The sequence below is a fragment of the Megascapheus bottae genome, chromosome 16 (assembly GCF_031878675.1).
Source record: "Megascapheus bottae isolate mThoBot1 chromosome 16, mThoBot2.hap1, whole genome shotgun sequence".
Classification (NCBI taxonomy): Eukaryota; Metazoa; Chordata; class Mammalia; order Rodentia; family Geomyidae; genus Megascapheus; species Megascapheus bottae.
The window spans coordinates 41513445-41575884 of NC_143524.1; the positions used below are offsets into that span (position 1 = coordinate 41513445).

Below are 62440 nucleotides of genomic sequence, written 5' to 3' on the forward strand. Positions count from 1 at the left end.
GGATGGCTCTCACCAAGCTCAGGAGGCCGACGAGCCCAATGCGACTGTTAGAAAGAATGGTGGCATAATGCAAGGGTTTGCAGATGGCCACGTAGCGGTCAAAAGCCATGGTGGTCAGGATGGCTGACTGTAAGGCGGAGATGGAGTGGATGAAGAACAGCTGGGCCAGGCAGCCTTCATAGCTGATCTTGCTCTGGCCAAACCAGAAGATGCACAACACCTTCGGAATGGTGGTTGTGGACATGCCGAGGTCCGTGAGGGCCAAGAAGCAGAGGAGCAGGAACATGGGCTTGTGGAGGGAGCGCTCCGTGGAGATGGTGAAGAGGACCGAGCAGTTCCCAAGCACCGTGACAAAATACATGGAGGAGAAGGGGATGGACAGCCAGCGGTGCTTGTCTTCCATCCCAGGAATGCCTTGGAGAATGAAGAAAGGAGGGTGGCCCGTGGCATTGCAGGGAGTCATGGCTGCCCCCTGGAGACGTACCTGAGGAGAGCTATGAGGAAATGACCGGAGTTCTCATTCTAAAAGGTAAATAAATAAAGGGCTTCAAAATTTAAAAAGAGAAGCAGGGATATTAAAATGCACAGAAAGGATCCTGCAGCTGTGAGAGTGCACATCACATCGTCCAGCAGGATACCGTGACAGTGCAGGGTTAACAATGTTCTATAATAGCATTGATCCTGGAGAGAATATAGTTTGTCATGCTTTCCTTAATAACATGCTAATGTATCTATATCTGCATCTCTCAATATATTCATATTTATCTACCTGTATCGGTATCTTTATATCAGAATGGAGCTAGATAATCTATGGATCTGGCTGTGGTTGGGAGAGACTGGAGAGAGAGATAAAAGGGGTGGCACAAAGGAAGATGCATTGTACTCACCAAGTGATATGTTGAATTGAAACCTTTGGTAGAGCTACTTAAAGGTAATTTTTAAAATAAAAAAGCAGAAAAAATCCTAAATTATTATTCAGCAGAAAAATGCTATTACATATAAGAAGGTATTATGAAATGAACATTTCCGCTAAAAAATCATGTGCCAAAATATATAAAACTATGGACAAAACTCTAAAAACAATACAAATTATTTTTCTCTCAGAAACCATCAGACATGATACACCAACAGTAGTTTTTCCAAAAAAAAAATCCTGATCACTTAAACTCTCAAAATAATTTCTGCACTCAAAAATTGAAGAATATCAGGGCTGGGAATTTGGCCTAATGGTAAGAGTGCTTGCCTAGCATGCACGAAGATCCAGGTTCAATTTCTCGGTACCATATATATAGAAAAAAGCCAGAAGTGGTGCTGTGGCTCAAGTGGTAGAGAGCACTAGCCTTGAGAAAAACTCAAGGACAGTGTTCAGTCCCTGAGTCTAAGCCCAGAACTGGCAAAAAAAAAAAAAATGAAGAATAGTTTTAGCAGTGGTGGGACCTGAGTGAACAGGAAGCTTTATAATAACTTTGCCACATTGAGGAAGAACTCAGTGAGACACAGAGTGCTCAGATAGCCACAGGAAGGTGAAAAGGAAGCTTACCTTCACCTTAAACCACTTACCTGACTGTGAGGCAGTAAGAAAGTGGGAAGCTGGTCTCAAACACCTGCCTCTGCGTTTGGGAGAGTGTACACATAGAGATGCAGGTGCAGCTTTGCAAATCTTTGCATGGATGAAGGTACTCCAGGCCCCACATCTCTCCACCCCTCACTTCTGGGCACCTAAAATCCATAATGTGCTCTTTAAAGTAATGTAAATAGAGGATCCCTGCAGACTTTAGAATGAGCTGGTTGCTGCACTCCCATATGCACAAGACACGATTATTCTTAAGCTAAAACAACAACAGAAATAGCCCCTTGTGGCTGCCTAAGTTCCCTGAAGATGAAGCTGATTGATCTCAAAGATTGTGGAAATGTTCAATCTTTGACCTTCTGGGAGGAAATTGAGGAAAAGATAAAATTAAAGACAATCCATGAATGAACAGATCAAATGTGATGAGTGTATACACATGTTTGTGCGCACATGTGTGTGTAAATATTTTCAGTCTCAAGAAAGGAGACTCTGGCATCTGTCACTGCACTGGTGTATTGGATGGACACCATGATAAGTGGATTAAGTCAGGCACAGAAAGAAAAGTATTGCATAAACTGACTTATATGTGGAGCTTGGGACAAAAAGTATTCAAGTTAAAGATACAGAAAATAAAGTGGTCCTTATTAGCAGGCAAGTTGGACAGAGAAAATGGGGAAATGTAAGTCAAAGGACAAAAAAAACAGGAAATGAGTCTGGTGAAGAAGTCCAAGACATCATATATATGTGAAAACTCTACTTGTTAATTACATGTTGTATCAAGATTTGTTGAAAGAGTAGATTTGATAGAGTGAAAGAAAAAAAGTTTCTATAAATGATAAACACTTTTTTTTACTCTACTAACCTTTTAATCTAATATGTATGTTATAAAAGCATATTATAATCCTTAAGTATACACAATAGCATTTTTTAAAAACATAATCTGAAACTAATTGCGGAAACACTGGTTCAAACTCCAAAGGCTCTTATCTTCAAGGCATGACTCTGTGAGAGCTGGAAGAGACTTTACGCCTGGCTGGAGTTATGAAACCATGAGAGGGGCAAAACACCTGTTGATGATGTCCTAGCAAAATCTGAGGGGTGTGTTTCAAAGCTTGCCCAGGCAGGAAAGTCTGTGAGACTCTGATCTCCAATAAACTAATCAGATAAAGCTAGAAAAAGTGTCGTGGCTCAAGTGGTAGAACACTAGCCTTGAGCACAAAAAGGCTTAGGGACAGTCGCCAGGCCCTAAGTTCAAACACCAAGACCAGAAGAGAAAAAAAAAGAAAGAAAGAAAAACAAGGTAGCTTGTTTGTTACCAGGAAGCAAAAGCATGTTTTTGGAGGGAAGGCAAAGGAAGAGGGGCATAAATGGTGGGAGGAAGAGTGAACAATGCAGTCATTATGTTTTATGTACAGTATATAAAAAATGGACAGCATAGTGTGAGGCTAAGAATGGAAGGAGGAATGAGAGAGGTGACACGATCAAGATACATAGTATTCATAAGCTGATTTATGCAACTGTAACTTCTTTGCATCACTAATTAATAATAGAATTCTTTAAAAATTAAAAAGTAGCTTGCCAGGAATATTGTGAAATTCACACATAGCAAAGACAAAGAAATCACAAAATCATGAAAATAATGGGTCTCACTCCTGTACATTTATCAAAGGAATCTAAGAGTACAATAGAAATGCCTGAACATCTTTGATCACTGTGGCATTACTCATTATAGCCAATCAGCCTAGGTGCCTATCAAACAATGAATGGATACAGAAATTATTAAATATTTACACAGTTGCACATTACTCAGGATAGCTAAAGCAAAAAAGGGCTAGGATTGTGATTGAGGTGGTGCCATACCTTCCTACTAAGAACGAAGCCATGAATTTAAATCCCAGTATCTCCAAAAAAGAAGTATTTAATACACATGCATAACATGTTTCAATCATAATAGTCCCCAGTTATGCTCTATTGCCCTCCTCACAACTGGTCCTTTTCTTTTTCCTTTTCCTAATAGTACCCTCCTCGTAGTCTCATTCAGTTTCAAAATCTTGATCCTGCACATATGATATTTGTTTTCTTGGTCTAGCCTATTTGCCTTAACATGACCCTCTCCAGTTCCATCCTTCTGATCTTGTTCTTCCCTGTGGCTGAATACTACCTCATGTGTCTACATACCACATTGCCCTCATCCCATCATCCCCTGATGGGTAGCTAGGCTGAGTGGGGGGATGGCAAGGGAAGGATAAATGGAGTAGGGGGGAAGGGTTAGAGAGGGAGTAATAGAGGACAGTGGGAGGGATGGATTTAATCAAACATGATGTATGTACATGTGAACATGTTACAGTGATGCTCCTTAACATTTGCAATTAGTAAACACATAATACATATAGTCAATTAGCATATGTAAATAAATAAAATATGAAAAAATGACCAGAAGTAAAATAAAATACTAAACCAAACAGTAAGCTCATCTTCAGTGCATTACCTATGTGACTATTTTTCTTCCTTCTCCTTTAGGTATCAATTGCGTGATTATCATTTCCAAACATTTTACATTTTTATACTTTTATTTCATTTAGAGCTATATTTCATTTTATATTTGTATTGTACATGTATATTTGTAATATTTATTTTATGTATTTATTCGTATATTCTAAAATAATTTGTTACTGTGAAATATGTTTTATGCTTTACATAATAATGTTATGGCATATCATTTTTCTGCATCTTGAATTTTGTTCACAATTACATCTCTGAAACATATCTCTGTTTACACATATAAATCTGGTTATATATTACTTCTACAAATTATATTTATTACACATTTTATGTTTATTATGTAAGTTATGCTTCATTAAGGTTATAAATTCAAAGCAATATAGACATTGTATTTCATATACCGCTAGTTTAAGCTAAAGTTGTTAGCTCTAAATAAAACTTTATCATATTTTATATGTTTGTTTTTCTAAATATATATTTCTACATGAATAACTATACATTAAAATAATTTCAGGTCACTTACAATGAAGAAAATAATTGGATGATTAGAAAGTATGGATCTTTAAAGATAGAGCTAGGTATATATAGGTATGCGTATATCTATTTGTCAATAGATAGAAAGTTATAGCTGGATATATCTAGGCATGTATGTGTGTGTATATACACACATACACACACACACAGAGATCATTTTTAGTTGTACTAAAAATATTGAACTGAGGGTTTTGTGCTTACTATGGACTCTGACACTTGGGTCATGGTCCCAGTATATCTTATTTTTTGGAAATACTAAAATTTTAATTCAAGACCTCATCTTCACATGGCCTGTTTGATCAACTAGTTTCAAACCATGATCCTCCATAACTCAGCCTTTTGAATAGTCAGGTTACAGATGTGAGACACCAGCACCTAACTTATTTTAGGTTTGTTTTTTTTTTTGTAGGTAGATCAGATTGGCTTCTCACTCACTGTCTTCTCACCCCAGACTTCTAATGTTGGGTTTATAGACATGTATCACTATGTCAACCTTCTGTTCTTCTCTATTTACATTTTGATTGACCTATCAAACTAACAAAAGCTTTTTAGATTATCATCAACAGGTGTCAGGATCATCTTTCTTCCTTCATTACTCATTTTTTTTTTACCAAATTGCCCTTAAAAAGGGACTTGAATACCCTACAAACCCATAAGAATTCCCAGTTTAAGCTTTCAGTGGCTGTGGATTTATTAATCATTTTCAATGGAAAAGGGGTAATGACATTGTTACCTAAAATTATGTACAGGAATAAATTTCTTGGAGCCTATCTGGTTATTACAATAGCAAAGAGATCTCCATTGAGGACCAAGAGCAAACTTTGCTTTAAAGTCAGAAGCCACAAACATTTACATTTTCAGTAACTGCTTGGGAAACTTGTGCCATAGTTTTCCCATGCAATTATGTCCTTTTAGCTGTTTCTGAATAGACCACCTAGTAATCAGCCTTACCAATTCAAACTTAATCCTAGGTCCAGGAGGCCTGGGGCACACTGGGCTATGGCTATTTCATCTAAGAAAAATGCAAAGATGAATGAGTAAATAGATGAATGAATGAATGGATGTGCATTTATTCTCACTTCCCCCAGGTGATAAGTTAATAGTTGTCTTCTTCCCACTTATCTCCTACTCTGATCACATGAGACTTCTACACATGGAAAGAATAAATCTCCGCGGTTCTCACTTTCAGATGTAACACATTGCCTCCTGGCTTGCAGGTCTCTTCACAGGGTATATTTCGGTAATGTTACAGGGCAATGGAATTCTGTAGACTTTACAGGTTGGAATGCATAGCTCTAAATACTTAAAAATCTCAGGTAATACATGATCCGGGCTTGCTAGTATTAGCACCAATCCAAGGACAAGAGGTGCTGAAGGTCAAAGGTAAATTACATTTCCCCTCTTGTTCCTTGAATACCCACAATGTAAGGTTACCTCCTCCTTGTAATAAAAAAGTCCAATATCCTCAGGCGGATCTGTTTGGTATTGATGCCATAGACAATGGGGTTGAGGACAGGGGGTACAAGGAGATAAAGATTTGCAAGTATAATGTGGACCTGAGGAGGTACATGGTGGCCAAAACGGTGGGTGAAAAAGGAGAAGAAAGCAGGGATGTAGAAGACAAGGATCACACAAATGTGGGCTCCACATGTGCTAAAGGCTCGGAACTGGGCATCCTTGGAGGGCAGACGCAGCACAGCCTGCAAGATCAGGACATAGGAGGTGGCAATGAGGATTACATCCATGCCAGTGACAGAAAGCGCAACAGTCAGGCCGTAAATGGTGTTGGGCTTGATGTTGGCACAGGCTAGCTTGGCTATACCCATGTGCTCACAGTAGGTGTGTGGGATGACCCGATGCCCGCAGAAAGGTAAGCGCTCAACGAGAATGACAAAGGGGAAAACAAAGATGAGGCCACGAATCACACACGCTAGGCCAATCTTCCCAATCCTGGTGGCATTGAGGATGGATGTGTAATGAAGTGGACGGCAGATGGCCACGTAGCGGTCAAAAGCCATGGCTAACAGGACAGCTGATTCTGTGGCAAAGACCGTGTGAACAAAAAACATCTGGGTGAGGCAGCCATGGTAGGAAATGGCATGGTACTTCAGCCAGAAGATCGTTAGCATTTTGGGCAGTGTTGTCGAACAGAGGACCAGGTCAGTAATGGAGAGCAGGCAGAGGAAGAGGTACATGGGCTCATGCAGTGATCTGTCTGTCACAATGATGTACAAGATGGTGCCATTGCCAACCAGAGCAAGGATATACATGGAGCAGAAGGGGATGGCGATCCACACATGCTGGTCTTGCATTCCAGGGATTCCCAGTAAAATGAATGTGGAGGGATGGAATGCTGTGTGATTGGGGACCAATACTGAGAGCATGCTGAAAGCTGAAGAGAGGTCCTGGTCTTCCTGCAAGCAGATAGACAATGAACTTGTGCCATTCTAAAGGCCATTTCTTTCCCCTAAATACCTGTGTGATTTCTTGTCTATCCTCTGTACTCATCAATTCTACTCAAATTCCTATCTCCCTCACTTCCTGTTTAGGTCATTGAAGTGCTTTGATGCTTTGTGCTCCAGAACACTGAACTCTATAGATTTCACATCAACAGACTGCCTCACCCTATCACGACCAATTGGATTTGACAATAAGAAACATCAACAGGAGGTTAAAGAGAGGGTAGAACAGTGAAGTCCTCTAGTTCCTTTCAAGCAAAGTTGTTGGAAGCTTCTTGCATCCCTGTCAAAATAGGTTTTCTGGCTCTGTTTTCTTGACCTAACTTCATCTTCCTCTAGTCCATGAATTTCAGAAGTGTCTCTTTGCTTCACCCACAGAATTTCACAAGCACTTAAGACTTTTTATGCGTGCCCAATCCCTTTGCAAATGACTTCCATATTATAGTCTCAACAAATGATTTAAGTTAAATCTGTTGCTTTGTGAAGGGCGCCATATCATTCTTTCTGATGGAAGCATACAATTTCAGTGGGTAAATATACCACATTTTCTTGATACAATTCGTCAAGCCCCAGTGTGGGCAACATTAAATTCAAGCCCAAGTAACAGCACCAAAAACAGAAGAATATTTCTCTTGGGAACTTTCCTCAAAATTTAGACAATATCTTAACTTGTGAGGACATGTTCTTTTCATTGTAGTACAATACTCTAAGAGGGAATGTGGTATAACAAGCTTTTTATAAACAGATTGATATATATGTCTTAGAAATTAGGTTGAATGGGAGTATTGGGAAGGAAGTAGATGAATGAAAAAGAGAACAGTAGACAAATAGAACACTCAATCTATCTATGTGATAAAGGAAGTGGGAAATGACAAATGAGTCTGGGGGAGGAAACAGATAGGATGGGGTGGAATGGTGGAAGGAGTAACTGATCAAGAAAGCCTAAACGCTGAGATGGATATTGTAACCCCCTAGTATAACCTCTTGAAGTTCAGAACATATAATAATAATAGTAATAATAGCAATATACAGCTTAAATCTGCCTATCTATATAATGCATTTCTTTCCTGGTTTGATCATGAAACATTTCTGCCTTAGTCTGCTTTTCTGGCTTTAGAGTTTGATAGTTTAGAGCAGTCAGTCCAGAGCCATGTAGGTATGTGGTCCAGAAAATTACAAAAAGACAAAAAAAATTGTCATGGGCAGTGACTGGGGTGCCTCTCAGGGATGCATTAAATCAGTTTCCTCAGAATGCCTGTGGTTTGAGATTATGCCAATAGGGAAGGAGAAAAATACTCTGGAACCATACATGGGGAGACCGATGTATGTAAAATCTGAACAGTCATTCTTACCTTGCCTCAGTTCAGTTTTTAAGAGTCAAAATTTTTCATTATTTAGAATTGATTTCCACATTAAGTTCATCCACTCATCCTTCCCTGCAAAGAATATGTAACCACAGACAGGATCAAATATTTTCATGAAAACATCAAAGATATTATTTTCCTTTAGTCTTTTGCTTATCTAAGGCTGCAGTTTAGAAGAGCAATTAATAGTGCACTATGGATTTTCTGGCTTTTAAGTTGTACATGCATTTTTCATTTGCTAACAACTTTATTCTGTTACTGTAATTTATATAGATAATAATGTTATTCCAAGCAATTTTACTAAATTAATCATTATTTCGTTTGTATGTTAAAATCGTAATGATAGTTTTAAATAGATTTTAATGCAGTAGTTCATATCTTAAAATTTCAAAGGTTCAGTTACAATGAACAAAATACAGAGATATAAACCCATAAATGCCAATCTTGGAAAAGTATAGACATTTGTTCTTTTCTCCTGGTAATACAAACAAGTGAAATCAACATGAATAGGTGACATGAACTGGGGAATATAAGTTACAAAGGATTTATGGTTCAATAAGTACATGATTCCTGAAACCCAAATGTCATAACAATCACAAGATAATTCCCTCTGATAAAAGGGAACTTGTTTTCTGGAAACAATCAGTATTAACTTTAGACACTCTGTGTTGGGAAGACATATTTTTTTCACTGACATAATGTCTATAATCACAGCTCACATAAACACTGTTATTTGTCTTAAATGTCTTAGGTCCTATTTTGTAAGCATTTATATTCTCTTTCTCAAGCTGCTCTTTTATTTCATTTTTGTCAAAAATCTTTTTATTGACAGCCTACTATTTACCAGTTATAGAAGGGAAGAATATGTTTGATGACATATTAAGCTTATGGTCTAATTAATTAATTAATTAACCAAGGGATCTCCAATGTATGCCTGACTGCTATATGAATGAATGCTATGAAGAAGAGACATGTAAGTCAGTATCTACTCACAGAAGACCTCCGAGAGGAAATGATATTTAGTCTCCAAATCCAAATTTTTCTCAAACGCTTCAAACACTTTTTTACAAGTAGACTCCCAGTATTAGCAAACTGCTGAAGTTCTCCTTCTTGGGTATGGTCTGAAAAATGAGAGATTGTGACTTCAATTTAGGCTGTGTGAGTTCAAAATGTGTTTCTATATTAAATACTTCCCGACTATATTACTTTGAATAATTTTGATATCCTTCTCCATCCTCAGTTTTCTAACATAAAATTCAGATGATAATACTTTTTGGGATGCATTGTAAAGCATGTAAACATATAATGAATAATACACTTAAGATTTTGACAGCTCTGAATCTATCCAACTATATATACACTTCTAAAAAGATGAGGACGTTCCATTTAGAAACCTTAAGTTGAAAGATATATTAACCTTTACTGAGTCTATAATCTGAAGGCAAGGATACTGGGTTTTTACCTTTTCTCGAATACTGTTCAGATATATACTAAACTTGTCATCAAATACATATGTCACAAACATATGTCACCTATATATGAAACCTAGGTGTTACAGCTTGGTGACTAAAGCATATGCAAGGATATCTTCAAGAAAGAAGTTAACTTGGTGGTATCTATCTGCTGTGATGGGACACTTCAGAGATGGGGAGTTAGTTAACTTCCTATATTTCTGGTAGGCACTGCAACAGTGCTAGATATTCAGAAATAATGTTACTCACTAATCAGTATATAGAGCCTCACTCATGCCTGGTTCACTTGATTCAACTACTGTGCTTATTTTATTGACTGTTTTACTATCAGTATCTTCATACAATCATGTTCATATCTTAAACATATTTGACTTAATATCTTCAAATCATCACATTCATGCCTTAAATACTACACTATGAAATTGATTTTGAAAACTCTTTTCCCTTATTTGTCTTTTAGTGACTGTAATTCCATCACAATATACATTTGAGACACTCACCACCAAGTTTACAATATTTATTCCGATTAGGGTGGAAATAGAGGGAGAGATAATTCTTGAGAAAGACAATACTGATCAACATTATACATATAAAATTATGAGTACTTATATAATAGTTTAATTTTTATTGTTATTGTAAAAGTGATGTATAGAGGGATTACAGTTACATATGTCAGATAATGAGTATATTTCTTTTTACACAAAATCACCCCTTCCCTTGCTCTCTCCCAGTGTTTTCCTCCCATCCTCACCCAGAAGTTGTAGAGTTCATTTTCAACATAATGTCTAGTGAGTACCACTGCTGCATTCATTCATTCTTTGTCCCTACATTTCTGGGTCTCCCTTTCCCCTCCCAAAGATGGACAGATAAACAAACAATATAAAAAGAAAAGAAAAACAGCAACAAGGAAATAAATACTCTTGTTTTGATTTCCTGGAGTTCATTTTGATAAATAGTATACTATGTCATCAGATGAAATAATTTTTAGTTTTATTTCTCTAATCGAGTTTATGGTCATACTTACATGCAGTCACATAGCATATTTTGATTACATTCACCACTAATATTTCTTTTTTATCATCTTTCCTTTTGTCTACAATTTTGATGTTGCATAGCTCTATTTTCTAATGAAATCTTTACTTCTCTATTTTGAGAAAGACTGCTTCTAGAAATCTGTCTTATCTCCAGGCCCACAAGGAAAATAACAAGAGTCTAAGACTTCAAACTGAAACAGGAAGGATTCAGCTATAGTAGAAAAGGTTATACTCACGATCAATTCTGATATACATTAGGGCCACCCAAATACTGCAGAGATCTGAGGAACCCTCGTTTCTCAGCAGACTGAGATGATCCCCAAGGAAAGTCAAAAACATGAGTATCTCTTCTATTTTCATCTCTATGTTCCCCAACATTTCATTATGGCTTCATATAACTCACCTCAACCTTATTTTTTCCCATCTTAGCCATTTGACACTCATCCTAGTCACAGTGGCAAAAGGCAGTGGAGAACACTTGACACTTCCTGGATGGGGAGGTAAGCTCTCATTTATGCCTGCCATATGAGTGAGCATTTGTCCAGGGAGAGAGTGGTTGGCTCAAAGCACCAATGGTCCCAGTTTCTAAATATAGATGTCATCTTTTACATATAATCTCAGGGGAACATGCAAGTTCTTGTCAAGACCTTCTGTTAAAGGCTCATCCTATTTTTTCTACAGGAGGAGTCACCAGGGCTCTGCATGAAGAGATTAATGGATTGGGGGCAGGGGTGAGGGGGAAAAACCAATTTTCTTAGACTTGTCCAGGAAAACAAGGAAGAAAGGAAGCTATCTATAATATGATATATCTTGAGATTAATCTGTACATCTTCCTTTCGTTTTCTAATTTAGTACCATACATGTGATATGCATGCTTTTACTAGAATCCGCTAAGGAATTAACATACTGGAAGTTGCTCATCCACAAGTCAAGAGTCCATAGAAATGGTCCATACTGAAGTTGTACATGTTAATAATCATCATAGTAGCTGTCATTTGAATCTACATGGTTAAGTAAGAAAAAAAAAAGACTGGATGTGTATAAAGAACAGATCATATTACATGGTGATGACAAACAGCCACAGAAGGTCTAAGCACTTTCTACAATAAGCAGAGTATATTTTACAAAAGAGAAAGTATCCATCAAACAATATGAAAAGCATATAAAATGCTGTTAATGGATTTATAAAAGCAAGTGGATTAAAATTGCTGTTTTCATAGCACATGTTATTTGTTACAAATTAGGGAGACCATGCAGCTAATGTTTCTTAGGACCTGGCTTACTTTGCTTGATACAATTGTTTCCAAAGTCTTTCCATTTCTTTAAGAATGGCACAATGCTATTTTTTCTGATGGAAGTAAGCATTCCACATTTTCTAGATCCATTCTCCCACGGAGGGGCATCTGGGGCATCTGGGATGATTCCAGAACTTAGCTATGGTAATCAATGCTGCAATGAACATAGTTATGTTAGTGACTTTAGTGTGGCCTGGTTTGTGGTCACTTGGATAAATACCCAGGAGTGGGATTGCTAGCTCTATGTTTAGTTCAGTTGAGGAAGTGCCACCCTGCTTTCCAGAGTGGTTGAACAAGTTTACATTCCCACCAACAGTGTGGTAGTGTTCTTTTTTGGCTATATCCCCACCAGCATCAAGTAAACACAATGGATAGTAATAGACAAAAAATTATACTTGGAAATGATTAATTAAACAGGACTCTCAACATTCATACGGTGAGTCCAAAGGACATGCATGCCAGGCAAGCACTCAGTAGAGCCCCCTATGCCAAATTTTGAAGTCCATTTGTGTTCCATGTTAGAGAGTACAGATTTTTGTGTGGGGGGGGATGTTGCAAACATTTAGTAGTCATAACTACTAACATGAATTGTATGCTATAGATACAGAACTCCTATTTCTTTACGAGCTTTAAACATAAGTGGAAAAAAATGTCATGGGCAACCTGAGTCAAAGCCACTAACCCAAGGCTTATGTTTTTGGCAATCCAATGCGAATCTTGAAGAATAATCTGGTGGTTTTGATTCTTATGTGTGCAAAGCAAATATAAGAGTTATTCCAGGCCAGGAGTTTGGCTTAATGATACAGTACTTGCCTAGCATGCACAAAGTCCTGGGTTTGTTTTCTCAGTACCACACACAGAGAAAAAGCCAGAAGTGGTGCTGTGGCTCAAGTGGGAAAGATTTTGCCTTGAGAAAGCTTAAGGATATGTACCAAGCCCTGAGTTCAAGCTCTAGAACTGGCAAAAAAAAAGAGTTATTTTCACATCTTGTTTCAGGTCTGACTAGGTCTTTACATGATAAGACAGATGAAATATGGGATCCCGAACTAGATGCAGGGACAATGATAAAAACTTGTCTGAGGGACATGTCTCAGGGATAAAGCACTTGCCTGGCAAGCATGAGGCCCTAAGGGTCTCACACAGCTAACATCATACTTAATGGTAGAAAATGGAATGTGTTTCTCTTAACATCAAGAAAAACTAAAAGACATGAATGCTTAGTCTGATGATTTCAATGCAACATGGAAGATAATTATTTATGGAAAGAAACGTAAGAGCTTGCATTTACAGAACCTCAGATTGGCTGTACAGTCCTACCTGCAGCAGCTCCACTGTTATCCATTGACTCTGACATTCTAGATCTAAGATGAGCTCCTTCACCAACTGGCTCTGCTGAGCCAGCTCATCCTTAGCTGTGCCAAGTTACCCATTATCTTTTTCTTCTTCCTCCAATCTTTGCAGCTCCTAGTCTCTTCCTCATAGCCCAGGATTCTTCTAAACTGCATAAATTCTCTTTGAATCCTTTGTCTCGCAGTCTGTACCTGATTCTGTAAAGATGGACAAGAAATATGTCAATTACTCTTGTCGGATGCTAGGCCTACCATATAAGATTGTAGGAACCAGATAGAAAGACAATATTTTTGTGATGTATGTTTTGCTATTGTTGTGAATTTTTGAGTGTTGGGGAGGACCCTGGTACTTCCTGGTTGTAATCCCAGTTACACAGAAAGTAGACTGAGATATGAGGATCTAGATTAGAAGACAGCCTGAGCAGACAAATATGAAATACACTCTCATCTCCTATTTGCCAGCAAAAAAAAAAATGAAAGTGTGGCTCAAGTGGTAGCACTCCTAGTTTGGTCAAGAGAAAAGCTAAGTGAGAATATAAGGGCCCGAGTTCAAATCCCAGCACTGGCACACAAAATTTTATATATATATATGAGAAACTTTAAGCTAACAGCACATACAAGGAGGAAAAAATTTTTTTGAGCAATGGTACATTTACCCTAGGACTTTCACTTAAGTATCTAGAAGAACAATGCCTTCAGATTATCTCCTCTAGGCCACCTACAGATAAAATGTTAAATTTGCAGACCACTGTCATGGACAGGAATCCTTGTATTCACACATTTTTAGTTTAGAGTCTTGAAGGAAACTCTAGCCTGTTGTTCAGAAGTGTTGGAGCCTTATTGGAAAAGAGAAAGAGAATAGAATATTCTCCATTGTTGTGCTAGCCACTGTGTGCCCAACTATAATCTTTTCTAAATACTTCTAACAAATCCACTCTCCAGGCCTCACCCCTAATAAGGAACAGATCAAATAGTATATAGAACTAGTCAATATCAGGAATAAAGAGAAAAGGGCGTTGCCTTCCAAAAACTTTTCTCTTGTCTAACATTAGCTTCCAACTTCTGGGCTTCCTGCTTCTCCTTCCTCAGCCTGGTGAGGGTGATGTGGAGTCTTGTTTTGTGAGGCAGAAATCACACCAGTCAAAGCCTTAATCATTCTCTGCACCTAGACAGGATTAGGAAAGGAGCCACCAGAGTGATCTCAAAAGGGTCCAGTTTATAGAAACTGAGCCTGATGCGTAGAGTCCGATATTAGAGGAAATATGAAATACAGGGAGGTAGTGCATTTGTTATCCCTTAGGGATAGACATCATTACATTTCTAGTAAAAAGCCCCTGTCTCTCTTTCCTTAGAGTAAGTGTCGATTCTGTATCACGAAGTTCTTTGTTCTTATTGATTGATGGTTTCCCACATCCACTTTTCAGTGTTCCCAGCAATCATCTTACTAAGGGGAGCTGTGAAAGCTAAACTTGGGAAAGAATTCACTATGCAGATTTCTCCATACCTCCTTCTCCTGCCTCACCCTTTATGCAAATGGAAGGAGAGCACATGCAGGTATTCAGGGCATTGGAAGCTGACTGTAGAAGAGATATAGGAGGAAGGAAAGATGAGATGAGATGTTTTCCCAAGCATCATCTTCTGCCAAACCTGCCATTCCTTTACTACCTCCCCTGAGAGGAAGGTGTGGTGACCACAGTGCTCCTGAGATCGTTCACAGAGCCAATAAATGGCCTTCCTATCCTCCTCACAGAAGAGTAGGAGTTTCTCTCCATGGCATACATTGCCTTTCCATGGCATAATCTCTTCCCCGCTCAAAGTCAGGGCTCAACTTTACTTCCATGAGTTTTCTCACTATACCAGCCAAGTGCTGATTTGCACATTGATTTTCCAGTAATGTCTCATACTGCACACAGTGCTCTTCTGAGCCTACCGTTGTCTTCCCAATTGCTGGTGGTGATACAGGCTTGGCAGAAGCTATGGCTGCAGTCTAGTCTCGGGGGTTCCTTCAGAAGCCCCAGGCAGATGGGACAAGTCACCTCCTCCCATGGGTTCATCAGGATTTGTGAAGTCATTGCCCTGCTGCTGGCTTGCTCCTGTTTAAATCTTCTAAGTCTATACCCCAAGTCTTTTTCTACTCTACTCTTTGTACTCAGAGACTCCTCGGTGATTTGGCAGATTCAAAATAGATGGTGGAAGTGTCCAATATTAGTAGCACCCACCCACTGAATGTTAGTTTCTGCTGAAGACTGGACAAAACAGCTGGAGATCAGCTACCCTTCAGTGTGTTGGAAAGGTATGAAGTTTCAGAGGCAGACAGAATCTTAAAAAAAAAAAAAAAGGAAGCAAGAATGATGGAAGATGAATAACGAAAATACTTTGAAATGAGATATGAAGATGGTAGCCAGGCACTGATGCCTCGTACCTGTAATCCTAGCATTCAGGAGGCTGAAATCTGAAAGTCCATGAGACTCTTATTACTAATAAACCCCTCAAAATAGCCAGAAGTGACACTGTGTCTCAAGTGGTAGAGTGCTCTTCTTGAGCAAAAAGAAGCTCCGAAACAGAACCCAGGAACTAAGACACATGAAGATTGGGATACATTGTTTGCATGTATAGAAATGCTCTAATGAAGTCTGTTTGCACCACTAATCTGAGCAGGAGACTGACACCAGGACAGCTCTTTCTTCTTGTATTATTTGTGGAGCCATTGTAAATGTATCCTTTCCCAGTCCATGGATTTGGAAGTCAAAGGTCTGCATATTCCTGTTTCTGGGACCCACAAGGAAGAGTCACAGCTAGATGATCACTTAAATAGCTAGTCTAGATACAGGGGAAAGATCTGGAATCAGAAACACGAAGCTCCAAAAAGGAAAGGGTTCACGTCTCCTTTGGAACCATCAGTTTGGGAAAGTTTTTCCGGGAGGAAGAAGCAGTTGTGGCCCATTGAACTTTTCTACAATAAATATATTTTACGACATAGAGCTAGTCTTAACAAAACATTCAAATAATTTTCAATTGCTTATCAGATCTTAATGAAATAAAACAAGAAGTCAACAAAGAGAAACTACAGAAAGCATAGAACACAGGGAATTTAAATACTGTACCTTCAAACAATGTGTTGGACAATGAATAAATCAGAGGAGAAAGTTTAAAGCAAAACTCCTGACTGAGCACTGGTGCCTCACACCTGTAATCCTGGCCATTCAGGGGGCTGAGATTTAGGATTGCCATTCAAAGCCAGCCTGAGAAGGAAACTCTGTGAGACTCTTATCTCTAGTAAACTATTCAAAAAGGTGAAAAGTGGTGCTGTGGCTTAGGGAGGTGCCCAAGCCCAGAGTTTCCAGCCCCAGAACCCAGGAGAAATAATCCCTAGACTCAAATAAAAATGCAGAAAGGGTGAAAGGTGGAGAAGTGAGGAAGACAAGGCAGCGAATATAATGAAAGTATGAAAATAAAGGGCTTACAAAAAATAGAATGGGGGCCGGGAGTTTGGCCTAGTGGTTAAAGTGCTTGCCTAGCATGCATGAAGACCCGGGTTCGATTCCTCGGTACCACATACATAGAAAAAAGCCAGAAGTGGTGCTGAGGCTCAAGTGGTAGAGCTCTAGCCTTGAGAAAGTGCAAGGACAGTGTTCAGGCCCTGAGCTCAAGCCCAGGACTGGCAAAAAAAAAAAAAATAGAATGGAAGAAAGACAGTCTCTTCAACAAATTGTGCTGGCAGAACTGGTTAAGCACCTGCAGAAAACTAAAGTTGGATCCTTCTTTGTCACCCTGCACTAGAATTAACTCCAAATGGATCAAAGACCTGGAGGTAAAAGCTGACACACTGAAAACTTTACAAGAAGGAATAGGAGATACACTAGGCCTCCTTGGCACAGGTCGAAACTTTCTTAATAAGGACCAAGAATCACAACAAATCAGAGAAAGGCTGGATAAGTGGGACTGCATTAAACTGCGGAGCTTTTGTATGGCAAAGGACATAGCTAGTAAATTAATTAGGAAGCCTACAGAGTGGGAGAAGATCTTCACCAACCAAACAACGGACAAAGGCCTCATATCTAAAATATATCAACAGCTCAAAAAATTGAATCACTCCAAAACTAACCTCCAAAGTAACAACCATCCCATTAAAAAATGGGCCAAAGACCTAAAGAGAGTCTTCTCTGAAGAAGAAACAAAAATGGCCTATAGACACATGAAGAAATGCTCAACATCTCTGGTCATAACAGAAATGCAAATCAAAACAACTAAGATTCCACCTCACTCCAGTTAGAATGGCCAGGATCAGGAAAACGAATAATAACAGATGCTGGAGGGGATGTGGCCAGGAGGGATCACTACTACACTGTTGGTGGGAGTGCAAACTCGTTCAACCACTATGGAAAGCAATATGGCAGTTCCTCAAAAGACTAAACATAGAACTCCCCTATGATCCAGCAATTCCACTACTTGGCATTTACCCAACCATCCAGAAACAAGGACATACTAAACCCACTAGCACAACAATGTTCATTGCAGCACTATTCACCATGGCAAAGATATGGAACCAACCTAGATGTCCCTCAGTTGATGAGTGGATCAACAAGTTGTGGTATTTGTACACAATGGAATTCTATGCTGCTGTCAGAAAAAATGACATCGCCCCATTTGTTAGGAAATGGAAAGACTTAGAAAAAATCATATTAAGTGAAGTAAGCCAGACTCAAAGGAACTTAGGCTCAGTGGTTTCCTTCATTTGTCATAATCAGTAGAAACCTTGGGCTCTACTAGCAGAGATCTGTAATAGAGCAAAACCTTGATACATAAGGCCATATAATGTGAAGCTAATTGAAAGGACCTCCAGGATATTGAAACAAAAGCCATATAACAAATGATTGTTGTCCTTAATGTACTATGTTATCTCTCATCTCTTTTGCTGTCCCTTGGTTATCTCATATTGTTACAGTATCTCACTTTGTTATCTGATATATTGGATATATTTGTATTTAGTTATTTGAAATTCGATAGGGAAGGGGGGAAAACCAAGATGGGGGGTAATGGGGACCAAGACATGTGAAAGGGTATCAATGTATGTGAATTAATGCACCTTCTATCTGGCAAATATCATGTAACCCTTTTATTAATTACAATAAAAAATATAAAAAAAAACAAAAAAAACAGATAGTGTTAGCCATAGTGAAGTTAACAGTGGTCTAAATATAGCAGATGATAATTAAGCAATGTTTTAGACATCTATAACATGTCAAATGAGGTACACACTCCTTCCAGAGTTGCATGGTTCTTTGTTTGGGGTTTTTTTTTTGCATGTACTAAACAAGGGAATAGGCAACATGAAGCCTCCTTCATAGAGGTGAGCTGAATGACAAGAAGAGAATGTGGAATGAGAAAGAGGAAAAGCATCTTTAGGTAGAAGGAATGGTATACACAAATGCCATAGTGAGAGACAACATGGTATATCTTTTGAAGGTTCGAGTTGCAAGGGAGCCTGGTCTACAGAAAGCCATAAGGCTTTTGGCAGTACAGGACCTGGCTATGCAGCACAACTGAAATATGTGACCAGCTCTTGCTAATGAACAGAGCAGCAGCAGCTGCTGGGATGGGAGGGAAAGAACCAGCTTCAATGCCCAGACCCCACAGAGCCTGCAAGACTCCATTTTTCTCCCCTGTCTCGGCAGCTTGGTTTGCACACACTGGCAGGCAGACATTCTCTTATCAGCTTTCCTTCTGGTGAGATGGAGGAAGGAGGCAGAAAAAAAAAAGAAACTTCCTGCATATTTCTTTAGAAAAGAAGCCCCATTCCAGAAGCACCATTTTCAGCATGGAAAATCAAAGTTCTAGTACAGAGAGAGATGGCCTGGCTCTTGGCCTAGACACTTCTTCCTACTGGGCTTCCAAGGCAGCCCCTCCCCACACTAGCCCTTTGTCTGTAATTCTTCTCAGAGCAGGCATAAACTTCCCTGACTTCATTTATTACTCTCGGGCTAGTATCTGTCCCACTGTCCTTGCCCCTCCCTAAAACTTCCCTACAAATCTGAGGGCCCCAAAGGTGAAGTCTTGACTGCTTCTCAAAGGTTGAGGGGGCAAACAAAGGCCAAGGGCAGGATGAGTCCCTGCACAGGCCCAGCCCGCCTGCAGGCCCTCTTCTCTCCTGTTCAGGTAGCAGAGAAATGAAAGTAACATAGTAGAGGCCAGCAAGAAGAGGAAAGAGGAAGATCCTGTTGGGCCTGGAGGCTGCAGGCCCTGGGAAACAAAATTGTATATGAACCCAGCCTCCACTGGGGAGAAAAGACCACATGTAGTGGAGTGATTCCCAAGTCCAAGAGAGACTTTTGTTGTTGTTGTTGTTCTTCCAAATTAGGAGGTGCTTCTGACGTCTAGTGGGTAGAGGCCAGGAATTCTGTAGAACATTCTACAATGCATAACACAACTTTTGACTGCAGTGTTATTCCACTGAAAATGTAAAAAATGCTGAGTTTGAGAAACCTTGTTTAATTCTTTTTGCTTGCTAGCCTAGTTGAAACACACAGTGTGCAAAGATGTCTCAATTATTCTCCCAATTTGAATTGTCCCTTTGGGTCTACAGCCTCCTTCAAGATGAGATGGGGTGAAGGAGGACAGAGGAACAAACTGGGAAGAGATGGCTTACAGATGACCCGTGGAGCTCTTTGGACTGTTGGTCATGCTCTAATTATTATTAGTTAGTTTTTTGTTTTTTGCAAGTCTCAGGATTTGAACTCAGGGTCTGGCTTACTGTCCCAGGGATTCTTGTGCTCAAAGCTAGCACTCTACCACTTAAGCCACAGTGCCACTTCTGGTTTTTCCTGAGTTGTTTATTGGAGATAAGAGTCTCACAGCTTTTTCTTTCCTAGGCTGGCTTCAAACCACAATCTTCAGATCTCTCCCTCCTAAGTAGCTAGGATTACAGGTGTGAGCCACAAATTCCCGGCCTGCTATAAACTTTTGGGCTTTACTAGTTACATAGTATAAAACCTGTTCAAAATTTGTCAGTTTGTGCATGCTAGGTGGTATACTTTATTGCATTAACATGTACCTCGATAAAAAATGAATATAAAAGAAAATTATGTTTTCTAGGTGACTTTTATGTGAATCTGAGCCTGCATGCCATTCGTTTTAGGTGGTAAGTCAGGGCATTTTTACCCTGGATAGATAGGAAGGGGTACTGGGGGCTTATGTCTGTAATCCTAGCTACTCAGATGGCTGACATCTTGAGTGAGGACTGTGGTTCAAAGCCATTCAGGGCAGAAATGATCATGAGACACTTATCTCCAATTAACCATGAAGAAGGCTCGAATTGGTACTATGTCTCAAAATGGTAGAGCTCTGGCCTTGAACAAAATATAGTTATATAATTGTAATATAATTATATATAATACATTTGTAATACATAGTTACCTAGAATAATATATAGAAAACATATAAATATATACATCATACACTATATACACCAAACAGATATCCACCTGGCCACTGCTCTACACAGCTATGCCATCCTTCTCTCCTCCCGGGAAAGCGTGTTTGAATCCTCTATTACTGAATCAGAACTCTCTGCTGTTGCCTGTGCCCTGTCTATGTCAGTATGCCCTGTTGGATGCTGGGACACATTCCTCCACAAGTACCTAAACCTGGCCCATTGGCAACCTGAATATGTCATGCTCTCCTCATCACAAATAATGAACTCATCGGCATAAGTGAGCCTACTGCCATGCCCCACGTTCTGAATTATGTGCTACAGGATACTATGGGTTTTGTCTGATGCTATACCTGGCAAATGAACTTATCAAGATTGTTATACATGAGTTCTGAAACTTTGCCCAAAAGACCACCAGAGACCATCACCAATGCAGAAGCAAGGGAGTCTTTGTTGCAAGCTCCAGCTTGGTCTCTCGAGCACACACAGAAGCAACTGGTAATGCTGAGAGCCCGGGGGAGCCTAGGGTTACAGCATTCTTATCCACTTCTTTGAGGTAGGCAGGGACTTCACATATATCATAGTGACTGTCACATACTGTGGGACATTCATAAAACAACTCTAGTAGGGAGGAACTGTAAAGGGATCCTTGGGAAAGTCCAAGGACAAATTCCTTACCGATTTCTTAGCGCCACCTGGGGTGTCTCAGGAAGATATATGCTTAACTGCAGGGTTCTGCCCTAAGCAAACACTATCTGTGGAGGCTTCCTGTCTTAGACAAACACACCATTGTCAGTCTGCCTGACACTGCTGTGAGTAGGTCAGAGTGACCTTCTGGCAGGGCCTGCTTAAAAATAACTTTTTCTGAAGTTCATCAAACTTTAAAATTAATACAAGATAAGCATGAAAGGGAAGCTAAAATTTATCAGGACACTAGTAAGAAGAGTGAGGAGCAACAAGGAGGGCTGAGCCAAGTGTCCTTATGCAAAGTAACACAACAGTGCCTCTTTCAGACAGAGGGAGACTTAGGAAGTTGGACTTCTTGATCTTTCTTCCATTTTAAGTAACTTCTCACGTGTGGTAGAAACATTGAATACTACAGATACTGCAGAGAAGATGTACTGTGTTTAGTAATATTTTATATGCTCTGATTTTCTGTCCCCTCATGTTTTTTTTGTTTTTTGTTTTTTTTGGTAGATCACTGGACCTGGGTGCTGCCCCTGAGTAGCTCAAGGCTACTGCCCTACCCCTGGGTCTGGGCATTGTCCCTGAGCTCTTCAAGCCATAACCCCACTTTTTTCTAGTGATTAATTGGTGACAAGAGTCTGAAAGTCTCTAGTTCCCGGGCTGGCTTTGAACCATGATTCTCAAATCTCAGCTTCCTGAGTAGCTAGGATTACAGGCATGAGCTCACCGCATCCAGCTTTATGTTGACTTTTAAGAACCACTCTCTGTGTGTGTGTGTGTGTGTGTGTGTACGTGTGTGTGTGTGTGTGTGTGTGTGTGTGTGTGTGTGTGTGTGTATGTGTAGACAATAGAGCTTGAAACAAGGTCTCTCACTATTGCTTAGGTCATTCACTCTACAGCTCTACTACTTTAGCCACTTCTTTTTTACTGGTTATTGAAGAGAAAAGTCTCTTGGATTTGTCTTCCCAGGCTAACCTGAGCCACCATCCTTAGATCTGAGCCTCACTGAATAGTAGGATTATAGGTCTAAGCCACTGGTCACTTGGTTAAATCACTAATAAACAAGTAAACTTCTGGCTGTAAGTGATGTTTCTATTTTTTGCATTATAGAATGAGTTGGTGTTTCTCCCTTTTTCTTTATTCCTGAAAATATTGTGAATGATTGGCATTATTTTTCCCTTAAATAGGCCATAGGATATTATCAAGTAAAGCTATTTGAACCTTTTTATCCTTTTGGAGAGGTATACTTTCTATTTCTTTTTGTTTGTATGACATTTTATTTTTATTATATGTAGTTCCTAAGTCAGTTTTAGGCAATATATATCTTCAATCCTTTAATTTTTTTTAACTGACATTTTCTGTCTTTGACCTAGAATATCTGTCCATTTTTCTCTCTTTCCTATTCTGCTCTCTGCTTCTGTAAGATCAGCCTTTGTATATTCCACATGGTCAATGCCATTATTGTATGCAATTTTTGTATTTCTGTGTCTGGCCTGTTTCATTAAACACAAATACCTTCCAGTTGATACCTTTTACCACAATGAATTTTTTTTCCTTCAGTGCTTTGAGTTTGATGACTACTTCATTGTGTATGTCCCATTATTTTTATCTTTTCCTCTGTGGGTTTTTGTTTTGTCTTGTTTTTCCAGTCCTGGCTCTTGAACTCAGGATCTGGGTACTATCCTTGGGCTCTCTCAAGGGTAGTGCTCTACCACTAGAGCCACTGCACCACTTCCAGCTTTTTCTGTGTATATGGTACCAAGGAATCGAACCCAGGGCTTCCTGCATGCTAGGCAGCACTCTACCAGTAGGCCATACTCTATGTTGATGAGTACTTAGATTGACTTCATATCTGAGCTTTTGTGAAATGTTTGGCAAGGTATCATTGGCCCATCTCCTTTCTATTACTAGATCCAGGCTTGGAGAACCAAGGACAAAAATACTTTGTTTGCTTGTTTTTGCCAGACCTGGGTCTTGAACTCAGGGCCTGAGCACTGTCCTTGGGCTTTCTCAAGGTTAGCATTCCACCACTTTTTCTATGTATGTGGTACCAAGGAATTGAACCCAGGGCTTTGTCCATGCTAGACAAGCACTCTACCACTAGGCTATGCACCCAGCCCTGGCCAAGAATTTTCTAAAAACTAACATCAGACAGTAAATCAGACATTAGGAAAGCCCATGGCAGTGGCGGGAGAGAGGAATCATTTGGGCGTCTGGCCGATTTCCAACGACCATGGTTTTTACTCTGTACTCCTTGCTTCAGGCTGCCCTGCTCTGCGTCAACACCATTGCGGTGCTGTAGGAAAAGCGTTTTCTTAAAAACATTGGCTGGGGAACAGACCAAGGAATTGGCAGATTTGGAGAGGAGCCAGGAATTAAATTTCAGCTAATGAACCTTATTTGATCTGTAAGAACTATGATGAGGGTGCCATTGATAATAGTAAACTCAATCACTATCGTGTTGCTTTTATTATTTGGCTGAACATCAGTGGGAGAAATGAAGACTCAGAAGACAAGATGCCAACGGAAGTTATTACATCAGTCATTGCTAGAACATTTCTTAGCAGGCTGATCCTGCACTTGACAAAAACAAAAAAAAAACTGTAAAGTTGACAATAAAACTAGTTTCTATTTATTTGATTTTCTTAAAAAAAGTTACACTTTGTACTATACTCATTTTAATCTCATTATCATTATGCATAACACTTCAAAAAATGTTACATAAATCAGAAACAATAGTACTGCAGGATTGGAATAGATTTGACTGCTGACTGTTACTAGTTCATGCTATAGTAAAGATTCTTAAACGGGTACAAGGCTGTCACTTCCTCTATCACTGCTCAGGGATATTTTTAAATTTATTTGTAACTTAGTTATGATGTGGGAATGACTGTCCCACCAATAAAATTTAAATGATTTAAAACAATTATTCCATATAAAAGATAAATAGGTAACTTGAACCATTTTATTTCATACTGGTTGAATATTTAGACTGTACATACTTTTTTAAATAAGCAAAGAACTGGGAAAACAGGAAAGGAAATATATGGCCCACATACCGAACCATTGAGTAGTGTGATCAGAGAGCGGAGGACTTGCTTGATTAGCTTGCTTGGCAATTACTCTACTACCTCCAGCATGACATTTCGCTGCTTAATTGGAGATGGAGAGCTTTTCTACCCAGGTTGGCCTTGAACCACTTCTAGATTGTCACAGAAAAATTTCTAATAAGGAGCTAGACGCTGGTGGGTCATACCTGTAATCCTAGCTGCTATGGAGGCGGAGATCTGAGTATCCTGATTCAAAGCAGGTAAGTCTAAGAGACTCTATTTTCAATTAACCAAAAAGCTGGAAATGACATTGTGGCTCCAAGCAGTAGAGCACTACTTACTAGCCTTGAGCACCATAGCTCAGGAAGAGTGCCTAGGCCCCAAGTTTAATCCCTAGGACCAGCACACACAAAAAAAGTAAAATGAAACAGGCAAAATGAGTACTAAATTTTATTTAACCCATACATCCAGGGCAGTATCACTGCCATATACAATGCAATATTAGTGAGGTATTTTTGTTTTCTTGTGGAAATCCAGTGTGTACTAACAGTAATCAGCAGCTTCCATTTTCCCTCACATGCGCTCCAGTTTTTTATAGATAGCTCGGAAAGTACATAGCATCTCTCCACCAAAGTCACAGCAACTCATTCACTGGCTATTATTGGCATTTGGGTAGAAAGAAAACGGCTGTCAGCAGACATAATTGGGCTTTGCAATTTCAATTACTTGGGAAGCAGAGATTGGAAGGAACCAGCTTCAAAGTTAATCCAGTAAACTTGGCACACTGACATTGGTAACTTACACATGTAATTATAGTCCCTCAGCAAGCTGAGAACTAAGATTATGGTTTGAAGCTAGCTGTTACGTATGATTCTTTTACTTCCAATTAACCAGCAAAATGTTGGAAGTGGACCATGGCACTAGTGATAGAGTGGCTCAAGAGGTAGGATACCAGCCTTCAGCAAAAAAAGCCAGGCAAGGGTGCAAGGCTGAATTGAAACCCTAGTATTGACACAAAAAGGAAAGAAAGGTTGGCAAAACTGGGTGTTGTCCATGAAACTGGATGCAAGAGTTTCAGGCCTCTAATGTCAGCTAATCAGAAGGTCAGAAGTAAACAGGATCGTGGTCTCAAAATATTTTAAGAATCTATCCAAAAAAATACTTAAAGAACAAAAAGACAGCCCAGAGGTCAAACCCCAGACTACTATCAAGCAACAATAGCAAGGATAAAAGAAAGAAAGAGAGAGAGTGGGAAGAGAGGGGAAGTGATGGGAAGGTGGTATATGCCTGAAATCCCAGAGGTCTGGAAGACCAAAACAGAATATGAAGTTTGAGGCATGCCTGCACTAAATAAGAGTTCAGGGCCAGTGTAGAAAGCTTAGTAAGGACCTGTATCAGGGCTGGAAACCACTGGGCCACGCCTGTCATCCTTGGCACTCAGGATGCTGGGGTCCAGAGTATCATGTCTTAAGGTCACGCCAGACAGGAAAGTCTGAGACTCCATCTCCAACTAAGTAGCCAAAAGCTAAACGAGAGGTGTGGCTCAGGTGGCTATTATACCATCCCTAAACAAACAAGCCTGAGTCTGTCTAAGGGCCTGAATTTCGAAGCAGCACAAAGAAGTAAGGGCTGGGCTGAGGGTTGTAGCTCAGTGGTAAGAGGTTTTTACCCAGGATTCAGAGGATAGATCCTTGGATGAATTGTCAGTTGCACGCGTGCGCGAACGCGCCCACATGCGCACACACACACAAAAGGGAAGGATGGAAAGAGAAAGAAAAGAGATGTGGAAAATGTGATTTCTTCTTGCATTTCTTTTCCAAGAGAAAATCTGATTAGTTTCTTTCCTCTCTTTCTTCTAGCTTGATTCACTTAGAATGCATAGTTTCTTTTTTCTTTTTTTTGAGGGTGGTGGGGCTTGGACTCTGGGCCTGGGCACTGTCCCTGAGCTCTTCAGCTCAACTACTGCCCTTACCACTTGAGCCACAGCACCACTTCCAGTTTTCTAGTTTATTGGATATAAGAATCTCACGATCTTTAGTGTCAGAGCTGGCTTTGAACCTCGATCCTCAGCTCGCAGCTTCCTGAGTAGCATAATTTCTTTTTAATTGTTGATGACTATTCTTAAATGATGAAAGCAGAAGATTGGTAGAGTTTGTAGTGAAGACTGTACCTACACTTTCCTTCCAATTGAACCACATTTTTGACTGTTTTTAGCACTCTTATTCCTACATATACTCAGTAATTTCTTTGCTCATTGTTACATTTCAGAAAACCTGACAAATAACAATATGAAGTTATAGGTTAATTGTGTTCATAAACATTAATCTATTCAAAGAACTCCACATGATGGATCCTGATAACAATAATGAAACATGACTCCCTCGATAATTACAAAAAGACATTGTTACATTCAATTTCTCACTTAGAATCCAAACTTACAGCAAATTACCAGAAGAGAATTTCTTCCATTTCTTCCTGTGCATCCTGAAAAATTTCCACTGAACATCTGAACCCTTCAGAACCAAGAGCTCAGGATGCAGTTCAAGCTACCTCTGAGGATAGCTGAGTTGAGGTCCCAAAGTAAAGGAATGAGGATACAAAAAACACAACTTCAGAGATTGCTGGATTGGTGCCTTGTGCTATTAAACCTAACTATTCGAGAGGCTGAGATCTGAGGATCCTGGTTTAAAGCCAGCCTGAGCAGGAAAGTCTGTGAGGTGTTTATCTTCAATTAACCACCAAAATGCTGAAAGCAAGAGCTGTAATTCAAATAGTAGGGCACCAGCCTTTAGCCAAAAAGCTAAGGGACAGCATCGAGGACCTGAGTTCAAGACCCAGTAATGGCACAAAACAATAAAAATAAAAAGCCCTGAGAAAGAAGAGCCATGAGCCAGTGAGCCTCATGGAGAAGAGGAGCAGTCAGCTGTGGGGTGGGGGTGAAGATAATCAAGGGCCGGGACGACGCAGGGTCATTGGAACTTCACAGTTACAAGGATTAAAATATGGACTAAGGGCAGTAGGAAAATAGTATTTTGAGAAGGTATAGATGGGTAAGCCATGGTTGGTGACATTATAAAAGGAGACAGTGCCAGCCTCGTAGTCTAAGAAAACCCCGATGCGGCGAGGGGGTACCGTCATGGAGAGGAGCAGGGTGGCAGAAGAGTCCTCGTAGGCTCTGTATTCGTGCTTATGCTGCAAGCCAATCACCCAGTACCCACTCTGTGGCTGATACCTGGGGCAAGGGTTCAGATTGTGGGTATACTGGCCGAAGAAGGTCGGCTCTGCCGAATTACTGCACACACCCAGGATCCAGGCAGACTTCTTGGACACATCAACCTCCCAGTAATATTTTCCCGAGGAGAAGAGCTGAGAGCCCAGGACACTGCAGTCATGATGTTCCTCCAGACAGGAAGGCTCCGACAGCTTAACACCCACAAACCTCACTTGCCGCCGGTTTTTAGACAGGAGAAGATTTAAGTTGGCTGTGTGTGGGTTTAGAGTCACATCCACTAGAGGAAAAGGAACCATAGTCATTAGAAGAGAAGCGGGAGTTGGATGAGTCAGATATGGACACATTAGATCTGAGGGAATGTATAGGTTTGAGGGGGTTAGAGCATGCAAAAGGAGGCCATCACCCATGTTAGCTCAAAGAGGCCACAGTTTCTACTCACCCCAGTAGCTCTGGACATCTGTAAGCTCTATAACAGGAAAAAGAGAGACACGAGTGAAGTGAAACTAGTGGTCTCAGGTTGTGTTCTCTCTCCTCTCGCCAGACTGAGCAAAATGGTGAGTCATTCTTTGAAGATGAGACTAAGGTCACTTTTGTCTCCTATTAAGCAAGAACTGCAAGTTCTTCACTCCACTCACTGCCACTCTTGTCCTATGCCCAACCTACTAGGCCTTCCTGTGTGCTCCTCACCATAGCAACAATTCCACAGTCAAATGCTTTCCCCAAATCTTACCTCTAAATACTCGTAGCATCTTTTTCAGGTCCGGGGCTCGGAACATACTTTTCAACGTGGTGGGAAAAACCTGGGGCTTCCTCAACATGCAGAACTCACTCCTAGAAACGACAGATCTTATGTTTCCTATTTCCCTCACCATTCAGGACCATCAGTGCACATCAACACTCCTCAGCAAAGGGTCCTGGCACTGGACCAAGAAGACTTGGACTAGAAGTCAGATACTCACCATCTGTGTAACTTCCAGTTAAGATTTAACCTCTTGTTTTGTTATGTGTGCCAGTACTGAGATATGACTTTTTCTCTCAAAGCAGACACTACTATATTCCATACCTCCATGTCTGGCTGGTTGTTGGTTAACTAGAGATAAGAGTCTCTTAATTTATCTGTCTGGGTTGGCTTCAAATGGTGATCCACAGATCTCAGCCTCCTGAGTAGCTAGAATTACAATCATAAACCTCTGGTACCTGGCAAGATTTAACCTCTTAAATCTTCATTTTGTTTCTTTCCCTGTTCTACTGTTGTCCATTTTATAAAGTACAATAATTTTTCCTTCTTTATGTCCTAGAGAAAAGGACAGAATTAAGAAGAGCAATGGCTGGGAAATCATTTTCTATCTTTATAAAAGATGTAAGATACTTAAATGCCACTGCCATACCCAAGGGATCAGGAAGAGGCACTGCAGATGTCTGGGCTGATAGGAATGCACTGCTGGGACGTACAGACACCCAAAGGAAGGCAGAAGATTTTTAGGTCCTACATCAATCAGAAGCCTGAGATGCAGGGCTCTACTAGCATCTTACAACTTACTGTCTCTGGACATCTTTTACTAGCTGGAGAAGAGACAGCCCAGCTGGGAAGAACAACAGGCCCTGTACTTCCCTGTCCCTCTTCTGTGTCCTCCCATCATCCAAAATCTCTGGGAAGGCTAGCCCATTTCCTTTATCTTGGGATAACATGAACAATGCCTTGCCTGCCCCACTGAGTACAGACATAGAACTTTTTGTCCACCTTGAGAATTCTTCCATGATTTCTTTTTTTTTTTTTTATTGTAATTAGTAAAAGGGTTACATGATATTTGCCAGATAGAAGGTGCATTAATTCACATACATTGATACCCTTTCACATGTCTTGGTACCCGTTCTTCCATGATTTCTTATACATACCTTTTTGTGATATCACTCACGTCCTACAAAGGAAAAAATGACAGATTAGATAAAGGAGAAATAGGTCATGTCATTCTCCCATTTCTACAGTTCCATGGTATGAATAGAAATAATAATAATAATAATAATAATAATAATGATAGTAATAGTAATACAGAACCAATGCTGAGAGTACCACAAAGATATAGAACTCAGGGCAAGTATGCATGGTCATACATGCCTGGAATATAGCTCTGTGGAAGCTGAGGTTGGAGGATATTAGAACAGAATAGCGGGTAGATAGGCTCTGTCTTCAAACTAACCAACCAATGAATAAAACAAAAAACTGGATTCATTAACATAAACACTCAGGGCATAGCATCCCTAATAACTCACATAAAGATACCAAAAAAATAACCTAATTAATCAGTTCCTAATCATACAACTGTGTGCATGTGCTGATGTGATGTTATATACATACATATGTCGTATATAATTTGCCATTGCTTGGAGAATGATGATAAAGCAATAATTTTTGCCCTTGAGAAGCTTACAATCTATTCCTGTTACTGAAGATACAAGTTCGAAGGCCAGAAATACATTTAGCCCTGAAAAGTCAACTGTTGTAATGATCTTTCCATTTCAGCTGACTCCACCCATTTCCTGGACTTCAACAAGTACATGTGGATGATTCCTTAATCTGTTCTCCCATGATGCATTAGACTATTAACCAGCAAATGGGACACATGCACTTCAAACTAATATTTAAGAGAAAATGTACCAGCCTACAATGCTTATATTGGCTATTTACTTTTTATTATCCCACTGCCAATCTTGTTCAATAAAAGTAACCATTGCTTTCTATTTGGCTCCCTAATTTCGGCTCTATACATCTCACTGACCTGAAGACAAGGCCATTAGGATGCATATAATTCAAAATAACTGCTTTCTCTGTTTGGGCTACTTTGCATTGTGTGAACCACAACTCAAACTGACTGGAACATAGAAAACTGAAGAAGCATTGGGTAGTCAGCATACCAAACAGTGTCTTGGCTAGCAAATTTAATAACACCATAATGAAGAATATGTTTATGAACAGAGAATTCTACAAAATTGTCTGTTAGATAACACTCGATTTAAAAAGACTATCAGGGCTGGGAGTTTGGCCTAATGGTAGAGTGCTTGTCCAGCATGCACAAAGACCCAGGTTAGAGTCGTAGGTAGAAAAAGCTAGAAGTGGTGCTGTGGCTCAAGTGGTAGAGTGCTAGCCTTGAGAAAGCCCAAGGGCAGTGCTCAAATCCTGAGTTCAAGCCCCAGGACGGGCAATAAAACCCCAAGCCTATTGGATAGTCATACTAATGGGTCTGGGAACACCTGCATTAGTATCATTGATGATTCCATTGCATTTAAGGAGATTGGGGGGTTTGTAGAACTTAAGGAGTCTGTGGAAGAGCCAGAATGAAAGAAGAAAAGGAAAAGTATTAAAGTAACCTAACACCAAAAATGACTACAAAAGGCAAATAAGAAATGAATAAGAAGTTGGGCGTGGTGGCTCATGCCTGTAACCCTAGCTACTCAGGAGACTGAGATCTGAGGATCATGGTTCAAAGTCAGTCTGGGCACTAAAGAACCTGAGACTCATCTCCAATTAACCTCTAGAAAATGGGAAGTAGGGCTGAGGCTAAAGGGTAAGGTGGTAGCCTTGAGCTGAAGAGCTCAGGGACAGCATCTAGGCCCAGAGTTCAAGCCCCATAACCCCCCCCCCAAAAAAAACCCCAAAGAAGTGAGTAAGAACAACAGGTTGAAAGTGACCACCTGTGTTAATATCACCTCTCAAGAAGAAAGAGATAATCATTCCGCTAGTAAAAGAAGACCAAGAAAGGAAAGAACAGCCTGAAAGGTCTAAAAGTCACAAGGTAAACCATGCCCCAATTTCAGAGCTGCACTGTTCATTTTAGGTAGAAAACAGAAGTTCAAACTGCTACCTCAAGTATCCACTCCCATTCCAGTTCCTCCACCAAATCTCTCCAGACTTGACACCTTACATAGTCATAAACTGTACACTCACCCTAGACTCTGTCCTCCAAAGATGCATGCATTTGAGTAGTTATGACTGCAAGATGAAAGCTAAATCTATTCCCAGAGAAAGAGAAGGCTAAGAAGAGCTAGTAACTACTCAGTCTCTAACTTGATGTTTGGTACATGTTTCCCAGTTATGAAACTGTGCAAAAGCACCGGACAATACTCCCAGAACAGGCATGGAGACAAGAGGTGCTTTGCACTCAATGGTTCTTGGCTGAGCTGGGGTCAGACATGCTCTTCCTGGGGACGCCTGGGGATGTATGGAGGGGTTTGGGGTTGTCACACTTGTTGGGATAGAATAGGTAAAGGCCAAGAATGCTGCTACATATCTTGCAGAAGAATCTCTCACAGCAAAGAATTATCCACATCAAAAAGTTAGTAGTGCTAAGACTGGGAAAGCCTCCTGTGAACATCATGAGATGCAGGATCTCCAGAGTCATCAAATCAGCTCTTAGACCACCCTTCAAACAAAGCAACAAAAACAGGGCCTTCCCCTAACATTTACACTCTAGATCGTATGCTTCGCTCATGATCTCTACTCAGTTCAATAGGCAAGAGGCACTACCAAGGATTTTTGGTTTTTTTTCCTACTTGTCCCATGCCCAGACCCTAGGCTTATCCACAAGTCTCACCTGTAGCAGATCTACCATGGAGCCCTGGCATCGCTGCTCCAAGTCTGAGATAAGCTCTCTCAGGGACTGGTTCTGGTGGATCAGCTCATCCTCTGCTTTCTCCATAATACTCAGCCCTTTCCTCTCTTCCTCCTCCAGCTTCTTCAGTTCCTGCTGCTCCTCTTTGTCCAGAATGTTTCGCAGCTGATTAAACTCCTTCTGGATCCTGTGTCTCTCAGGCTCCATCTGACTCTTCAGTATCAGGGAAGAAAAAGAGGCTGCTGTCTGTTGGGCTTAGGGGGTCCGCTTTAGGGGAAGGGGGTCTGAGAGGTCAGGCAGTGTAACAGTGCTTTCCAGAGCCAGCCTCTCTGGGAGAGTGGTCAATATTTTCAGGAGCAGGCTAGGACAGAACAGGTAGATTCCTGTTCTTTTACCCTGGCCATTAACCTCAGACCGCCTTACCAAAGCCTTTTAATTATGGACTGTGAGTCTGTCCTAGATGAGATTTGAATTCCAGTAAACCTCAATAATCCCTCAAAGTTCTGTATTTGCCTCTCCTCCCACTTTTGACTACTTAGATAGAAATTATTACCTCAAGACCAACGTATCATTTCCAGGAGACCAAGAGACTGAAACGGTAAAAGAAGCCCTGGAATTGTAAAGCAGAGGCTACCTCTGGCCACAAAGCCCTTCCTATGTGGTGATTTCAAAAAGCCTAGCTTCATTTTTAATGTTTACCATTTGCCCAATCCTATGCCCCTTGTACAAGGCAATCGATAGGTTTGAAGAGAATGCAGTGGCGAAGCAGGCCAAAGGAAACTCTCAGAGATCCAGACTCCTTTGTTCTGGTCTCCCGTGAACTATGTGCTATCCCAGGACATCCTAGATACCCTTCAGAGGAATTCTTCTTGCCTTCCAAGATGTTCTATTCTCTCTTAGAACAGCTATTAACCTCTCAGCTTCTTGCTGCTCTTTTCTCAGCTTCTTCAGAGACTCTTGGAACAGTTCCTGGAAGAAACACAGCAGATCAAACAGGATCAAGCTTTTAACTGGCCTCAAGCCTAGATTTGAGTGACTTAGGCAGAGGTTATTCTGATCTCAGGAAAAGACTCTATGTCCTGAAAAATTGGTAAGGACAAACAACTATTTACACATAGAGGATGCAAACTGACAAGAACAGGCCAGTTCTCCTTCTCTTGGATCACAAACTACTTCATTCCTTTACCCTCAGAGACACCATATCTTCCACACTCTACTCAACAGGTTCCTCCTTCCATCCCCAGAAGCTTCTTCTACTCCATCTTGTACCTCAAATAAGAGACAACGTTTCTACTCTTGACTGGGGGATGGGGGGAGGAGGATTTTCTAGCAGTACAAGAGATAAGATTAGGGTGCCATGTACAGTTAAAGATCCTCTGTGCCAGTAGGTCATACCTGTAATCCTAGCTAGTAGCTGAGATGTGAGGATCATGGTTCTAAGCCAGCCTGGGCAGAAAATACCATGAGATTCCGATTTCTATAATTTCTATTAACTACCAAAACGCTAGAGGCAGACTTCTAGCTTAGGTGGTAGAGCTCTAACCTTGAGCCAAAAAAACTAAAGGACCGTGCTCAGAGTTTAAGTCCTGGTATCAGTATGCATGCACATGCATGTGCAAGCACATGTGCAAACACACACACACACACACACACACACACACACACACACACACACACACACAATCCCCTACCAAGGGCATTGTTTCCCGCTGTCCTCCTTCCATCCTGGGCTCCCACCTGGTACTCCTGGGCAACCTCCTCCATGAGAAATGTGTGGTGACCCCGGTGCTCCTGAGACCGTTCACAAAGCCAGCAAATCAACTCCCTATCCTCCTTGCAGAAGAGCTGGAGTTTCTCACCATGCTGTGTGCAAAGCATTACCTTTGGTTGCTTCCCTGGGCCCAACACTACCTCTCTGAGCCTTTTCACTATGTTGGCCAGATGCCTATTAGGCCGGAGGCTCCCAGGCTGGAAGCTGGCCTTGCACACGGGACAGCTGTTCTTGTCTTTTGGGTAGTACACTGATTCTTCACTATTCCTTATGATGCAGGCTTTGCAGAAGCTGTGGCCACAGTCGATGCTCAGGGGTTCTGTGAGTAGTTCCAGGCAGATGGGGCAGGTCACCTCCTCTTGTATGTAGTCTAGAACTGTTGACGTCATTGCACCTACTCGCTGGGCCTTGGCCCGCCCAGTTTGAATTCTAAGAGCTCTTGTTTACAGAATTCTAGGTAGAAGAGCAAACAAAACAAGGGTTGGACTAAGCAAGGAGGGAAAATAAAGGAATTCATACTACACTTTCTTTATTCCAATCATATAAGATATATTAGTAGAGAAACACATGTGAAAGCCAGGTGATGACTCAGGCTGATGAATCAAAAGGCTGAGATCAGAGATCATCGTGCAAAGCTAGCTTAGGCAGTAAGTCCATGAAACTCTTGCTTCCCATTAATCAACAAAAAGCCAAAAGTAAAGCTGTGGTTCAAGTGGTATAGTGAAAGCCTTAAACAAGAAAGCTAAAGGATAGAGTCCCAGCCCTAAATTCAAGCCCCAAAACAAAAACAAAATCCACCTTCAAGATATTAAAACACATTCCCTTATCAAAAGGCCCTCTCTGTCTAAACTGTGACGCCCCCCAGGACTATTCCCGGTGCACTTACTCACTTTTGTTTTTTATTCTTACCCCTATCTTTCAGAAATTGTGTGAGTGTGTGTGTGTGTATATACAGGTGCTGATACTGGAGCTTGAATTCGGTCTTGTACTTTTGCTTGACTTCCTTGCTCAGAGTGGATGGCACTCTAGCACATTAGCCACAGACCTACTTCCAGCTTTTTGCTGCTTAACTGGAGATTGGAATCTCAGACTTTTCTGCTGGGATTGGCTTCAAATCAATCTCAGCCTCCTGAATCACAACTGGTTATGAAAATCTTCACTTACTATGGTCATTTCTATTTCTCAGAGCTTTCCCGGGGAGGGGAGGTATGGAAAGGACTGGAAATACAGCAGAAGGTGGATTAATCAATGATATCTTTGATCTTGGGGATCAAAATGGATGGCAAACAAGTGAAAAAAAAAAACCTCAGGAGAAAGGAGTAAGAAAAAATTCAAAGTGCCTCAATCATTTTAATTGATTATTCTATCTTGCGTGTAAAATATAATAATTATTTCTATTAGGTTTAAGCAGTTGGACAAAGGAGTTACCACGTGACAATTCATTTATGAACACTCTGCATTTGGAACAAGGCCTTCCCCCATTTTCTCTCTTTCTCTCTTTTTTTAAATGCCATTACTGGGACTTATACTCTAGGCTTCTAGCTCTAAGGGTGGGCGTGTTACCAAGTGAACCAGATTTCCAGTTGCAGCTGAATAATTCGACATAAGAGTCTGAGACAGCCTCAAACTTCAGCCCTTCGAGTAGCTCGGATTACAGCTGCCAGCTACTAGGGGGTTACTATCTACTAGAAAACTCATTTTCTTTTAGTAGACATCTCCATTGTTTTTCCTCCCATCAAAAATGTTACTTTAGATTCAAGCGACTAAGACCAGGGACTGAACTCCAGGCCTACAGCGTTCTGAGGCTTCTGTTAGGCATCGCTCTGTTTTCTTGTTCCAGTACTTTGCCCTGGCTAGCCTAGAACTCTGCAACCACAAGACTCCGCCTCTGCTTCCGGAGTAGCTGGGAATCATTGACTGTGCCCAGCAGGCCAGGCTTATCTTAAGCACCCATTAGGTCACTATCCCTTGGTCAAAGGCTTGAATAAAAGCCCCTATACTGGGAGCCAGCGAGGGGGCACCCCAGGAATCCTAACATTCTGGAGGCAAAGGCAAGGTCACGCAGATGGGTAGGACGTCGGCCTACCAGGCCCGGGGTTCAAGCCCCAGTTCTCCCCTTCCTGGCCGTCACTGTCACGGCGTCACCTCTCCCGAGAGCGACGCCCGCGGAGGTCACAGCGCAGCAGACATCCCCCCCACTGCAGATGCAGCCAGGCATCGTAACCGGGCGTCCAAGTTCAGGGGCGCAAAGGAAGTGAAGTGGAAGGGCAGAGGGGCTCACGCCGCTCTGGGATCCAGGACGCAAGCACGCTCCGCCCGGCCCTCTTTTCCCCAAGCCCCGCGCCCCCAGCGCGCGCCCGGGCCCAGGTGGAGGGCGTGGCTCCCCTCCCGCCGGCTCCTGGGGTGGAGGCCGCCGCACGCGCACACTTCCTGCGGCCGCCGCGCCCGGGGGCTGGGGGAGGGGATGCTGACCTCAGGATCCCTGGGACGCAGCTCCCCCCAAGGGGGCTGGAAACTTCTAAGCACCCCGGAGCGGGCAGGACCGAGCTTCTCACTGTCCCCATCCCCCGCCCCTTCACACGCAGCGAGCTCCTCGCCGCAGAGGCGTCTCCTCCAGGAGCCCTTTCCCAAACTCCAGGGTAACTCCAAACTGCACCGGTCTCCCACCCTCTTCCCCCGCGCGCCCCAGCACAGCCCAGCGGGGCGGATCAGCCTCTCCCTACTAGTGGGACACTGGCAGCTGCCCGGAAAACGGATGGATGTCACTCACCTGGAACCGGTGGCCTAGACCAGGGCAGGAGATGATTCGCAGCCTGGCACAGGCCACCTCTCCTCCCAGCAAAACTGAAGGATTCGGAGGGAAGGGGCGGGGCCAGGGGAAGGGGAGGTGAGGGGAGGTGGGGAAGGAAGGAGGGGGGAGGAGTTGTTTCTGAGGACTGCACTGACTTGTCCAGCTAGGCCTAAGACCAGGTGAACTACAACTGGGCGGCCACTTTATCTGTCCTGCAGCCAGGGAGACGCAGGCCACCCAAGCAAAGTGACTCTTCTTCCCTGAGGCTTTTGAGATGACACAAATCATCCTTTTACTTGAGCTTTCTGATATCCTATCGGAGTTTAATAATGTGCTGTAACACAGATACAAAGAACATAGACTCGGTTTTACTCCCTATTAACATATCAAGGTAGTAAATACATATAATACCTGGAATTAGAAGAATGAGTAAGACAGGCTCTCTTTTGCCAGGAGATCATTAAAATTTTTATCAGAAGTATCAATTTTCAGGCTTGGAGTGGTGGCCTACCCATGATTCCATGGTCTATAATCCCAGCACTTGGGAAACCAAGCAGGAGAATGATGAATTCCAGGCCCATCTTGCCTAAATAGGCACGGCTGTTTCAAAAACAGTGGGTCAAAAACGTACAAAGAAATAAAATGTTACCAATCAAACATCACATAGTTATATATCTATCTATCCATCTATCTATCTATCTATCTATCTATCTATCTATCTATCTACATATATATATACACACACACATTATATACGTGTAAAACTGTATTTTCAACCTGTATAATTGAGCTACCATTTATCTCTGTGTTGAAACCTTTATTCAGATTTAAAGGATTGGATGTCACAAACATTTTGAAAAGTAAAAGAACATTCAACATTCCATCCTAGGAGATTCTTGGTGTCACCTGGTCTGAGCAGACCTTTGGGGGAGGGGCACAGAGGAAGGAGATTCTGCAAGCTCAGATAAAAGTCCAGAATCAGATTGAACAACTAAAAAGAACTGAACCAGGTATCAAGATATTGCCCTGAACAGTAAACAAGGCAAACTGAAGGTCCCTGGAATCCCAAAAGAAGCAAATAAGTATCATTCTAGTAAGTACCTCATGACCTCTGGCTAAGAAGCTCTCAAAATGTACTTTATCTCCCATCACCTAGGTTTTAGGTGTGCCTGTGTCCCCTCCTCCTCTTGGGTTGCCATGGTGACCATGCCCTAGAGCATGTTTATGCCCTAAGATTCTCCAGAAACCACCAAACTGTGCACAGCAGTGTGCAGTAGTGTGTTGAAATGACCTGGAGATAACAAAGTCTCTGAAGTCAATGTGTCCAGCTCTTGCTTTGATATGAAAAATGAAGGATAAAGTAGATGTTACAGCATAATGACAGAAGGGGTGGGCTTGTGAAATAATTTTTTTCTGTACATCATTTGGTGACAATGTTCAGGTAGGGGAATTTCAGAAGTGCAATTCATCTCAATGGTACTGAGAAAAATAGAATCATTTCCTGCTCCTCAGGAAATGGGAACAAAAAATCTCAAGAATATATTCAATAATTACCAACTAGTTTATAGTATACATTTTATAGTTACCAGAAAAATGTACATTATTAAGCACATTATTAACCATTTAATAACTTAATTATTTTTGTTTTTTGCTTTATTTTATTTAAGTGAAGTTCCTTTGAATATTTTAAGGTGTCTTATAAATCTAAAGCATTTTTTCATTAACTATAAAACCTTTCTCTTAATTATAGTTAGTAAAATATTCCTATAAAACAAAGTATTTTTAGTGTCTAGAATTGCTAGTTGTTTGTATATTCTATTTAGCTACAAATTATTCTGCTGTAGAAATTAATAGTTAAAAATTTATGATAGCTTCCAGTTCACAAAAGAATTGTATAGACAGTTCATATCTTCATTTAAAATACAACAACCAATATAGAGTACTGTGGAACTCCAGAGCCAAATAAATAATCCTACCTGGTATAATTAGTGGAGGCTTTATTATTAGTGTGTCTTCTTGTGATTGGGGAAGGGCAGGAGAGAAAGGAGAGAGAGAGAGGAGGACACAAGGTTATTGAGCCAATTGAGATGAATAATGTGAATGTGCTTTACAGATTAAATTATAATGCTTTGCAGAATTCACTTAAGGGCATAAGAAGGAAAATTTGAACACTAGAAATAGAGTGTGTCTTCAGGAAACAGGAAATAGTATCGATCCATTTTAGCATCTTCCGTATTTAGAATGACTCCTACTTCTAGGCCAGACTTCAGATTTATCTATTTATCTATTTATTTCTATATTTAGCTATTTATTTAAAGTTGAGGTGCAATTTTCTTATTAAAACCTTTGTTTTAAAATGTAAATTCAGTGGTCTTTAGGATATAAACTAAGTTGTGAATTTTTCATTATTATTTAATTCCAGGACACAGTGTGTGTGTGTGTGTGTGTGTGTGTGTGTGTGTGTGTGTGTGTGTGTGTGTGTGTGTGTGTGTGTATGTGTGTGTTGGTACAGGAGCTTGGATTTAGGCTAGTTTTTGTGTTCAGACCTGGAGCACCACTCTTTAAACCATGTCTTCACTTCTGGCTGCTTGCTGGTTAATTGGAGATAAGAGTTTCCTAGCTTTGTCTGCCTGGGCTGCCTCCAAACTAAGATTCTTAGACTCTGCCATTCTAGTAGCTAGGATTACAGGCATGAATTACTAATTCCCAGCTTCTTTTTGTCCCGTTTTAATTTCTTCAGAAACTACAGCAATGCCATGGACTCCAACCTGTATTAATTCATGATTAAAATCACTCAATAATCATTTTTCTTAGACTAAAGTCTAAACTTTCCAAAGTACATCTCTTCAAATCCTTCCCTCTTTTGCTGATTGTTTTTGAAACTGAGTCAGATGGACTTTTCTCCCCAGGCTGGCTTTGAATTGAGCTGCTCAAATCCTCAAATCCCCATGGATCTCCACACAGGCATTCCTTCTAGAATCTGAAGGGTCTGGGACTTTTTGCTCACAGGTTGGTACTTTACCATCTGAGCCATGCCTACAGACTTTTGAACTCTGATTTTTTTTGTGGCCTTTTGGTTAATATTGGAAGCTTGGTAATATTGTTTGGTGTAGGTGTGAACATATTATTTTATTGTAATCTAGTTAGCTTTTAAATGTGTATGGATTTGCATGGCTGCAGGGACTGGAGAGGAAAGGAACATGGGAAAGTAAGAGGGATTGTGAGAGGGACAGGCATAGAATAGGAGAAGCAGGCACCAAGAATTGTGAGTTGAAAGTAAAAGTAAAAAACTGTGTACTGAAATTTACACTGAGCTACAATGGGTCTTAGATAGTCACTGTATCAATTCTATCCTGAATATAGGTGCAAAGTCTTTGGAACATGATACAATTTATCATTTTCACTTTTAAAAGCACATAATAAGGGACCAGGCATGATGGAGCATACCTAGAAAGGTATATTCTACTCTAGAAGATTAACAGCTTAAGGTCAACAGAGTGCCAGGTAGTGTGTGCTATCATTCTTAAGCCAAAGCAATTTTTCCAATGGAAAAATACCGTGAGAACATGTGCTAAGCAGCTAAGCACTCCCTAGTGGGGAAAGACAAGGGAAAAGATGGAGGGCGATGGCACTCATTTTTAAAACTACCCTTCCTTCTTTCCTTCCTTCCTTCTTTCCTTCCTCCCTTCCTCCTCTCCTCCCTTCTCTTCCATTCTCTCTCTCTCGCTCGCTCGCTCTCTCTCACTCTCTCTTCTCTTCCCTCCTATTCCACTTTTTTCATTTTCACATTTTCTTTGAGATAAGGTGTCACTCTGTAGCTCAGGCTGGCTTTGAACCCCCAGTGCTCCTATCTTAGTATCATAAAATGTTGTGATGAACAACGTGCAACATCATGCCTGAGTTGTTTCTGTTGGTGTCAGAGTTCAAAGTCCGGTCATTGCACTTGGTTATTTGTCTTGCTTGCTTGGCTAGTCCTCTTCCACTTGAGCTATCCCGTTAGCCCAGTTTTTCCTTCTTGTTTTGGAGATGGAGTCTCACCAAGTGTTTTACAAACAGCAGTTCTACAGATCTCAGACTCCTGAGTTGATTGGTTTTCATGGTAAGTCACCAGCCCTGCACTGTGCTGAGCATTCTTTCAGTATTACTGTTTGAACTCAGGGTCTTGAGCTTGTTGGGTGGACTCTCTACCACTTGAGCCATGACCCTAGGCCTGCACACACACACACACACACACACACACACACACACACACACACACCTGTATATGTGTATAGATATGTATATACATCACTTTAGTTGTCTATACTGTGAACAAAATTACCCCCAAATGTAAACAACAGTTTACACAGCAGGTTGAGGTAGCAGTAGGTTATATGATCTCGCACAGTCTTAGCTCCGTTGTTCTGGCAGGAGGCTGCAATGAGGAGAGGATGGTGTTGCAAGCATCCCAGGGCTTCACTGTGACTAGACACTTTGTCCTCCCTACACATGTCTGCACAGGCTTCTCACAGGGCGGAAACATAAACAGAACGGAGATTTCATGCCTTCGATGGTCCAATCTTAGAAGCTTTGCAGTGCCATGCCCTGCCTGGAATACTGTGTGTGAGTTATGTTCAGTTTACCCTCAAAGGGAGAGAATTAGGCTCCAATTCTTAAAACTTGAAGTTTTGTGAACATATTCTTTTGTGTGTGTGTGTGTGTGTGTGTGTGTGTGTATGTGTGTCACAGGGCTTGAACTTTGCCTGGGCACTGTGTTTCTGAGCTTGTCAGCTCAAGGCTGTGGCTACTGCCCTACCTCTGGGCCTGTGCATTATCCTTGAGCTCTTCAGCTCAAGGCTACCACCCTACCCTTGAGCCAAGCCCCACTTCCTGTTTCCTAGAAGTTAATTGGAGATAAGAGTCTCAGGTCCTTTTGTGCCTGGGTTGGCTTTGAACCTTGATCCTCAGATCTCAACCTCCTGAGTAGCTAGGATTACAGGCAGGAGCCACCGTGCCCAGCTTGAGAATATATTCTTAAAACTACTATACTTGCTATTCATCATGACTGAGTGCTTTCTTTTTCTGGTGTGTTTTATCATCCGACTACAGGAAACCTGTATGTAGAGGATCTTTATATATGCCTACATACCAAACTATTAGCATTAAAAATGCCCATAGGTTCCACATATATAAATTAATGAGACATGTATAAGAAATGTGGACCAATTCCCTCAAATGAAATGGAACTGAGGGTATTTAGCCAAACTTCAATGATTCTACTTTTCACTGTTAGCTTGTGATGTGCCATGATTTTTTCTGATAACAGAACTGGTGTTGAAGCATAGATTTAGTCTGAAAATAGATTTTGAAACTGTTCTACTGTTTTAACTTAGGAGCAATTTTGGTGAAATTATTCTGCGACCTGAGTGTTTGATGTCAGCACGAATGAATAAGTGTTTTTAAAGGTTCAGAAATTCAATAATATATTTTTTCCTTTTTATATGACATTGTAACTCCAGAAAAAATTATGACATCATGTATAAGGCACAGAGAACTACAAATTCTTTCAAAAATGCACACGCAAGCAAACACACAGATTTCCCTGTAGATTATTCACAGATCAGTGGAGAGATCATTTGCCATTCTAAATACTCCAGGGACTCTTTTCTCTCTGTTGTGGAAGACAGCAGCCTGCAGCATAGTGTAGTCTACCTCAGCCTTTGGGACCTCAGAGCCTGAGAGAATTGACCATTGGGATTGTCCTTGCATGAAATCCACAGTTCCCTGATTGAGTTCATGTCCGGTTCCTCAGGGGCCTGCATGTTCTGAGTGATCCCTCTGAAGATTCAGGGAGGGCAAATAAGAGGACTTCCTCTCAAAGGTGCTAACATTTCTCTTCCTATGTCAGTTCCCACCAGGGGTCTGAGGTTGGTAAGTGTTTAAGTTTGGGCAAAGCAGGTAGGATAGGAAAGCTGAGGATGAAGCTGAAATTGTGAAGGAGGCTAATTCATAATGCACATTAAGAGATCAAGGAAAGATGAAGAGAACATGAGAATGACTTAGTGCAGTTTCCCTGTGAAATGAAGCCTGAAGCTCTGGAGCCAAGATTTTGTTTTATTTAAGAAATCAATTCATAAATGTATTTACTTTATTATCTTTGAGTAGTTGTATCAAGGAGTTGTAATTCAGTGATCAGTGCCACTCCTTTCATAATTCTTGGCATTTAGTGTTTAAAATCTGAGAGATTGACTTTGGATAAGTGGCAAAAGGATAATATGAAGAATATAATTTGACAACCTTGACAGGAGGATCTGGGAGGTCCGATCCAGAATGGATTGTGACTGTTAGCTTTCTGTGTGATTTGCCACTCCTTATCATTTGGGGGGTTTCTAACCATCTGGGTATATTTGCATGTGTTTTTAATAACTGGAAAAATAAATATTAAACAAGTAAGTATGATGAGTTTCATGAAAGAGATAATATAATTTTCAATATAGGGGAATATCAGTAGCTGAAATGCCTATGTTCTATGGAGTTCATTTTTGGAAGGGGTCAAATAGCCTGAAGCAGATTGTTTTAAGTCTTTAACTCCCATTAAGTGCATGGGAAGTAGGAAATGTGTCTTGTTTGAACCTTGTAACAGTGAGATACACAAAAAGTGATTGTTGAAACTTTGTCAATTCTATTAAAGGACTTTAGGATTTTGACTCAAAAAAGGATTAAATATCCAGATACCTGTGATTCACGCCTGTCATCCTAGCTTCATGGAAGGCTGTGATTAAGAGGGTCACAGTTCTGGGCAGCTTAGGCAGAAAAGTCCACAAGATTATATCACAATGGAAGAGACAAGGCATAGTGCTTTAAGTCAATGTGTCATCTCAAAAATGAAGGGAAGTGGGGCGGGGAGTTTGTCCTAGTGGTAGAGTGCTTGCCTTGCATTCATGAAGACCCAGGTTCGATTCCTCTGTACCACATACGTAGGGGGGGGGAAAGCCAGAAATGCTGCTGTGGCTCAAGTGATAGAGCTCTAGCCTTGAGAAAGCCCAAGGACAGTGCTTGGCCCTGAGTTAAAGGCCCAGGGCTGGCAAAAAAAAAATGAAGGGAAGGCTAACATAAATGAATCAAAGGCCTAGTCCTCATAAAAGTGCCTTATCACAAAATAACCACTGCAAAAAAGACTAGAAGTATATGTAGTTCAGCAGTAGGGCACTTGCATAGCAAGTCTGAGGGCTTAGGTGCAAACCCTAGTACTGAAAATAGAAAAGGATTAGATGAGCTTGAGCATGGTAAGGGTGCTGTAGCCATACACACACACAGAGACCAAAAGAGGATATTCTTAGGAGAGGATCAAACAGGCTCAATAGGTATGGGAATGTGATCATATGAAATGATATAGAATTGAACTCACCAAGAAAAAGAAATGTACTCATTACCTGACTTAGATAACTTTAACCCCTCTGTACATTACTTTTATAATAACAGTAAAATACATACTTAAAAAGGATTGGATCAGTATAAAAGTTATTCCATATGGACTTTCTAAAGTAGAGGTAGGTATAGATGGACATTTAGTGGATGATGCTAATATGCTTAGAAATACTGAACAGAGTAGGGGCAAGTAGGATTTGAGGAAATATAAGCATTCCTTTCAAAACATAATTTTGGGGTGCCAGGGTGATATCCAAAAGGAAGTATCAAGGGTGAAGTTGGATATGTGCCTTTTAAGACATCAATGAGAGGTAAACAAGTAGGCCTACTCAATGTTTAGTTACTAACTGGAACTTTAAGTTCATGATGTAGATCAGAGAAAATGTAGAAAGACAAAAGGGGAGGTTCAGACAATGCCTTGAGAAATATTAAGATGTGGAGATACAGAATAGAAAGAAGGAGCAAAGGATGAGATGAGAGGTCAGTGAAATCAAAGAAAAGCCAGTGGCAAAAGACATCAGGGAAAAAGAATGTCCACATAGAAAGTAAAACAGGCTACCTTTTCTTTTTTTGTGTTGATATTGAGGCTTGAACTTAACTCCTCTTATTCTTGTTTAGATTTTTCCCCTCAAAACTGGTTCTCTGCCATGACCCATACTTCCACTTGTGACTTTTTTGCTGGTTCCTTGGAGATCAGAGTCTCACAGACTTTTCTTTCCAGGCAGACTTTGAACTACGATTCTTAGAACTCAGCCTGTTGAGTAACTAGAGTTACAGATGTGAACCAATGAAGTTTATCTTACTAGTAAAATGTACCTTTTGTTTATTTAATGATTTATAAATTACATTTTACTCTTTATGATTCTATTTTGCCGGGCTTTGTTTCTTTATCCTTCAAATTGTCAAAAATACAGTTGTGTTATGCTTTGGTAGTAATTTTGTTTAGGTCTATGTGAGGTACATATACTTTGCAAAATATCATTGATAACTCTACTTATTAATAATGGTATTCAAATAATTTACTTTTGACAACCAGAGGTGATACAGTTAGTTTTATGCAGCTAATTGATTGGGTGCTTGCTGCTTGTGTGTGTGGTGTGTGTGTGTGTGTGTGTGTGTGTGTGTGTGTGTGTTTTCATATGGCTTAATTTTGAGTTCTTTGCTATGTTAGTGATGCATAAATTCTGTTTTCTATACATTCTAGTGGCTGGGATTATATATAGAGACAGTTGAAGTTCTAATCGGAGCTTATGAGCACATTACTTGAGTCCTAGGCTTTCTATTTCCTGTTTGTGTGGCTTTGACAAGTTACTTTTCTTGGTTTCAGTTTCTGACTCTTAAAATATGGATATTATTGGTGATGTTTGTGTTTTTATAGTATTACAAAAGCAATTTCATGGTAAGATCTTTTTATTTGTTTTGAATGCTGAAAAGTCTCCAGAAAAAATATTCTTACTGTAATTTTGATTTACATTTTGCTGTTGGTTAGTGGTATAAAGCATTTTTCCACAAAACTAAAAAAATGAAACAATCAACCCTTGTTTGCTTCTTTGCTTTTATTTTATCCCATGATATAGACTATATAAGTTTAATTTATCTTCCAGCAGAAGTCTCCTTTGTATAATATCAGATATCACTAATTCTTTTGGGATATCTCCTTATTTATTCTTTACTTGTGTTGGAGACAGTTTCACATCTTTTCCATTTTATTTTCCATAATGTGATATCAAGCATCACATTCTGGAGAACATTCTGGTTTCCAAGTTCCAGGGATGCTAGGAAAGTCACTGAAATTTGTGTATGGCTAGCATTTTGGACAAACTTTAGTACTGGCTTTATTTATTTATTGATTTTCCCTGGATGGTTCTGAGGCCTGAGCTCAGGGCCTGGGCGCTATCCGTAACCTTGTTTGTTCAAGATTGGTACTCAATTACTTTGAGCCACAGCTCCACTTCCAGTTTTCTGGTGGTTAATTGGAGATAAGAGTCTCAGGTACTTTTTTGCCTGGGGTGACTTCAAACAGTGATCTTCAGATGTTAGTTTCCTGAGTAGCTAGGAATACAAGTATGAACTATGAATATCTGGGTTCTGGCAATTCTTATTTCCATTTTTCTCTATACTTCCTTACATCTTGTGAATTGTTGGTGTTATGCAGTATATTGAAGAGCTCTATCTGATAGCAGATCATCTCATGAGAAAACCTTGTCTAAGGATTTTGGCTCTTCCAGTGACTAAAGACAAAGTCCTCCTTAACCATACAGGTTACTTCTCATATTTCTAGGGTTTTTCTTTTTTTTCCTGATTTAGGAAACACTTTTGCTCCAAAGATTCTTTTGTTTTGTTAAAAAATTATTCTTTAAGTAGTTAAACAAAAGAGTTGCCATTCAATAAAGTATGAGAATAAAACATGTCTTGATCCATGGAACCTCTTTCAATATTCTTACCCATCTTTCCTGATGCACATCTTCCCTCATTCTTCTCAATTAATCTACCCCTTTCCCTTTGACCCCATCCTACCTCTTTCCAGGACGTGTTTCATGGTGTTTTACTTCCTGAACTTTGGTTTTACTTTTCTAAGGAATTATACTATTGAGATCTCCCTTGAATCTATCATATTTCAGTTAATACATTTATATACACTTGCTTATCTATCAACATATTTATTTACAAGTTTATCTAGCTTCCATATATAAGGGAAAAATGCATCCTTTGACTTTCTAGACCTGACTTACTTAGCATAATCCCCCTGCCAGGTCTTTCCATTTCTTTCCAAATGATATAGTATCATTCTTCCTAATAGATGAGTAAAATACATTGTGTATATATGGCACATTTTCTGGATCCATTCATCCACTGAGAGGTATCTAGGCTGATTCCATATCTTGTATCTGGAGAATTATGCTACAGAACATGGTTCTGATGGTGTCTTTACTGTATCCTTAGCTTGTAAACTTTTGGAGAAATGATTAGGAGTGGAATTGCTATTTGTTCAAGTTTTGAGAGGACCCTCAACACTGCTCCCCAAAATGATAGAAAAATGTTTACATTAAAAACCTGAAAGGGGATGAAAATGATATATTGGAAAGTTTTCTACAAATGATAACACAAAGAACCAGATATGTAGTGGAAATCTTTTGTTAATTTTCTCATTTTCGTAAATTGTGGCATAGTTCTCTGTAATTTCTTTCTAATCCTATATATTCCTACATGACTTTTCGTTTTATGCACACATGTAGGGCAACAATTATATTAACTCATTGAAAGTGCAATCATTAAAATAGAAACAGCATTGAATGTAATTTATTTATTTACTTTTGGGTTTTGGAATAAAGAGATGTTTCTCTTTTTTAATTTAATTTAATTTTATATTGTCAGGGCAATGTATAGAGGGGTTACAGTTACATTTGCCAGATAGTATTATAATGCCAGGTGCATTATTTCTCACATATTGATAGCCTTTCTCATGTTTTTGTCCACATTTTCCTCCCCCACCCCATCCCAATCATCTTGTTTTCCTATTTCAAATAAACAAATAAACATATATACAATATATCAGATAACAAAGTCAGATACAGTAACAATATGAGATTACCCAAAGGGCAGCAAAGGAGAAGAGAAATAACACAGTACATTAAGAACAACAATCACCCAAGATAAAGCTCTTGTTTCCATATCCTGGAGGTCCTTAAATTTAGTCTCATGCTATATGACCTTAAGTACCTAAGTTTTACACTATTATAATCCTCTGCTAGGAGAGTCCTACATGTGTACTAATTATTAAAAATGAGGGAAACCACTGAGCCTATGTTTCTTTGGGTCTGGCTCACTTCACTTAATATGACTTTTCCCAAGTCTTTCCATTTCGTTAAAAATGGGGTGATGTCATTCTTTCTGATGACAGCATATAATTCCATTATGTATAAGTACCACATCCTGTTGATGCAATTATCTACTGAGGGGCATCTGGGTTGGTTCCATGTCTTTGCTACGGTAAATAAAGCTGCAATGAACATCGTTGTGCTAGTGGCTTTAGCATGTCCTTGTTTCTGAACTTTTGGGTAAATGCCAAGGAGTGGAATTGCTGGGTCATAGGGGAGCTCTATGTCTAGTCTTTTGAGGAACTGCCATATTGCTTTCCATAGTGGTTGAACAAGTCATTGAATGTATTTTGAAGGAGATTCCTGAGAAATTTGAAAAGCACTTAGCCTGAAGAAAGTTCTGCACATTATTCTGAACAATAATAGGAGTGCTTTTCTTGAAATAGAGGGAAGAAGCAAACCAGTTTCTCAAGAAGGAGCTGAAGGAAGAATTATCGTGTGATTCTCCTCAAGTCCATCCATTTGGTTTTAGAAGCTACTCATCAGATCTCCATGGCCTTGTACAACCTGAGTAGTCACCATACCCGTCCCTTCACCCTCCTGGGCATCCCTGGGCTTGAGGAGTACCAAGTGTGGATCAGCATTCCTTTCTGCTTTATCTATGTTGTGGCCATTGTGGGCAATATCACCCTTCTCTACCTCATTGCCAAGGAGCACAGTCTTCATGCACCCATGTTCTTTTTCCTTTCCATGCTGGCCTTGACTGACCTCATGCTATCTACGACATGTGTCCCCAAAACCCTTAGCATCTTTTGGTTTGGGCCCCAGAAAATCAGTTTTCCTGGTTGTCTCACCCAGCTATTTTTTCTGCACTACAGCTTTGTTCTAGATCCTGCTATACTCCTGGCTATGGCCTTTGACCGCTATGTGGCCATCTGCTCGCCTTTGAGATACACCACAATTCTCACCCCCAAAGCCATTGTCAAAATTGCTGTGGGAATCTATTTACGAAGTTTTTGCGTTTTTGTCCCATGCGTTTGCCTCGTAGATCGTCTCCCCTTCTGCAGGACCCATAACATTGCTCACACATACTGTGAACACATAGGGGTTGCCCGATTGGCCTGTGCCGACATCTCCATCAACATCTGGTATGGCTTCTGTGTTCCCATCATGACAGTCATCATTGATGCGGTGCTCATTGCTGTCTCCTACATCCTCATCCTCTGTGCAGTCTTTCGCCTCCCCTCTACAGATGCTCGCCAGAAGGCCCTGGGCACGTGTGGCTCCCAGTGTGTGTCATCCTCATGCTTTACATCCCAGCCTTCTTCTCCATCCTTGCCCATCGCTTTGGACGGAACGTCCCTCTCACCTTTCACATAATGTTTGCTAACCTCTATGTAATCATCCCGCCTGCGCTCAACCCTATTGTCTATGGAGTCAAGACCAAGCAGATCCGGGACAAAGTCATTCTATTGTTCCTTCCCAGGAGATCCCAGTGATGGGTGTGTGAGGGTGGGATGTGAGGACAAGTGCCTAGACTGTGTGTGGTGCAAGCCTGTGTCTGTGCCTAGTGGCGTCAGAGAAAGGGCAGATGAAAAAGGTGTCCATTTGGTAGAACTGTGGTTTTGATTTCTTTGTGATTTTCAGCGTCCTAATCATTTGAAGACAAATACTGGGCTCAGAAAGTAATATTCATTTTGCTTCTGAAACCATTATTTGTGTGTGTCTGTGTGTGTGTGTGTGTGTGTGTGTGTGTGTGTGTGTGTGTCATTCTTGGTGCTTGAACTTTGGGCCTGGTCAATGTCTTTGAGCTTCTTTTTTCAAAGCTAGTACTTTACCACTTGAGCCACAGCACTAGTGCTAGCTATTTCTGCTCATGTGGTACTGAGGAATCAAATCCAGGGTTTCATGCATGCTAAGCAAGCCCTCTAGCACTAAGCTCCTTTGCCAGCCCAGGAGCCAAATACTTTTAAAATACTATTTTTTTTTCTTCTTGTGGTACTTAGTTGAGAACTCAGGACTTCATGTTTGTTAGGCAGGTCCTTTATATTTGAGTCATATCTCCTGCCTCTCTTGTAAAATTCTTTTTTTGGTTTTCAATGTTGGTGTTTGAAAATCGGGCTTTGTACTTGTTTTGCAGGTACTTTACCACTTAATTCATGCCCCTATTCCTACATGGGGATTTGAGTTCAGGGTCTCTTTATTGCTTGGCTTGCTTACTCAGCTGGCACTCTCCCACTTGAACTACACCTCCTGCCTGATTATTTGCTGGTTATTTGGTGCACAGACTTCAAAATAAAAACTTTTCTGCCTGGACTGACTTTGAATTGTAATCTCAGCCTCCTGAATAACTAGGATTGCAAGTGTGAGTCACCAGTGTCAAGCTCCAGACTGTGAAAGTTTTAATAAAAACAATGAAATTAGTGGTATGGCTTTTAAAAACATATCCGTAGGAAATCTGAATTATGTTGTAACCTAGATCACAGTAGAAAAAGGAAATGATACTATGACAATTCTGCAAAGTTCTAAACTTTTCATATGGTGAATGTCTTCCAATACTGATTGGCATCTGTTGTATATCCTGACATATATGATGCATATAAGTAATAGTTATCAAATAAACTACTGGCCAATCATTATGAAATGATTTTCTGAGTAGCTAGGATTACCAATGTATGAGCCATCAGTAATCCGCTCCCTTAGATTTTTCATCTATAATGTAAGTTTACCAGTATATTAATCATGATCATGGAACTTCCTTCACTTAATTTGTCATTCTAAATTATTCTTGAGAGGCAGTGCTGTATGGCTCAAGTAAAAAAAAAAAAAGTATGTCCACAAATGGCTCGTGCATTAAGAGCTTAGTTGCTATGTGTGATAGACCTTTAAGAAGTGATTGGATCGTGGGAAGTTACTCTGATTTCCTCAATAAATTTGTTTATTGATGAATTTTGCTGAATGAATGACTAGGAGCTGGGGTATGGTTGGAGGTGGTGGGTCATTGGAGAATGTCTTTCTTTGAAGGTTATGTTTTCTTTGTGTGTGTATGTGTGTGTATGCATGTGTATGTGTGTATGTGCGTGCCTGTGCTCACATATGCAGGTGCATGGGTGTTTGCATGCGTGCGTGCGTGCCCACCTGTCCTGCGGTTGGAAATCAGGGCCAGAGAGTTGTCCCTGAGCTATTTAGCTCAAGGCTAGCACTCTATAACTGAATCCACAGCTTTACTTCTGGCTTTTGTTGCTAGTTAACTGAAGATAAATGTCTTATGAATTTTTCTTCCTGGGCTGGCTTTGAACCATGATCCTCGGAACTTAGCTTCCTAAGTAGGTAGGATTACAGGTATGGCCTCTATCCCTTGGCTGAAGGATATGTTTTGTTCCCCAAACTTTTCTCTCTTTCTGCCTCCTGGATGTCAGGAAGTGAGCAGTTTTGTCCTCTACACAGCCCTTGTCGGGATGCTGTCTCACCACATACAGATCCAGAAGCAAGAGAAAGTGATTGGTTACCAAAATCGCTGAAAACATGAGGCAGAATTCTTCCTCATTTAAATTTTTGTTTTGTCACAGCAAGGAAATGTACATGGACATAGGTATATAATAATAGTACCATTGTTATATTAATAACAAAATATAAATATAAAAATTATATAGGATATAAATAACTATAATCATCAAATGAAATTGATATTAGTAGCAATAATAATAATTAATAATATTACCATTATATAGATTAACTTGGTTTAAAGTTTTCTTTGTGTGTGTTTGTGTGTGTGTGTGTGTGTGTGTGTGTGTGTGTGTGTATGTCAGTCTTGGGGCTTGGACTCTGGGCGTGAGCTTTGTCTGTGAGATCTTCAGCTCAAGGCTACCTCCCTACCCTTAGGCCTGGGCTTCGTCCCTGAGCTCTTCAGCGCAGGGCTACCACCCTACCCCTTGAATAGGGTGCCACTTCTGGTTTTCTAGTGGTTAATTGGAGATGAGTCTCATGGTCCTTAGTGCCCAGGCTGGCTTTGAACTGCGATCCTCAGATTGCAGCCTCCTGAGTACCTAGGATTACAGATGTGAGCCTCAACACCTGGCTTGGTTTAAAGTTTTCTAAGTCTGGGAAATGATGATGCCAAACTGAAATCAAGGAGACTGGGTAGGCAAATATATCCACAGCCATCAATCAACATGCACAACCATCTGCATGCAAAGGCAGGTACAAATTTTAAAATATCTCCTTGAAGCAGTGGCTTGTGCAGTGCAATAGAAACATTGATTTCTTCTTCCTCTGAAGATGAACAGAAAGCACCAGTGTCTTCAGCCCTCTTCTGCCTCTTTTCCACACTGAGCAGTGGCCTGAGCATGCAAATGAATAGGGAAGCAACCCCTCCACCAAGTCCTTCTTTCTTTCCTTCCTCCCTCCCTCCCTCCCTCCCTTCCTTCCTCCCCTCCTCCCTTCTATTCTCTCTCTCTCTCTCTCTCTCTCTCTCTCTCTCTCTCTCTCTCGTTCTCTCTCTTTCTCTCTCTTCTCTTCCCTCCCATTCCACTTTTTTCATTTTCACATTTTCTTTGAGATAAGGTGTCACTCTGTAGCTCAGGCTGGCTTTGAACCCCCAATGCTCCTATCTTAGTATCATGAAGTGTTGTGATGAACAGTGTTCATAATGCCTGAGTTGTTTCTGTTGGCGTCAGGGTTCAAAGTCTGGTCATTGCACTTGGTTATTTGTCTTGCTTGCTTGGCTAGTCCTCTTCCACTTGAGCTATACCGTTAGCCCAGTTTTTCCTTCTTGTTTTGGAGATGGAGTCTCACCAAGTGTTTTACAAACAGCAGTTCTACAGATCTCAGACTCCTGAGTTGATCGGTTTTCATGGTAAGTCACCAGCCCTGCACTGTGCTGAGCATTCTTTCAGTATTACTGTTTGAACTCAGGGTCTTGAGCTTGTTGGGTGGACTCTCTACCACTTGAGCTATGCCTCCAAGTTTGCATACACACATGTATACATGTGTGTGTTTGTGTGTGCATATGTATACATGTATATGTAGATATCGTTGTAGTTGTCCATACTGTGAACAAAATTATCCCGAAATGTAAATAACAAAGTTTACACAGCAGGTTGAGGTAGCAGTAGGTTATATGATCTCGCACAGTCTTAGCTCCGTTGTTCTGGAAGGAGGCTGCAGTGAGGAGAGGATGGTGTTGCAAGCATCCCAGGGCTTCACTATGATTACATACTTTGTCCTCCCTACACATGTCTGCACAGGCTTCTCACAGGGCGGAAACATAAACAGAACGTAGGAGATTTCATGCCTTCGGTGGTCTAATCTTAGAAGCTTTGCAATTCCCTGCCCTATCTGGTATTCCGTGTGTGAGTTATGTCCAGCTTACCGTCAAAGAAAGAGAACATATTCTTAAAACTACTACACTTGCTATTTATGATGATTGAGCGCTTTCTTTTTCTGGTGTTTTATCACCTGAACGTAGGAGCCCTGTATATAGAGGGACCCTATATATGTATACATACCAAACTGTTAGCATTAAAAAAATTCTCATAGGTTCCACAAATATAAATGAGACATGTGTTGGAAATGTGGATCAGTTCCTCAAAATGAAATAGAATTGAGGGTGTTTAGCCAGACTTGTTGATTCTACTTCTACTAACTATATCTATGTTGTATTTGGAAAAGAAAACTGATGTCAAATCATAGATTTAGCCTGAAAATAGACTTTAGAAGTGTTGTACTGAATAAGTGATTGTAACTTAGGACCAGTTTTGATTAGATTATTCTGCCTTGACCTGAGGGTTTGTTGGTTCGTTTTTTTGTTCATGGGGCTAGGCCTAGGCTCTTCAGCTCAAGGCTAGTACTCTACCACTTTGATCTACTGCACTACTGCTGGCTTTCTGGTGGTTAATTGGAGATAAGAGTTTCATGGACTTGTCTGCCCTGATTAGCTTTGAACCATAGTTCTCACTCAGATCTCAGCCTCCTATGTAGCTAAGATTATAGACATGAGCCACTGGCACCTAGCTTTGACTAGAGGTTTTGATGTCACCATGAATGAACTAATTTTTTTTTTTGGTCAGTCGTGGGGCAAACTGTCCCTGAGCTCTTCATCTCAAGGCTACCACCCTACCCTTGAACTAGTGTTTTTTAAGATTCAGAAATTCAATATCTTTATCCCCTTTCTATATGATATTGTAACTCCAGAAAAAATATAGCACAAAGTATACAAAATCATTCAAACATGCACATGCTAGTGTACACATAGATTTCTCTGTACATTATTCTCGCTAAAGTGAGAAAGACTCCAGGGACTCTTCTCTCTCTGTTGTGGAAGACAGCAGCCTGAAGGCTACCTCAGCCTTTGGGACCTCAGAGCCTGAGAGAATTGACCATTGGGATTGTCCTTGCATGAAATCCACAGTTCCCTGATTGAGTTCATGTCCGGTTCCTCAGGGGCCTGCATGCTCTTAGTGATCCCTCTGAAGGTTCAGGGAGGGCAAATAAGAGGACTTCCTCTCAAAGGTGCTAACATTTCTCTTCCTTTGTCAGTTCCCACCAAGGATCTGAGGTTGGTAAGTGTTTAAGTTTGGGCAAAGCAGGTAGGATAGGAAAGCTGAGGATGAAGCTGAAGTTGTGAAAGAGGCTAATTCATAATGCACATTAAGAGATCAAGGAAAGATGAAGAGAACATGAGAATGACTTAGTGCAGATTCCCTGTGAAATGAAGCCTGAAGCCCTGGAGCCAAGATTTTTGTTTTATTTAAGAAATTAATTAATAAATGGATTTGCTTTATTATCATTAAGTAGCTGCATAAAGGAATTGCAATTCAACATACCGGTTTGTGAGTATAATGCATCTTGATCAGTGTTTCTCCCTTAATAATTCTTGGGGCTTAGATTCTAGTCTGAGAGAATGATTTTGGGTAAAGTAGGGAAAGGATAACATGGAGAATATAGTTTGACAACCCTGACAGGAGAATCTGAGAAGCCCAATCCAAAATGGATTGTGACTGTTAGCTTTCTGTGTGATTTACCATTCCTTGTCATTTGGGGATTTCAACCATCTGGGTGTATTTTTAATTATTATATTGCACAATAATATATTATGCAAATAGTTACTATTTCTTAGACACTTGACTGAGAATTTTTTTCATATAGCCTCTCTGAATTTATGAAGAAATATAAGAGAGATGAAGCAACAAATGGAAGATTCAGGCCCCGTGTACATTTTGTAAGACCATATGTGTCTTCTCATACATGTAATCTACTATCTACCCACTCACTCTTCATTATTTTAGCCACTCATTCATGATACTGAACATGGAGCATAGGATAATATAAGGTATTAAAGAAGAGTGGAAAGGATGTGTCTAGGAAGGCAAATAGGTTCCATCTCAAACAGATGCTTGTGTCATAATGTACATATTTCTATATAGTCAATTAGTGTTTTATAGCAATTGGTTTCAAAAAACAAGATAAAGACATGAAGGGGAAAATCTCTTAATCTGAACATCTTTCAAACGAGAAAGACAGAAGGTAGCATAATCAATGGGCTAAGTAATACAACTGGAAATAGGCACAATGTGTTTTGGTAGTGATGGGACACTTAATTCCCTTTTGGTTGCTAGTAAGTTTTATGGAGGAACATTAAAACAAGCCAAGCTAAAACAGATGAAAAAACTAAGTACTCTTAAAAATTTCTCACATTGCTCATGAGGATTTCTGGATCACTGTAGATTAAAGGGTATTATAACCTTATTTTTATGTTTTTCTTTTTGCCAATTCTGAGGCTTGAACTCAGGGCCTGGGCACTGTCCTTGGGCTTTCTCAAGGCTAGTGTTTTACCACTTGAGCCACAGCACCACTTCCAGCTTTTTCTATGTATGTGGTACCCAGGAATGGAAACCCAGGACTTTGTGCATGCAAGGCAAGCACTCTACCACTAGGCCACACTCCCAGCCCCCATATATATATATATATATATATATATATTTTAATCTTTAATACACATGCTTTTAGCATCTTCCTGGCTTGGTGTATTATTGGCTGTTCATTTGCAGGATTTATGTATACATGAGGATATACATATTTAGTAGGTTAAATATATTTCAGAGGAAAGACATTGTCATGTCATTTCTGTTTCAATTATTACTAATATTAAATTCATAGATGTTATTAAATGGCACTGTTGTATAAGTAGGTATTAAGGATGTAACTTACTTACTTTATGTATTTATTGCCAGTACTGGGCTTAAACTCAGGAGGTCCTGTTCTCACTTGGCTTTCTTGCTCAAGGTTGATGATGCCCCATCACTTGAGATATGCCTCCACTTGCAGCATCTTGCTGGTTAATTTTAGATAAGAATCCCTTGGATTTACCTGCCTGGGATGGCTTTGAACTATAATCCTTAGATCTTAACCTCCTGAATAGCTAGGACTACAAGCATGAGACAATGGCACCCCACAATAAAGTCTTAGAAAAACAAAACTGCGAATGGCCTCTGTTTTCATAGAGATTCCAGTCTAATATGGAAAATGAATATTAAACAAATAAGTGTGATGAGTTCCATGAAAGAAGTAATGCAATTTTCAAAGTAGATGGGTCTGGAAGTATCATTAGCTGGGGTGGAGATGTTATATGGAGTTCACTTTTTTTTTTTTTAAGAAGTAGGGATGAGGTGGAAATAATAGTGCCAATTTAAGGGAGAAATATGTTCATAGTCCCATAGGAAGGAGGCTTGGGAACAGAAGAGTTATCTCATCGAAATCTAGAATAGCACCCTTTTTTAGACTTATTTTTCTACAGCCGTTGTTAAGGAACAGACAGTATTCAGTAAGGAAAGCTACATTCAGTGAACTCAGTCCATGAGTACCACCTACAACTAACTGTCTTGCTGCATGACAATCCAATCTCAAGGGCAGGCCATGGCTTTGCTCTTTTCCCAACTGGGTTTCTACTAACTCTGACCTTGTATCTGTTTAGTCCATAGAAAGGAAAAGAACCTTAGTGGCTTCTTCAGTTAACATTTCAGAGTAACCAGGTGGAACCATTAGGACTTTGGAAATAAAGTGATGGAGGAATTTATCATGACAGTTTTCCTAGCAACTTTTAAAAAATATATATTTGTGCCAGTACTGTGGCAAGAAGAACCCAGGGCCTTGACACAGTCTCTAAGCTTTTTTTTTTGGCTCGATGGTAGCATTTTAATAGTGGAACCACAGCTCCACCTCAGGCTTTTTGCTGGTTAATTGGAGATGAAAGTTTCACAGACTTTTCTGCCTGGGCTGGTTTTGAAGATGACTCTTAGATCGCAGATTCCTGAGTAGCTAGGATTATAGATATGAGTCACCAGCACCTGGCCAAATTAACTTTATTTTTATTTTTGCTGGTCCTGGGGCTTGAACACAGAATCTGGGCGCTGTCCCTGAACCTTCTTGTGCTCCAGGCTAGAGATCTACCACTTGAGTCACAGGGCCACTTCCAGCTTGTTCTGAGTAGTTTATGGGAGATAAAAGTCTCACTGATTTTTCTGCCGAGGCTGGTTTTGAACTGTAATCCTCAGATTTCAGCCTCGAAAGTAACTAGGATTACAGATGCAAACCAATGAAATTTATCTTAACAGTACAATGTACTATGTATTTAATGATTTATAAGTTACATTTTAGTCTTCATGATTTTATTTTGCTGGGCTTTGTTTCTTTATACTTAAAATTTTCAGAAATACAATTGTTTTCTGCTTTGGGAGTAAATTTGTTTAGGTATATGTGAGGTACATATAATTTGCATTTCTCTGTAAAACTGTCATTGAGAGCTCTACTTATTTTATTTTATTTTTACTAGTCCAGGGGCCTTGAACTCAAGGTCTGAGCACTGTGCTTGGGCTTTCTCAAGGCTAGAGATCTACCACTTGAGACATAGCACCACTTCTGACTTTTTTATGTATATGTTACCAAGGAATTGAATCTGGGCCTTGATGCATGCTAGGCAAGCACTCTACAATCAAGCCAAACTCCCAGCCCCAGCTCTATTTATTAACTGTAGATTTCAAATTATTTACTTTTAACAATAAGAGATGATACATTTAGTTTCATGGTGTTGATAGCACCCAAGCCTGGGTGTTTGCTGCTTGTGTTTTTTCCATGTGATTTAATTTTGTGTCCTTGACTGTGCTACTGTCACAAAAATTCTGTTTTCTATACACTCTAGTGAATGAGACCATATGTATAAATAGCTGAAGTCATAATAGGAGCTCATGAACACAATTCTTGAAACCTAGGTTTATCATTACTTTGTTGTGTGGCTTTGACAACTTACTTTTTACAGTTCCAGTGTTTTTATTCATAAGATATGGATATGATTGATTATGTCATTTTTTTTGCAGTCCTGGCTTCAACTCAGGGTCTGAGCACTATCCTTGGGCTTTCTCAAGACTAGAGCTCTTCCACTTGAGCCACAGCACCACTTCCGGCTTTTTCTATATATGTGGGACTGAGGAATTGAACCCTGGTCTTGCTGCAAGCTAGGCAAGCACTCTACCACTGGGCCAAACTCCCAGCACCATCATTGGGTTTTTAAAAGCATTACAATAAGAAATTTCATGGTAAGAGTGTCACAGGACACTCTTATCTCCAATTAATCACACAAAAAGCTGAAAATGGTGCTGTGGCTCAAGTGGTAGAGCACTAGACTTGAGCAAAAGCAGCCCAAGGACAGGACCCAAGTCCAGAGTTTGGGAAGCCCCAGGATTTCCCTAGTCCCAAGATTAGGGGGGAAAGTATCTGAAGAGTGGATCAGAGCACATATAATGGAAAAACTTCTATATATAACACAAAGAATCTAATATGTAATGGGACTCTTTTGTTAATTTTCTCATTTTCCTAATTGTGATATGGTTTTCTTAATTTCTTTCTGTTTCTGTATATTCCTAGATTACTTTTTGTTTTACATATATATATATATATATATACACACACACACACAACAACAGACTGCGTTAACTCATTGAAAGCCCAATCATTAAAGTAGAAGCAGCACTGAATGTATTTTGAAGAAGATTCCTGAGAAACTTGAAGATTCATACCAGAAGTACCGAGCCTGAAGAAAGTCCTGCACATTATTCTGAACAAGAATAGGAGTGCTTTTCCTGAAACAGAGGAAAGAAGCAAGCCAGTTTCTCAAGAAGGAGCTGAAGGAAGAATTACCTTGTGATTCTCCTCAAGTCCATCCGTTTGGTTTTAGAAGCTACTCATCGGATCTCCATGGCCTTGTACAACCTGAGTAGTCACCATACCCGTCCCTTCACCCTCCTGGGCATCCCTGGGCTTGAGGAATACCAAGTGTGGATCAGCATTCCTTTCTGCTTTATCTATGCTGTGGCCATTGTGGGCAATATCATCCTTCTCTACCTCATTGCCAAGGAGCACAGTCTTCATGCACCCATGTTCTTTTTCCTTTCCATGCTGGCCTTGACTGACCTCATGCTATCTACGACATGTGTCCCCAAAACCCTTAGCATCTTTTGGTTTGGGCCCCAGAAAATCAGTTTTCCTGGTTGTCTCACTCAGGTATTCTTTCTGCACTACAGCTTTGCTTTAGATTCTGCTATACTCCTGGCTATGGCCTTTGACCGCTATGTGGCCATCTGCTCGCCTTTGAGATACACCACGATTCTCACCCCCAAAGCCATTGTGAAAATTGCCGTGGGAATCTATTTCCGAGGTTTCTGTGTCTTGGTCCCATCTGTTTTCCTTATACACCGTCTCCCCTTCTGCAGGACCCATGACATTGCTCACACATACTGTGAGAGCATAGGGGTTGCCCGATTGGCCTGTGCCGACATCTCCATCAACATCTGGTATGGCTTCTGTGTTCCCATCATGATGGTGATCATCGATGCAGTGCTCATTGCTGTCTCCTACATCCTCATCCTCCGTGCAGTCTTTCGCCTCCCCTCTACAGATGCCCGCCAGAAGGCCCTGGGCACGTGTGGCTCCCACGTGTGTGTCATCCTCATGCTTTACATCCCAGCGTTCTTCTCCATCCTTGCCCATCGCTTTGGACGGAATGTCCCTCTCACCTTTCATATAATGTTTGCTAACCTCTATGTAATCATCCCGCCTGCGCTCAACCCTATTGTCTATGGAGTCAAGACCAAGCAGATCCGGGACAAAATCATTCTATTGTTCCTTCCCAGGAGATCCCAGTGATGGGTGTGTGAGGGTGGGATGTGAGGACAAGTGCCTAGACTGTGTGTGGTGCAAGCCTGTGTCTGTGCCTAGTGGCCTCAGAGAAAAGGCAGATGAAAAAGGTGTCCATTTGGTAGAACTGTGGTTTTGATTTCTTTGTGATTTTCAGCATCCTAATCATTTGAAGACAAATACTGGGCTCAGAAAGTAATATTCATTGTGCTCCTGGAACCAAATACTTTTTAAATTCTCCTCTTGGATTTTTTTTTGCCAGTTGTGGGGCTTGAACTTAGGGCCTGAGCACTGTCTCTGGACTTTTCTCAAGGCTAGAGCTCTACCACTTGAGCCACAGCACCACTTGCAGCTTTTTTCTGTTTATATGGTACCAAGTAATCAAACTCCGGTCTTTGTGAATGCTAGGCAAGCACTCTACCACTAGGCCAAACTCCTGGCCCCAGGATATGTCTTATTCCCCACACTTTCCTGTCTTTCTCTGTCTCCTGGATGTCAAGAAGTAAGCAGTTTTGTCCTCTACTGAGACCTTGTTGGGAGGCTGTCTCACAGAGATCCAGAAGCAAGAGAAAGTGACTGGGTACCCAAATCCCTGAGAACATGAGACAGAATTCTTCCTCACTTAAATTTTTTGTGTGTGGTGGGATGTTTTTTCACAGCAATGAGAAATGGATGGACATAGGTACATATTGATATTACCATTGTTATTAATATAATATAAAATATATAAATGACATACAATACATAATTATATATAATATATAAATAAACATAATAGAGTAATAAAATTAACAATGATAATAATAGTATTACCATCATATAGATTAAGTAACTTGGTTCAAAGTGCTGTATTGTTGTTGTTGGGGTTTTTTTTTGGTCAGTTGTAGGGCTTGAACTCCAGCCTGGGCCTTGTCTCTGAGCTTTTCAGCTCAAGGCTGACACTCTATTACCTGAGCCACAATGCCACTTTCTCAGTTTTCTAAGTCTAATAGATGATGGTACCAAACAAATCAAGGAGATAGGCCACACAAATGTATCCGTAGCCTTCCATCAACATGCACATAATCCTGTACCGAAAGGCAGACACAAATTTTAAAGTTTCACCTTGAAGCAGTGGCTTATGCAGAGTTAATAGAAGCATCGTTATGTTCTTCCCCTGAGGGTGAACAAAGAGCATCAGTGTCCCTCAGGCCCTCGCTCTGCCCCTTCTCCACACTGAGCAGTGACCAGGGCATACAAATTGATAGGGAAGCAACCCCTCCACCAATCCCTTTCTTCCCCTCCACTTGTTCCTTGTGCTGGTTTCTTGAAGATATTCTGTGTATATGTCATCATATTCAGTCTTCTTTCTCTTTGGCTAGAAACCAAACACTAGGTGAGTACTGACTATATGAAGGGATTTGATTTGGACAAAAATGGCCCAGCTTTTTATTCAAAGAGGTGGAATATGCTTTAGTAATCTGTAGTATGTAGAGGTGGATATAATAGGAAATACCGCATGAAATATCTCCAAGTTCCTAAAAGAATAGATTTTAAGTATTTTCACAACAGTGAGTATGTGTGAATAGATTTGTTCCTTGGCCTGATTTAATTATTTTACATTACATATGTGCATCAAAACATTATATCCCATACATTTATAATTATTACTTTTCTATTAAACGTTTTAAAAATTTCAATTGTTTATCAATTATTATTTGTTTAAACAAAATCTAATGAAAAAATCACATTGTATTTGTCTGTTCAATGTTTTAAGCAGGAAATGATCAGATTTTAAAAAATCAGTATTATTGCCTTGTTGAAAACAAAAACAGAGTATCTTGTAGGTGAGTTCACACTGTATTTGTTTACTGTACAATGACAAACCTGAGAGTTACTTGCTG

The 62440-nt window shown here is 40.4% G+C and overlaps 4 protein-coding genes and 3 pseudogenes across 4 annotated transcripts in view; 3 read left to right on the forward strand and 4 right to left on the reverse strand.

Moving 5' to 3' along the window:
- The window catches only part of LOC150053331 (olfactory receptor 52P1-like), a 1138-nt gene extending 626 nt beyond the window's left edge, over positions 1-512 (reverse strand). Inside the window, exon 1 of the mRNA XM_090349035.1 lies at positions 1-512. This exon is cut by the window's left edge and continues 626 nt beyond it. Within this exon, the coding sequence (XP_090205161.1) occupies positions 1-463 (463 nt within the window). The 5' untranslated portion in view covers positions 464-512.
- Positions 513-6036: 5524 nt separating this feature from the next.
- On the reverse strand, positions 6037-6990 carry LOC150053332 (olfactory receptor 52D1-like). Its single transcript, XM_090348605.1, has one exon. The coding sequence runs from the start codon at positions 6988-6990 to the stop codon at positions 6037-6039; it is 954 nt and encodes a 317-aa protein (XP_090204731.1).
- A 6524-nt stretch (positions 6991-13514) lies between these two features.
- LOC150053333 (E3 ubiquitin-protein ligase TRIM34-like) lies at positions 13515-15651 on the reverse strand (annotated as a pseudogene).
- An 8277-nt stretch (positions 15652-23928) lies between these two features.
- Positions 23929-24177, forward strand: LOC150053334 (immediate early response 3-interacting protein 1 pseudogene; annotated as a pseudogene).
- A 2311-nt stretch (positions 24178-26488) lies between these two features.
- Positions 26489-34777, reverse strand: Trim6 (tripartite motif containing 6). The gene is made up of 7 exons (XM_090349037.1): positions 34322-34777; positions 33458-33553; positions 32567-32797; positions 29874-29896; positions 28708-28808; positions 28417-28443; positions 26489-28254 (listed from the first exon to the last, which is right to left on the reverse strand). The coding sequence occupies exons 1-7, from the start codon at positions 34742-34744 to the stop codon at positions 27692-27694; spliced, it is 1464 nt and encodes a 487-aa protein (XP_090205163.1). The 5' UTR covers positions 34745-34777; the 3' UTR covers positions 26489-27691.
- Positions 34778-48923: 14146 nt separating this feature from the next.
- Positions 48924-49870, forward strand: LOC150053336 (olfactory receptor 52H1-like; annotated as a pseudogene).
- Positions 49871-59618: 9748 nt separating this feature from the next.
- Positions 59619-60566, forward strand: LOC150053337 (olfactory receptor 52H1-like). Its single transcript, XM_090349038.1, has one exon. The coding sequence runs from the start codon at positions 59619-59621 to the stop codon at positions 60564-60566; it is 948 nt and encodes a 315-aa protein (XP_090205164.1).
- Positions 60567-62440: the final 1874 nt, after the last annotated feature.

Coding starts and splice junctions, on each gene's coding strand:
- LOC150053337 (XM_090349038.1), top strand. CDS start 59,619: ATGGCCTTGTACAACCTGAGTAGTCACCATACCCGTCCCTTCACCCTC.
- Trim6 (XM_090349037.1), bottom strand. CDS start 34,744: ATGACGTCAACAGTTCTAGACTACATACAAGAGGAGGTGACCTGCCCC. Junction 32,798..33,457: donor AGAATAGAACATCTTGGAAG/GCAAGAAGAATT, acceptor CTGATACTGAAG/AGTCAGATGGAGCCTGAGAG. Junction 29,897..32,566: donor CCATGGTAGATCTGCTACAG/GTGAGACTTGTG, acceptor TTTCCTTTGTAG/GACGTGAGTGATATCACAAA.
- LOC150053332 (XM_090348605.1), bottom strand. CDS start 6,990: ATGCTCTCAGTATTGGTCCCCAATCACACAGCATTCCATCCCTCCACA.